At 39.0% G+C, this 72089-nt stretch overlaps 1 long non-coding RNA gene across 1 annotated transcript; it reads left to right on the plus strand.

Annotated features, from left to right (window-relative positions):
* The first annotated feature begins 27857 nt into the window (after positions 1-27857).
* Positions 27858-30243, plus strand: LOC128651573 (uncharacterized). Its single transcript, XR_008401126.1, has 4 exons — positions 27858-27920; positions 28269-28468; positions 29290-29411; positions 30151-30243. It is a non-coding gene; the product is annotated as an uncharacterized LOC128651573 (long non-coding RNA).
* Positions 30244-72089: the final 41846 nt, after the last annotated feature.

Raw genomic sequence — 72089 nt, forward strand, 5'->3', positions numbered from 1 at the left:
CTTCATCAGTGGCTCTAGCTCCGGAGGGTCAGGGATCTGCTCCGGAGCCCACATCACTGCATCGCTTCAGAGGTTCGCAACAAGCACAGCACTGTCGGACTTTCAACTGTGAGTACTAACAGCCTGATCTACAGGCGACATCTTTACCCACATATACCCCTGTATGTACACATCTGCCCTGGGGTCATAAATAGGAACTAGTGGGACATGCTCTACAAATGTTAAGCCACAATTTTGGGGCCAAATAAAAAAGACACAGTAATCTGTACAGTGGCGCGAAAACGCCATCTTTAATAGTCTTCTACCACAGCGCAGCTGTTTAACACGCCGGTCCCCTCCACAAATAACCACTGCATGTCCTCTGAGACTACACAGCCAAGACTGACACAAGGGCCCAATAAAATATTAACTTTTGAAAGTAGAACTGTGAGGGAATCGTCTGGGCCTACAGCTTTGCTACTAACACCCTATTAAACACCGGCCCACCACGTGGAGCTTACTTCCCAGGCTGCAAACTGCATATAACTTTGCAATGCAACGGCTCTTTTTTCTCCTATACTCTACTACATTCTCAGGGGAGACAGTGGCACCAGAGGGGAACAAATAACTAGTATCCAGCAAACTACAAATTATTTGGGCTATTCTGACACTATAATGCAGAGCCTTTTTCAGACTTATGGCACAGTGCCAAAGGCTGCACTTAGCTGTCCACTCTAATATGCAGCCAGACAAGGATGCATCTCACTGGGACAACTGGAGGCTTCTACTTATAAATTTGAAAAGCTCAGCAGGTGGGCACTCCCCCATTCCCTTTCCTACTGTACATAACTGCAGTAGGTCATAACCCATCATCCCTTTTCCGGCCTGGCCCAGAGGTGGCAACCCCCCCAGGGAGAGTGCCTTCAGCCTGATTTCAGCATAGTGAGCCCTATCAATCTAAAAAGGGTTGAGTCTACTGGACCTTGAGCTAACGGGCAGGAGCCCCAAGTGCCAGCTACAATCCCAGTTTATCTTAGAACTGCAACCCCCTAACATGGAATAAACTCCTCTAGGCCATTTAGGCTTGTCTACCATACAGTGATTTCTAAATTGACCTAAGTGGAACTGCTTTAGCATACCTGTACACACTATCACCAGAGATTCTCTCTACTGTGGTCTCAACTCTCCTCTCACTCAACATGTCACAGTCAGCGAGGGGGAAAAAGAACAAGCAGCCTTTCATGCCGAAAAAAAACTGTGATGGACCATTTTGGGCCCTCAAATGGGATGTCGCAAAATGACATAGAACCCCCAGACTCCCCAGGTCTGATACTTCAGAACTCACATTAGCTGCTATCCAGAATTTTCAACAAGTCCCACCTGAGACAGTCACTCCCTCATTTATTATGGACTCTCTAAAGTCCCTGTTGGACAAAGACCATGCTTCATTCACAGCTCAAATGGCGGCCTCTACGGCCAAACCTAAAAAAGAGATTTCATCTACGAACAAAAGAATAGACACTCTAGAGAGAAGGCAGGAAGATGCTGCTGTGGAACATTCTAACTTGCAATCTTACACGCAGTGCTTGGCAGATTATTTCAAAGTTGTAGATGACAAAATAGCAGACCTGGAAGATAGATCTCGGTGGAATAACCTGAGGATCCGAGGTATCCCCGAGACTGTCTCCACAGCTGACTTGCAACCGTTTTTGAAAGAACTGTTTCATGTGCTAGCTCCCCCTACCACAGAAGTAGAAGCCTTGATAGACCGTGCGCACTTTTCACTGAAGCCCAAGGGTCTCTCAGATGACCAACCTAGAGATACAATAGTCTGGCTTCACTATTTCACTTACAAAGAGAGGGTCCAAAGAGCACACTTTCAAAAACCTCCCCTTCCAGACAAATTAAAAAATCTACAAATCTTTCCTGACCTATCCGTGAGGACTTTACAAAAGAGAAAGACTTACGCTGAAATCACCTCCATACTACGGAAAAATTACATCAGGTATAGGTGGGGCTATCCCATAAAGTTATTAATATTCCGAGACAACCAGATGTTCACTATTCAGACTTCAACAAGAGGATACGAACTGCTAAAAATGTGGAATCTATACCCCCCAAAAAAGAAAAGACGCAATCCAAACAAACCCAGCTGAACGCTTCGGCAGCTGAATGGACAGCTTCCTCTACTCCTGCAGACCACCAGGGTACCGCAGGGACCTCAAGGCTTAAGGACTGGTCAACACCTTCTATCCGAGGCCTTGGATCGCAGAAGCGCCTCGAAGGCCAAGACTGGTCTAGTCTTCCTCACAGACACAGATCCGGATCACCTGCTTCATAAGGAATACAACTAAGTCTACAAATTACAGTGTGCCTTGCATAGACAGTGTTTGTGGGACATTGTCTGCGTGTTTGTAGAAAGCCTGTGTTTCAATGTCTCTGAAACTTTCTGAACTTGCATGCTGACACCAGTGGACTCTAGACGATAAGTATTTCTCTTTGATTTCTTATTACTAGCTCATTATTCATAATGCTCACACTACTGTTTATGCATTTTAGCAGAGACCCTGTGTTTGTCAATTATCATAACTTTTTATAGACTACAACCATAGCTGGGATGTGCAACAAACTCTAACCTGGACCCCATAGATTAATTGCAGGTACTGATAGGGAGCTAGCCTAAAATACCTATTCCAAGGCAAAGATATTCCTGACTGCTCTACCTAAGAATTGTATTTTCTAGTGGTATACAAAGGAATGTGGATAGAACAGTTGGCTTATATATATAGAGGGTTTTTCCAACATTAACATTCCAAACGAAACATCTTGATAGGAGACTGATTGCAAAGTAGTTCATACTTCGAGGCACTATATAGTATATAGTAAACCCTCACTCTCACATATTTCCCAACTTCCTGCTGATAAATGCTTACTCTCACACAGGTGACAGGCCATAAGGCCGACAACTTAAGCTCTGACCCCCCCCCCTTGACACCAACTGCTCCGTACTGGTGCGGCCGGCCTGCCCCCCCCCCCCCCTGTTTGGCCCGCCACTAATAGTAACTCCTACAAATAAATTCAACTACCTCCTCCCCCCCTATATAGAAGGTGCCTCCCTCCCCAGGGAAGACGATTAATGCGGTTTTTCTAGACCATACCGCGATACTCAAACCATAATAAACCATTACAGTTGCAAATCTTGATAAGCATTATAACTTTTTGGAATTGCATAAAAGTATAAGAACAACTAATTTCTCTCTACTCTTGAGTTTTTTTTTTTCTTTTCTTTCTTCTCTCCCTCTTCTCCCCTCTCCCCTCCCCTCAAGCCTTGCTTAAGTATGTCTCTAACTTGCTCCTCCCTTAATGTTAGAGGACTCAATGCTCCGGACAAGAGAAGTAGGTTAATCAGCTACCTGACCCGCACTAAATCTAAAATAGCTTTCCTCAAAGAGACCCACTGCGCAGAAGGTTCCCCTATTCCCTTACACTGTAAACAGTACCCGATAGTGGAGACAGCCTCATTCCCAGGAAAATCGAGGGGAGTTGCAATTCTGATTCACAAGTCCATACTTTTCGAAAAAACTTATAAGGATACAAAAGGGAGATTCTTGATACTGAACTGCAGGTTAGACAACACTCCATACACTCTAGCCAACTATTATGGCCCAAACTCAGGACAAATACGAGCCTATAGAAAATTTATAAGATTGTTGACTTCTCACAAAACCCAGAATTTACTGCTAGCGGGAGATTTCAACATGCTTCTTGACCCGACATTAGATAGGCGCTCTCCCAAACTTAAACCCTGTGATAAGCAAACCACTAGGGCCGCAAAGCAATTTAATAACCTCCTCACCCAATATAATTTGTTTGACGTCTGGCGTTCCCATCACCCCTCCTCCAGGGACTACTCCTATTATTCTAAAGTGCATAATTCCTACACAAGGATTGACTATTTCTTCTGTGAGCCAAGACTACTAGATCTGGTCCAGTCGGTGCATATGCCTGAATGCACTTGGTCTCACCACTCCTCAGTCTAACTCACCTTGAAATACCCTAATAGTGTCTCATCTAGGTCTACCTGGAAACTCCCGGAATACCTTCTCTCGTCCCCAGACCAGATCATACTCATTCAGAAGGAGATATCCGAATTTGTAAGCATTAATGATAGCGGTGCAGTGGATGACTATTGCCTGTGGAACAATCTTAAGGCATACCTTAGAGGGGTGTTCATTAAACTGAATGCAGAACACAGGAAAAGGATGGGAAGCTCACTTGCCCAACTTCACGTCACCTTGAGGAGACTAAGCTCTCTGCACATGGTGTCGCTAGACCCCCCGGTTCTCACCCAAATTGAAACCACTAAAGCACAAATCACCGCCCTAGAATTAAAAAGACTCCAAACCCAGGTTCAGCAGTTTAAACAGATTTTTTATGCCAAGGGAAATAAAGCAGACAGGTTACTGGCTAATAAGCTTAGGCAAAGAACAGTGGAGGCTCGTATTCCATACATTAAAATGCCTCAGGGGAATGTTCGGCTACCAGCAGACATAGGGAAAGCCTTTGCCTCCTATTATTCTTCACTATATAATTTGGCTGATTCCCCTACTCACCGGGCTTCATCCACACAGCACATCCAGAACTTCCTAGATACCATTTCTCTGCCGACTCTGTCGGCAGACCAGAAAGCCCTACTTGACACCCCATTTAGTTCTAAGGAAGTCCTATCCATCATTAAGTCTTTAAAATCCCACAAAGTTCCGGGACCTGACGGATACGGAGCTCTGTTTTACAAAACGTTGCGTCTACAACTCGCTCCACTTTTCACCAGAGTCTGCTCCCTGGCTAGACAGTCAGGTTCTCTACCATCTGAAATGTTAGAGGTGACTATAGTAGCCATACCGAAACCCGGGTAAAACCCCCAACATGTGTGAACACTTCCGCCCCATTTCACTAATTAATGCGGACGTGAAGCTACTAGCGAAACTCCTGGCTTCTAGGATGAACCTGGTCCTATCGACATTGTTGGATGGCGACCAGGTAGGCTTCACCCCCGGCAGAGAGGGTCCGGACAATACCCGTTGGATCCTTAACATATATTTTGAAGCCAAGAGGCGAAATCTCCCTTGCACGACCTTAGCCTTGGATGCCGAAAAGGCTTTTGATAGGGTCAACTGGGCATACCTATTTGAAGTTTTAAACAAGTTTGGTTTTCCTCCAGGTTTTTGTTCTTGTGTTAAGGCCCTATACACAGCCCCCTCTGCCTCGGTTAGAGGCCTTGGGTTTCGCTCTCCGACCTTCCCCATCACTAATGGGATGCGTCAGGGCTGCCCCCTCTCTCCGCTACTCTTCGCCCTGGTTATGGAGCCGCTGGCTGAGGTGATCAGAGTTAACCCTGACATTTGGGGTGTAGAGATAGAGGGCACCCTGCAAAAAAACTCTTTATTCGCGGATGATCTAACCATATTTTTGAGGGATCCCCTTCATTCTCTCCCTAATCTTTTTAAACTACTGGACTGGATCGGCCAAATTAGCTATTACAAGCTCAATGTCTGTAAGACAGTGGCTTATGTCATTAACCTGTCAAACACAGCGCTCACAGAACTCCAGCAAAAGTATGCATTCAACTGGTCCCAACAAAGGATCAAGCATCTTGGGGTTTATCTCTCCTGGAATATCCCTACCATAATTGAGTCTAAATTTTGTCCCCTCCTCCAACAATTTCAATCTAGCGTCGATAAATGGAGTATCCCATGTATTTCTTGGCTGGGGCGTATAGCTGCATTTAAGATGCTCTTGCTCCCCAAGCTTACGTATTTATTCCGCTCGCTCCCTATCCCTGTTCCTAGATCTCTAATCGGCAAATTTCAGCAAATTTGCAACAAATATATTTGGAAAAATAAACATCCTAGGGTGGCTACCAGAATACTGCAACAACCACTATTAAGTGGGGGTGCGGGCGCCCCCAACTTAACTTACTATCATGAAGTCTCGAGATTATCTCACATTCTGTTGTGGAATACTGAAGATAGCAACAATAAATGGCAAACTCTGGAACAAGCAACACTTCCTAGCCCTCTCATGTTACGGGACCTTATTTGGTTGCCCAAACATATTAGGTCGCATTACAAAATCCAGAATAAAATTATTACCCACGCCCTCCGACTATGGGACAGATTGCGCTCGCTCCCTCAGATAGCTCCTCACCCTTCCCCCATTCATTCCCTAACGGGCCTGCTAGTGGCCCTTAGGGACTCTCATCCTCACCTGTGGCAGGAGCATGGGATACAATACATGGCGGATCTGTACCTTAATAACCAATTCGTCACAACCGCGCAGTTTACCAGCATTTACAAACTGTCACAGCTTCTATTATTAGAATTTTGGAGACTTAGGAGTCTTCTAAAATCTTGGGGATTCTTGAGCCAGCCCACACGGGAACTTACTATGTGGGAAAAAAGGTGGACCAGTAATGCGAGGATACCCAGAGCACTATCGATTTCCTATAGAGACTTGATGAATTCCCCCACTTTCTACAGGTCAGCTTATGCATTGGCCTGGGAAAATGCTCTCCAGTTTCACGCAGAACAAGACGACTGTAGCTCTAACCAAACAGGCACTTCACTGCATCACCTTACTTGAATTATACGTTAAAGTCTGCACACAATGGCATCTCACCCCACTCAGGCTGTTCAAAATCTCCCAAATTAACTCCCCATTATGTTGGAGGCAATGCGGGCTGGTGGGAACGCCAGCTCACGTCTGGTGGGAATGCCCGAAATTGGCTCCCTTCTGGCACACTGTTTCACACAAATGCAAGAATCTTATCCCTCACTTAATGACCTCCCCACAAACTGCTCTATTACACCTAAACATAGATACAACCTCAACTCCAAAGAACCTACTCTCTATCTATATTCTTATCTCAGCCAAACTAGCTATAGCGAGATTATGGAGACAGCAAACTCCACCCACCTGGGGGGAAGTAGTCAAAACCATGTCCTACTTAGAAATAAAGGAGGGCCCGATCTTTACCTAACATAATAAAATCTTTTTGCATTCAGAAATATGGGAAACATGGAAGCAATTGAACTAACTCTCTTTCTGGGTGGTGAGCAGGAACAATAGCTGTAATCACCAGGTATTCCCCTCTCTCCCCCTCCCCTATCTATGTCCCCCTCCCCCCCCCCCTCCTTTTTTTTTTTCTCTTCTCTTCTCTCACCTCCATCTTGCCATTCTTACCAGCCTGAGGTTGTTCTTACTAGACATGCTTAACTATGATTGTACGCATTCCAAATTTCTTTGGCCAAATGGGCCCGGGTGGCCCACCAACCACCTAATGTGTGTAAAGTTTATAACAAAGAACTCAATAAGAGAGGTTCAGTGTTTGTATAGAGCTAAGACGTTACTTGTTTGACCATCCGTATTTTTGTTCCTTTCATTTCACGACCATATGTAATCTGTTTGACACTCTGTAACTTATTTTACAAAGGTCTGTAATATGTAATATGTAATTTTTCTGAACATCAATAAAATCTTTAAAAAAAAAAAGCAAGTATCAGTAATCCAATTACAAGAGGCATAGCTCCCAACTCCTAAGCCTACCTAGGTATGCTTTGCCACAGAGGATACCAAGGGAACTAAGCAAATGAGATAATAGGAGTAAATTGGAAAGTTATTTCAAATTGTATGCTCTTTAGAAATCATAAAAGAAAACATTTGGGGCTCATGTCCCTTTTGTATAAAATGCTGCTTTTCTGCCTAGAGAGGTGAAAAAGCAAACTCTGTAACCTGCAAATGGGGCAAATCACAAAGCTGTTTCAGGCAATTTGCAGCCTTTTGAAAACTTAGGTTGCAGAATATTTTTTTTACCTCCCTAGGAGGAGTGGGACATGCACAGATTGTTACACAAAAGCAAAGAGTTTTTTAATGCCTCTTTAAGAAAAGAAAAAAATAATAAAACTTGGGAAAGAAAAAAAAACAGCTTGCTAACACACATACAAGGTGCAAATAGCTGCAGCTGCTTTCAAACTGCAAACCTTCTGCTTGCTAGACAGCTAAGCTAACCATTAGGCTACTGCAGCTGGCTGTGGTAGGGCAGGCAGTGACAATAACAGATTTTTTTATTTATTCAGTCGGGCGAGTCAATACCAAGCTGTGGCTCAGAAAGCTGCTGTGGAGCAGTGGTAAGGTCGAGGGCTAGCAAGCACAAAGCCAGCGGTTCGAATCCCCTCTCCCAGTCAGTTCCAGGTATAGTTGCCATGAACTGAGCTGCTTAAAATGGTCTGTGATATACCTCAGACCACCTTTCCTTCCCCTAAAATCCTGGTTAAAGAATATACTGCATAATGATAATTGTATGGGGAAAATATAACTTAGGATGATCAGGAGGAGGGGTCAGAAAGGGGAGGAGATTTGGGGAAAAAGTAGTATCTGGAGAGGGAGGAGCAGATTGGGAGGGAGGAAGAAGATAGGAGGGGCTGGTTGGGCATATAGGCGGGAGGGGAAAAGTAGTATCTGGAGAGAAAGGAGCAGATTGGGATGGAGGAAGAAGATAGGAGGGGCTGGTAGGGGGATAGCAAATAGGTGGGAGGAGCAGATTGGAGACAAAGAGTAGATGGGAGGGGCTGGTGAGGGACAAGTAGTATCTTGAGGGTGAGGAAGAAGATAGGAGGGGCTGGTTGGGGAAGGGCAAATAGGTGAGAGGGGAAAAGTAGTATCTGGAGAGGGAGGAGCAGATAGGGATGAAGGAAGAAGATAGGAGGGGCTGGTGGGAGGAGAAAAAGTAGGAGAGGGAGGAGTTGAGGGGTAGATGGGAGGGGCTGGTTGGGGAGGCAAAAAGAAGTATCTGGAGAGGGATGAGCAGATTGGAAGGGAGGAGATGATCTTGAGAGGGTGGATCTCAGATAGAGCATACCCTTTTAAACAACTCTCTGATTTACATCTATTAACACATTTGTTTTATTCTCTTGGTATCCTTTGTTGAAGCAGCAGCAAGGCACTACTGGGAGTTAGATGAACACAATATACAAAAATACAGCGCTAATTGCCTAAAATATTTATCCAAGCCAATCCCACAACCACTTTCCCTATTGGTGAAGTAAATACATAAAGGAAATTATAAAAAGGACGGGATGGCACTAAAAAAGCTGGATAAAGTACCACACCTATTTATAAAGAATAAAATATATATAAAAAATAATCTTAATTATAAACAAATATTTAGAAACACTGCCTTAATATTGTAAAATATTTATTATCTGACATAAAATCAAAAGAATTATATGATGTACAAATAAAATATTGAAAATCCACATAAATACAGTAGAAAACGAGAGATAGAAGAGAGGGCGCCACAATAGCGTGATATCGTCTGGTAATACAGATATATGTGTAGACAGGTAATATGCTTACCAGAACAAATGGCACCGTGCTGTGACCAGTGCGTGATAGCTTGCTAGCACTTAACAGTGGCTAGTACACTGGAGAGAATGCGTTCCTTAGGATCTTCTCCTAGTTCTCACTAAGCGAACTCATCTTGATGTTTGTGGTTTCAATGGAGCAAAGGACTTTACGTGTTGTTATATTAATATTGAGATACCACAACACGGACAACTTCTCAATTAAAATGGCTTTATTATGACGCGTTTCTCAACCCCAACTGGGTCGTTTCTTCAGATAAAAGCGAATGCAAACAGTTACATTTGTTAACAATATATACACATTGTATATCACAAACAGGAAGTTGTCATAGGGTATTTGTCCAATAAGAATACATTTGCATGTGTCCGCTGAAAAAAGCCGGTTTCGGCTTCCAGCTGTTACAAATTAAAAAACATTGGTGATTGCTAAACCGTATGTATAAGAAAGGAATTATATAAAATAAATGAATCCTTTATATTAATAATGTTATAATACCTCTATTTACACTCTATGTTCTCTCGGAACTCGATTTTATTAGCTAAAAAAGGAAATGTTAGAATGAAAATGTATCGGAATAGATGTAAAAATATGTGTCCAAATTGTTTTTTTGTTTCATCTATGATATTTATACAATGTTACTCATTAGTGTATAATCGTAACCCATGGTTCTGCTAAGAATGATATTCTTATATAACCAGTGTGTGATTTTATTGGTTGTGTTCTTGTAGCATGATTGGTCAGTAGTCTGATATTTTGTATGCTGTCCATAATTGTCTATTGATAATGTGATAATGTCCTATATACCTATAAACTTGAAAAGGTACTACAACAAAATTTAATTGGAGCATAGTGAATGTTATATACCTTGAGGGGTTTATAAAATATTCTTGCGTGTTAATCCGTGCAATGTTCCTATGTAATTTTTCTCTAACTAGCAAATAATAGATAGTAATATTTGCTGCACATTTAATCTGTGATTTAATCGCTGTATTCGACACCCAGAGTTGTCTATTATACACGAAATAGTATTCACTGGACCTATATGTTTAAAGGTCTGCTTAATAAATTTTGCCCTGAAAATGTTGATAGAATATTGTATGTATATAAACTTGTTGGTATACTTCAGCCTAATAATAGGATGTCCACTTGAATGTAAAAGAAAATAATTTGTTCAGAATTGGTAAGAAGATTATATATGATATAGCAGTAATATTATCTTGATATATCCTATTTGTGCCATGTAGGCTGAATAAGGATTACCAATATTAAATGGTATGAACAAATAAGCATATGGATACCATCCAATATTTGGATTGAGGTCATTATGAAGGCTTGAAAAACTATATGAGATATGTAATAGAAATCAAGAAAAGGGGAAAATTTTCACTTTGATGGATAAATGATATGTGTAATAATATAAATTAAGCAAATAATAATTGTTAGGTGTGAATGTTTGAGAGGAAAAAATAATGCAGGTTCATGTATGTCATTAACAGTAGTAATAGTGTTTGAATCATGTTGTTGTATGTTATTGTACATGACGTTGTTAGAACAATAAGTGGGATTGAAGCTATGTATCACCATAGTTGGTGGACATGAATAAAAAAAAAAATGATTTCATGACAGAGCACACAATTTTAAACAACTTCCCAATTTACTTTACATACCTAGATAGGCTCAGGACCACTACTGGGAGCCAGCGGCTGATTGGTGCCTGCATGTATATGAATGCTGTCATTGGCTCAGCTGTGTTCATCTAACTAAGGGAAATTATAAAAAGGATGGGATGGCGCTAAAAAAGCTGGATAAAGTACCACACCTATTTATAAAGAATAAAATATATATAAAAAATAATCTTAATTATAAACAAATGTTTAGAAACATTGCGTTAATATTGTAAAATATTTATTATCTGACATAAAATCAAAAGAATTATATGATGTACAAATAAAATCTTGAAAATCCACTTAAATACAGTAGGGACGTCTCCCCAATTGTAACCAAATTGCCACCTTAATGTCCGTTATAGAAATTCATTTCAAATGTATGTTGGGTTATTCCCGGATAAACAATGTCTCAAATTGTATCAATATTGATAATTAAAAGGCATAGATAAGACTTCAATTACTTTACTAGTAGACATGTGTGATATTAAAAGTGATCCCAGGATAATAGAGAATATCCTTGTATTATAAAACAGCCAGAAATAGACCAAGTTCACAAAGCTCCAATACAGGGACTTTCTCCGCTCTTTAATATGTAGCTTAATCGGTCTAATTCAAAAGTCAGGAGCTGATCTTACCTGCATCCAGCAGATCCGTTCTTACGGCACAATTTTCACTCCGCTGACTGCTCAAAAAACAAATTGTTACCTTTAGAGTCTTGGCGTGTGTCCGTGACTACCGTAGTCCAATCTGTGTCTGATGTTTCCTGCGTCTGTTGCAGGTCTGTCCTTCCAACTCAGTTGTGATCTTATAGAAGGCTCAGAAGCCCGGTGGTCTGTGTCTGGTATTTACCTGCGTCTGTAGCAGGTCTGTCCTCCCAGCACAGCTGTAATCTTGTGAAAGGCTCAGAAGCCTGATAATCACCGTTCTTGTGTACTTGTGTATATCCGCTTTGTTTCACAAAAGAAAAGTCCCGCACTTAGCGTGTATCACGCGCGGTTCAGCTAGGTAAATAGTTTTAGAAATTAAGCAGAAAAGGTTCGTACTTTTGACAGGATAATCAGCTGTTTTTTCTACGCGTTTCACCCGTTCCTCTGGGCTTTTTCAAGATAGACAGCTGATCCTTGAACTCCAGTTTAAAAATCTGTTCCTTTGCTATCGTTGGCTGAATGTTTAATTGTCTTCTCCTTAAGGTGGATTTTCTTTTTAGGTGAAATCCCATTGTTCTCTATGCCTTTGTGTGTAAAGGAATGGTTCCCAGGAAATTTTCACTTTAAGGTGGTATTTGGTTTGATATTAAAAGGTGGCAAATGGTTATAGTAGTTACAATGAATATATCACAATGATTTCAAATAAATATATTGATAACATTATTTACCTTTGATATTGTTTAAAAGAATTACATTGATTCTATAAATAGAGGAATATTTAACTATTAAATTAATTACATTAAATATATAGGTGTGTAAAAAAATATATTAAAACCTTAATATATAGGTCTAACTAAAATAATTTATATATTCATTTGTTGCTACCTATAATGGATCTATTCGTATCTATTAAATATATAATTTTTCATAAAACGATATGTTTATTTAGGTCCCCAAAAAAGGGGACAAATTCATTTCTGAGTTTAATCCTCTTGGATAAAGGGTATCTAATCTAACATCTGATGATACCATTAATTTTAAAATATTCTTTTATATTTGGGATGTATATTTGTGTGCTTTTGTTACTGTATTTGCAGGCCCTACATGTGTTACATGGAAAAAACCCTTTCAATTGATGCCCTGTTAGACTTCGATCAAAATTGGTTCCTCCCTCTTTCTTCAATTCACTGGGAGCTGGTATTTGTTTCACGTTTTTGGCTTTTCTGAATATCATTTTCGGTTTAACTGATAATGAGTCGCCTATCAGGGGATCTTTTTTTAAAATGTGCCAATGCTTGTTAATAATTATTTTTATGGCCATATGGTTCTCACTGTAATCTGTTATAAATGCTATATTAAAGTCATTTTTATTTTCTATAGTGTTGTCCTTTTTCTGATCTTTGTATTATAATAATGTACTTCTATCTGTCTCATAGGCTTTATTTATAGCTTTTTCTAATTCTTGGTTAGTGTATCCTCTATCATTAAATCTCTGTTGAAGTATTTGTACCTGAGTTTCAAAGTCAACTTGTGATGAACAATTTTTTCCGATTCTTAGAAATTGCCCAGTAGGAATGTTCTCCTTCCATCTTTGAAGATGGCAACTTTTTTTATGTATGTAGTTATTGCAATCAACACTTTTGACGTGGGTTTTGGTTGCAAAATCGCCTTTATCTACAAAAATTTCCAAATCTAAAATTTATATTTTTTCTTTGCTATATTCGTATGTGAAATGCAATCCCCTATCATTTCTGTTCATATTGTCAAAGAATAATTTCAAATTATCTTCTGTTCCTCTCCAAATTATTAAAATATCGTCAATGTATCTTTTAAAGAGCCCGAGGTCCGCACCAGGTCCAAACTCTCTGAAAAAATTATCTTCCCAGTTCCCCATGAAAATATTTGCATAACTTGGTGTGAACCTCGTGCCCATTGCTGTACCCTCTAGCTGCAAATAGTATTTGTTATTAATCTCAAAATAATTATTCTCAAGAATAAATTGGATGCTTTTTAGGATAAATTGTCTTTTTTCATTATCTATTTCTTTGTCTTTTTGAAGAGTATTTTCTATTGCTTTTAGGCCCTTCATATGATCTATTACGGTATATAGCGACGTGACGTCACTAGTTGCTATAATGAAATCTTCTCATTTTATGTTGTTAATTAGCTGTAATACTTGTGTTGAGTCCCTTAGGTATGTATTTAGTTTTTGTACATATTTTTGAATAAATATGTCAACATATCTTGACAAATTACAAGTAACAGAGCCTATCCCAGATATGATGGGTCGTCCTGGGGGATTAGTAATGCTCTTGTTGACTTTGGGAAGAAAATAAAAAATAGGGATTCTTGGAAACTTTTGATACATAAAATCATATTCTTTTTCATTTAAAATGCTTTTTTCTTTCCCTTCTTCAAGGATGTTAAGTAAGTTTTTGTTCATTCTATTTGTTGGATTCAAGCCCAATACTTTATATGTTTTCTGATCACTAAGAATCCTATTAGCTTCATTTATATAGTCTATTCGGTTCATAATGACGACCCCGCCCGCTTTGTCGGCTGGCTTTATGATTACTTGTTTGTTTTTCTGTGTTTCTATGATCTCTCTATCTCTTTTTGTTAAATTAAAATTGATTCTATGTTTCTTTAAATCATAATCTCTTAAATCTTTAAGTACCATGTTCTCAAAAGTTTCTAAGTTTGAACCTTTCACATTTAGAGGATAAAATTTCGACTTAGGTTTTAGATTTGTGTGTGTGTTTTTATCTGATTCTGGTTCTGCTTTCGGAAATTTTGTAAATTGTATCTGTTTCTCAACAGGATTTTTGATGAAATATCGTTTCAGTGTGAGCTTCCTAATGAATTGTTTAATGTGAATGTGTGTGTCAAATTTATTCAGAGTTTTGGTAGGGGCAAAGGACATACCCAATGATGATACTTGTTTCTCGTGTTCTTCCAATTTTACACTGCTTAAATTAAAAATTCCATTATGTTCTGTTTTTATCTTACTCTTTTTGCCTCTCCTTCTGTTTTTCCTCCTCTGTGTCCTCTAGCTGTCTTTTTTTTAGATTTAGAGGAGTATACAGCTTTTCTCTTTTTTCTAAAGTCATCAGATTTTGAGAGCTGCCCTCATTCAGAGGGCTTAATTCTAAAAAAGTTTTTCATTTGGGTTGGATGAATGATTTGTATCATCTTGTCTTTCTTCAAAACAAGAAAATCTATTGCTTGTTTCTAATTTCCAACTGTCTGCTCTTTGTCGATGTGATTGATTTGGGTGTGTTCTATCCCTTGATTGTGAGTTTGTATATGAATTTTTTGAATAATTACTTGGATATGTGTTAAAACCTCTATTGTTATTATAATGTCTATGGTTATTAAACCCATGTTTGTTTCCATTGTAATATCTCTCTGAATTATATTGATCCATTCTATAATGGTGTGAATTATAATAATTACATGGATTTGAATAATGATTGGACCTAAAGTTTTGTTGCATCGTGGGATCAAAATTATCATACCCATTATGTTGCATGCGATTATTATTGAATGGTTGTGAATGAAAATTCTCCCCTCTATATTGACCTGCTCTATGGGTTCTTTCTCCGTATGTATTATGATTTCTATATTCATATTCTCTATGTTGTTGTTCTCTGTATTGTTCTTGTTGTTTGTGCTCTCTTTCTTTATCCTTTTTATTATATTGTACAGTTTTCCAATCATTTTTTTGGACATTCTTAACCTCGTCAATTGTGATGTTATCCTCATTTTCCCTATTGGGTTCTATTGTATCAGTTCTATCTCTTTGTAACTTCCTCCATTTTGTGTCTAAAAGTTCATGTTTCAATTCTGTATGGAATTTTGTCTTTCTTTAAAACCCGGGTAATCTTTCTTGGTTTCTAATTTTGATTTTAATTCATTTATCTAAAAATTTATTTCGCCTAATGTTGTAACATATATCAGCCTAATGTCACTATCCCTTTAAGACTTCCTTCTCTGACTGCTGAATTTGGGCAGTATTCACATTCAGCTTGCTTGCCTGCCTGATTAATCATTCATGCACCTGATTACCTCAGCCTCATTTTAAGCCTTCTCAGGTTCAATGTGCTGGGCATTAACATTGAAGTTGTGATCCTGAACAACAGAGGTCTGTGACTATTTCCTGCATGAATTTTACCAACTATTTCAACCTACAGCATTTTCTATTACCAATGCTTAAAATCATCAAATCGCAAGTATCCAAATAATTCCATTTCTGTTTCCTGGACACTGCTTCTTAACAAACTCTGAACTTTATTATAAATCAAGCATACTTTTGGTTACCATCACTCTCTAATTACAACAGCATCTTACTCAGAACTTTATAACTATTTCTCTGCTACAAGTTGTCATTGCTGAAATATCCTGCTGCTATTCAGAACTCTGCATCTTTATGTTCAGTTAAAAGCTTTCATGTGATTCTCCAATATATGTTCAAACAGTAATTGATGCCTTAAACTTAACTTTCACCTGTGCTGCTCTGCTAATTACTGACATACAGCTCTTTATAATATTATGTACTGTGAACCTGCAACAAACCAAGTTTGCATATATATGCACAAACAGTAATTAATGCCTAAACTTGCAGCTTGTCTAAATACCTGTGCAGCTGTGCTTAAAGGGACACTGAACCCAATTTTTTTCTTTTGTGATTCAGATAGAGCATGCAATTTTAAACAACTTTCTAATTTACTCCTATTATCAATTTTTCTTCATTCTCTTGCTTTCTTTATTGAAAAAAGAAGGCATCTAAGCTATTTTTTTGGTTCAGAACCATGGAAAGCACTTGTTTATTGGTAGATGAATTTACCCACCAATCAGCAAGAACAACACAGTGTGTTCACCAAAAATGGGCTGGCATCTAAACTTACATTCTTGCATTTCAAATAAAGATACCAAGAGAATGAAAAGAATTTGATAATAGGAATAAATTAGAAAGTTGCTTAAAATTGCATGCTCTATCTGAATCACGATAGAAAATTTTTGGGTTCAGTGTCCCTTTAACTCTGACATACAGCTTTTTATAATATTATGTACTGTGAACCTGCAACAAACCTTAGTTTGCATCTAAGTGTCAATCTTCTACCAGTTTACTCTGAAGTCTGAACATTCCACATTGCTATATTTTTCTCTCATTGAATCCTGCAGCTACTTCTATTAACTAACTATAAGTCACAGTGAAGTCAGAATATATTGTATACAAATGTTGCACTCTCCATTTCTTCTACATTAACTTCTAGCAAATATGAATCACAGAATATCATCTATCCACGTCCAGGATACTCTTCCCCGGGTCAGGGTTGGTGTCTTCGAATCCCTACCACTGCCCCGAGGGTCTGTTTCCTGAGCACATGTACACCGGATCATGACAGAATGTTAATGCCTAAAAAAGGGATCCGCAGTGGTAGTGGATGCACCGACCCTCAAAGAAAAATAAAAAATTACAACATATCTCAGACCCAAGCAATCCCTAAAGGAAAAACAGAAGATTTTCATACTTTTAAAAATTTAAAGACACAGTACTCCTATTCTAGACAGTCCTCTACTCATGTTCGTGGTTACCATTTTTGTGAAACTGATCCTGAATCTGACTATGAAAATGAAGAGGGTTTAACCATAGCTTCAGCAGAAAAAATTCAGATCTTTAAAGATTTAAAGAGACAGAACCACTTTTCTAGAATTTCATCTGTTCCTCATGTTCGTGATTTCCATTTTGGTGAAACTGATTCTGAGTCTGACTATGTAACTGAAGAGGATGCATTCATAGATTCAGCAGAAAAAAATCAGACCTTTAAAGATTTAAAGAGACAGGACTACTGTTCCAGAATTCAATCTACTCCTCCTGTTTGTGATTCCTATCCTGATGATACCGATTCTGAGTTTGAATATGTCAACAAGGAGGATGACTTCACAGATCCAGCTGAATTGGCATTAGACTGGTATGAGCGCAACTTTAATTCGCCACAAACTCAGACAAAACCTCAACCTATTTGCTATAATGACATCCTTGGTTGTTATATTTACAATATGGATGATACAGACAGCTCCCATCATGAAACCTCTCATGGAAATACTGATCTTCCTATTTCTGATCTTCCCATGGAATCGTTAGATTGGACAGATTCAGAGCCGGAAGAAAAGACATCTGGTTTACAGACTGCTGTTTGGAGAAAAGGTCCCCTAAACTACTATGCAGATTTATTACATCAGAATTATGCATCCAGTGATGAAGAGGATTTCTGTTCTCAACCTGATATAAGGTACTACAAGCCACAATGGCAGCAACCTAAGAAGCCTCATACTGGGAAGAAATATCAGTTATCTAAGCTCTCTAAGAAAAAGAAGAAGAAGAAAGTATTTCTGCCTACAGAAAATCAGAAGTGCAAAGAGGAAACTCAGCCTGAATCTCCTGTTTCAGTTTCTGTTGTGCCAGACCCTCTCTTGCCTCATGACACTGTCAACACCAAGCTGGATGTTGTCTCTAGTCACCATCTGTCTGTTCTTAAAGCATCTAATGGTATCTCTTCTCAGACTCTACAACAACTACAAAAACTGTTTCCAACTATTGATTTCTTGCATCCCACTCATGCTGCCTCAATGTCTATAAATCCTGTGCTAGAAACAAAAGATAATTTTGTTCCAGATATAGTCCCTGGAGAATTTAGCTCTGATATTCAAACTCAAATAAGTATGCCTGCTGAACCCCAGACAACTTCTCAGTCAGAATCGTGTGTCACAATTCCTCTGCATCTACCTGAGTGTGGCATATTTCAGTACACTTCACCTTCTCAAAATTCTTCTGTTACTGCATCTAAGAAATTGTTTCCCTTGGGAGATACTTTGCACCAACCTACATTTTCTACTACATCAGTTTCCTGTACAGGAATTCCTGATACTGAATCCTGTGAGGACAACATTGAACCAAGTTCGCAAGTGGACATTCTTGACCCTGAAACTTGTACAAAAGTTCTTCAAGAAGATTCCCCTGTGCCCATTCCTGTTCCTGTTTTCCATTATTATACTACTAAACCTGACATCAAGGTGGACTCTCCTGTTTTTGACCCTGGTATGTGTATTCCTTTGTTTAACCCAGAAATGGGTGTAATAATACTTGATCCTGAAGATAGCCATGCCCTCTACTCAGAAGCGAGTATGGTTCTTGGCTGTAAAGTGGGTCTTGTTAATTCTTCGTTTATGAACCCTGAAGAAAGCCTTGCCCTCTGCTCAGAAGAGAGTATGGTTCCTGGCTCTAAAGTGGGTTCTTTTCCTTTCTCTATAGTTGAACCTTGCCCTGGCATGGGCATTCCTTCACCCGATCCTACTGAGGATATTCCTGAACCTTGCCCAGATGTGGGTACTTCTGAACCTTGCCCTGGCATGGGCATTCCTACACTTGATCCTATTGAGGATATTCCTGAACCTTGCCCAGATGTGGGTATTCCGGAACCTTGCCCTGGTGTGGGCATTCATATACCTGTTCTTAGTGAGGACACTTTTGATTCTGAATCCAGTAAGGAGACATTTCATATTGAATTAGAAGATGGCAAGAACTGGACAAATCTTGCACTCTACACTCCTATCTCCTACTTTGAAGAAAGCCCTGCTATTGCATTAGAAGTGGCTATAGCTTTTTCTTTTGGAGTATATCTAATCCTCAGCCAAGAGGTTAATTCTGAGGATACTCAAATCTCTGACCCAAAGGTGGTTAATCTGGTTATCAATCCAGAATACTGCATCTCTATTTCTGAAGCTAAGGAAAGCCTATTCATATCTCTAGGACTGGCTGCCTTTTCATTGGCTATGTACATGGTCATCTATCATGAAGAACATCCGCCTATCTACCCTCAGGATGATTCTGTGGTAGGAACCTCATTGTATGCTACGTTCATGCATTCTCACGATGACTACAAAAAAGTTGACTTCAAGTTTTGCTCTCATCATTTTCAAGTTCTTTTGATACCTGAATTACATGGCCTTTACTTCGTCATTCAACTTTTTCAAGAGATCTCCAACCCTCCTTTCTTGATTTCCAATTGGACTCACTACCTCCATACACTTACTACCGGTTCTCCATATCATTTTTGTTCTCTCTCCTTTTGGATTGTGTTGGGCGCCCGGAGGTTGACTTTGAGGAGGGCGATCTGTAACATATATCAGCCTAATGTCACTATCCCTTTAAGACTTCCTTCTCTGACTGCTGCATTTGGGCAGTATTCACATTCAGCTTGCTTGCCTGCCTGATTAATCATTCATGCACCTGATTACCTCAGCCTCATTTTAAGCCTTCTCAGGTTCAATGTGCTGGGCATTAACATTGAAGTTGTGATCCTGAACAACAGAGGTCTGTGACTGTTTCCTGCATGAATTTTACCAACTATTTCAACCTACAGCATTTTCTATTACCAATGCTTAAAATCATCAAATTGCAAGTATCCAAATAATTCCATTTCTGTTTCCTGGACACTGCTTCTTAACAAACTCTGAACTTTATTATAAATCAAGCATACTTTTTGTTACCATCACTCTCTAATTACAACAGCATCTTACTCAGAACTTTATAACTATTTCTCTGCTACAAGTTGTCATTGCTGAAATATCCTGCTGCTATTCAGAACTCTGCATCTTTATGTTCAGTTAAAAGCGTTCATGTGATTCTCCAATATATGTTCAAACAGTAATTGATGCCTTAAACTTAACTTTCACCTGTGCTGCTCTGCTAATTACTGACATACAGCTCTTTATAATATTATGTACTGTGAACCTGCAACAAACCAAGTTTGCATATATATGCACAAACAGTAATTAATGCCTAAACTTGCAGCTTGTCTAAATACCTGTGCAGCTGTGCTTAACTCTGACATACAGCTTTATATAATATTATGTACTGTGAACCTGCAACAAACCTTAGTTTGCATCTAAGTGTCAATCTTCTACCAGTTTACTCTGAAGTCTGAACATTCCACATTGCTATATTTTTCTCTCATTGAATCCTGCAGCTACTTCTATTAACTAACTATAAGTCACAGTGAAGTCAGAATATATTGTATACAAATGTTGCACTCTCCATTTCTTCTACAATAACTTCTAGCAAATATGAATCACAGAATATCATCTATCCACGTCCAGGATACTCTTCCCCGGGTCAGGGGTTGGTGTCTTCGAATCCCTACCACTGCCCCGAGGGTCTGTTTCCTGAGCACATGTACACCGGATCATGACAGAATGTTAATGCCTAAAAAAGGGATCCGCAGTGGTAGTGGATGCACCGACCCTCAAAGAAAAATAAAAAATTACAACATATCTCAGACCCAAGCAATCCCTAAAGGAAAAACAGAAGATTTTCATACTTTTAAAAATTTAAAGACACAGTACTCCTATTCTAGACTGTCCTCTACTCATGTTCGTGGTTACCATTTTTGTGAAACTGATCCTGAATCTGACTATGAAAATGAAGAGGGTTTAACCATAGCTTCAGCAGAAAAAATTCAGATCTTTAAAGATTTAAAGAGACAGAACCACTTTTCTAGAATTTCATCTGTTCCTCATGTTCGTGATTTCCATTTTGGTGAAACTGATTCTGAGTCTGACTATTAGACATGTGCGATTCGTTTCGTACCGAATTCAAATTCGTCCGAATTTTGTAGAATTCGTAGCTTCGGGCCGAATCGAATATCCGAATGAAATGGTTTCCGAAGAAAACTAATCCGAATGAATTTGTTCCGAAATCTTCGAATCGTTCAGACGTATTCATTGTGATTCGGATGTGTGTGGCGCATTGATTTTTTTATTTACAATTTTACATGTGACGCAGTTCGATTTTTAGTTACACGTGACGTATCGTTACGTAACTACTAATCCGAATGCATTTGTTCCGAAAAATTCGATTCATTCCGATATATTCGTTTTCATTCGGACGTGCGCGTGGCGCAGTTTTCAAATGATTTCTTCAAATAAATCTTATTATTAAATCCAAAGAACCACAAAATAGTTAGAAGAAAGTGAGATCTGAATGATTATGTAATTATTTATTGAACAAATGAAAATATAAAATATTTATTTTGGTTTTTGGACTATCATGGTATACTAGTAGTAATAACGAGTGACAACGAATCGATTCGAATTGATTAGTTTATTAAAATGAGTGTAGTATCATATATCTTCTTGTCCAATCAGATCATTCATTTTTTGTGGGGGGTTGGATTCTGTCACAGTGATAGTTTTCTGGTCCAATAATTAATATTATTATAATTTTGTGGGTTGGATTACTGTCACACGCAGTGCAATGTGCTAGCTTTTCCTCAAGGGCTGTGCTTATCTGTGCTGTGTGTTAATCAGAAGGCAGACATTATCAGACTTCCATTCTGGTGTCAGCATTGCAGCAGAAGACAATCCCTGAACTTGTTGGGAAGTTGAACAGTTACAGAAGAAGAGAAGAAGGCACAGTGTCCTAGAGATTAACTGGTCTGCGTATTTGTGCTTATTATATTATTATTTTTGGCTGAAATTGTGACTCAAGGGAGAGGAGAAAGTTTAACAACAGTCAAATATATTATATTTCCTTATCTTATAGTTCTTTCATTAATATTTGATTGTTATTATTTAAAACTTCTCACTAGAGTACTAGTTAGTTAGTATAGTTAGTTAAAAATAAATATTCTAATTGTGTACTATTCTATTGATTGTGTTGTGTGACTTTTTGGAGTTCTTCTATCTGTAATGAGCTGAGCTGAGCTCACTGCAATTATTTTGTTTTTTTTGTTTGAGACAGAGTTGTGTGTGTGTGTGTGTGTGTGTGCTGTCTTAAAATTTAAAGTTAGATAACAGGCACACAGGTTGGTTGCTGAATGATGATAGCATTTTATTTTTATTTTTGAACACATCAGCAAAAGACACAGACATCACCCTTATTTACTCTTTGTGGATAAATCTATTATTTGTTTTGTGTGTGTGTGTGTGTATGTATACTTTTCATTTGTAGTTTGATATCCCCACACAGAATTTAATAACAATTTTTTGTTTGTTTAACTGTAGTATAATTTATTTTCTGCGCTGTAAACGTATATAACATTACAGGCACATTTTTTATTTTTGCATAGGATTTTTTTTGGTGTGTGTGTATGTATACTAGTCATCATTTTTGATATATATCCACACACAATTTAATTTCATTTTTTTTGTCTGTTTAATTTATCAGAGTTCTATCTTTATTTGCTTTGCTGTCTTCCTATATTACATTACAGCAGGCACACTTGTCCTTTAGTTATTTTTTTTTTTTTTTTTTGGAACACATCAGCATCATCAGAACTAGACACATTATCCAATCTGTATTATTGGCTAAATCTATACTAATAAAATAATTAGTATTATTTATTTTTTCAATTTTTATTTTTTAAATATATATAGACAACTACCTATTTATAATGGATAGTCCTCCCCCACCTCATGTTCCTCAAACAACCAGTAGCAGTGTCACAGTAACCACCAGTGACACTACATGTGTACCGTTACTGTCTGTGTCAAATCCTTCCACAGAATCCACATCCTCATTGCCAGGCACAGACATTTCTCATCCACCCTCCACACGTGAAACCTCATTTAGGTCTCACAATAGACCTGATACTACAAAGGAGAGGCAAATGAAGCAGCCTCAGGTAAAGCTTACTGGTTCAAGCAGAGCTAGCAGCAGCAGTAGTCAAAGCACTCGTAGACTCACTAGCGGTAGTACTAGTAGTCATCTGAGTCCACCCTCTAAATTTCAAAGGGCTGTAAGTAAAAATTCAAGGTCACAATCCTCTAGCAGGGTTGATAGGTCCTCCTCTGAGACCAGGCAGCAGTCCGCATTTCGTCGGCGTCTTAATTTTCCGGATCTTCCCCCCAAAACAACTAGTACAATCACTAGTGCCAGTTGTGTCACCACCTCTGCTATGTCCAGTTCTAGTACCGTGTTGCCAACTAAAATGTTTTACAGTAGAAGCCAAACAGTACCAACGCAGGCTTTTTCCAGTGAACATTCATTTAAGCAGCCCAAACGTGAAGTATTTGAGTATGAGGAAGACAAAATTTCTCATGCTGATGCTGCTGCCACCACCACTGCTACTGCCAGTGCCAACATTACTGATAGCCCATCTGCTTTTGATATATGTGAAGAGGGCACCAGTAGTCACCAGGGAGAAGAGGGCTCCCCAACATATGTCGCTAGTGATAAATCCATGTTTACTGACATGGATGAATCAGCATCATCTCATAATTTTGAACCAGATGATCAAATTCACTATTCACCTACCCATCATTCACAGTATTCTATAGATCTGTATTCCTCTCCGTCTCCAACATCGTCACCACGAGTGTCACTGAGCTCTCCAATAGCTTCTGTTGAGTCTCCCAGCCAGATTGTAGTTAGTGCACCCGCCACTACTGGTAGGCCACTAACCTCCTCCATTCCCGCCATCCCTTCAATGTTTAGGCCTCCTCCTGTTACATCACAGAGAGAAGGCCATGAAATAACAAAAAGAAAAGAAGTTGCTACAGCATGTGCGGCAAAAGAAACTGTCACAAAAGATTCTTCACTGCACAGTGGCAAAGGTACCCGTCGTGCACAAGTGTGGCAGCATTTTGAGGCTATTGGTGATGGTCGCCAAGCCAAATGCAAATTGTGTGGTAGGGAAGTCAGCCGGGGTAGAGTGTTGGGGCATCTGACCAATTCAGGAATGAACCAACACCTTCGCACCCATCACAAGCCAGTGGTGTTAAGGGAAGAAAGTGGTGTATCTGCTCCAGCCAGCACTACTAGGGCAACTACTACTAGCAGTGTCACAGTCACCACCAGTAGGAATCACAAGGGGCATGGTGATCATGCCTCTTCTGGTGCAGCTGCTATCAGTGTCAGCCAACATCCCATGAAATCCACCCAGCCCACAATGGAGCAATTTGGTGTACATTCCAGTCGCATGTCAAGACAGCAGGTGCGAAAAATTACACGCCTCATTGGCCAGCTCATAGCGGTTGGAGGGGTTCCTTTAAATATGGTGGAAGGGGACCCCTTTAAACAACTTATGGAGGCAGTTGTACCCCATTATAAAGTTCCTTCTCGTACCACATTCAGTAGATCTGTAATTCCCTCACTTTACAGATCATGCGTTGTTGTTTTGAAGGAGGAGCTGGTAAAGGCTGCTGGACAGTCAGTGCACTTCACCACTGACCTATGGAGTGCTCCTAGTGGCCAACATGCCTTCCTGTCTTTGACGGCACATTGGTGGCTGCCAAATGTGTCACCACCAGTTATATCAGCCAAAAGTTCAGGCTCAAAAACCTCAGACTCAGTGACTGGTGCAGTAGCCAAGGGGTACCGCTCCTTTCTCCTGCATGCTGAGGTGATGGATCATCAGCACACCTCACAGAACATCCGACATGTACTGAGTAATATGGTGGCTCAGTGGCTAGGAGAGCAGGCAGGGACAAAGGTACAAATAGGTTTTGTTGTCACCGATGCGGCAGCCAATATGCTAAAGGCGCTACGGGATGGCGGGTTTGTGGGTATACGCTGTTCGGCACATGTACTGCATCTTGTTGTTAAGTTTGCCCTCGATCACGATACTGGAAGGTTGGCAACACTTTTTGAGTGTTGCCGAAAAATAGCTGGCCACTTCCATCATAGTGTCAAAGATAGCCATCTCCTTAGGCAGGAACAGAAAAATTTTGGACTTGCAGAGCACCGGCTCAAACAAGATGTGAGTACTAGATGGAACTCCACATTAGATAAGCTGGAGCGTATATTTGAACAGCAAAAGGCAATCCATGCAATGGCATACAAACAGTCCATTGGCATTGACAGACCACTGGGCAGGGATGACTGGGCCATGATTGAACAGGTAGTGGCAGTCCTCACACCTTTTCGGGCGGTGACAGAAAATTTAAGTCAAGAGAACGCTAGCCTGGCAAAAGTCATTCCCCTCTTCACTCACCTCTCTAACCTATTAGATCATTTCCTTACTAATAGGGAAGTATTGCCTGGTGGTAATCTTCATGATGATGTTGCTGCCCTTGTAAGGAGGTTGAAGGAGCAACTGACTCAGCGCGTAAAAGAGTGCATCGACAGTAGCCCTCACTATATGCTAGCCACACTTTGTGATCCTAGAGTAAAGGGAAAGATAGCACTCTGTACAAATACCTTGACCTCATGGCGGGACAAATTGATACAGAGGGTGCGTGATAGACAAAAAAAAATGTCACCTGTAGAGGAAGATGAAGAGATGACAGAGTCTGATAGTGAGACTCTGTCACCCAAAAGCTCTAGCACTGCTGCTTGTCCTCGTCCCACCACAGCAGCTACTTTTTGGGCTGATACACTGGGCACATTGGTTGGAGACATTAGAGATCCCCCAATGAAAGAGAGCAATGCTGCCGACACGGTTAAGCTTTACCTATCTCAACCTCCCCTGCCCCCCAGTACTGATCCCTTGACATTTTGGGATGAAAAGAGGTATTTGTGGCCTGTCCTGTCTGTGGTAGTCCAAGAGCTACTTTCCTGTCCCCCAACCAGCGTCCACAGTGAACGTGTATTTTCAATCACAGGAAATACACTTTCACCTCATCGTGCACAGTTGTCCCCCCATCTCCTGGAGCAGATGACATTTTTAAAAATAAATCTTCCAAAGCTGGGTTACCCAGCTCTCAGCTTTGATTCAGATTAAAAAGTGGATCATCTAATCTCCTGCTGACCCACTTGTGCAGTGTGCCAGTCAGTACTGTACTGGGAATTAAAATCATCCCTGGAAAATTGGGCGAACAGTCCTATTTTCCGTCCACTCAGTATAATGCACACATGCAATTTTTCACAAAGGTGAGATTACTGTGATACTCCTTCCCCACAATATTTTTTTTCCAAATTATAGTATATAATTTTTTAATTAATTTTTTCAACATATTCTTGCTATATGCACTGTAAAGCCCAATTACATCCATTAATCAGCACTTTAAATTCTAGCTTTTCTAGCCATATCTGCTCCCGCCCAACAATACATTTACTGGTATCCTGTTAGGCTAATCCGGCTTTGCTGGTTGTCATTACATGACAAATCAATCATCATGGCTCCTAAAGCAAAAGATCTCTTATTTGGATGATATTTTTTAGTTAGCTAGAGGTCATCAATAAAGTAACTTCCCAAATTCAAAATTTTCTACCCCTCTTTGAGACATAATATATTTTATTCCCACTACAGCAGGGTATCCATCCAAAATGTAAAACAAATTACAAATAATTTAAACTTAAAAGCTAAGGCCCAAAAATCCCATTATTTTGATTTATATTAGTAATTTGAAGGTAACGTCATGTGACCTTCAACCTTAAATATTTCATAATAAACATTGAAATGTTATGTGATGATTTGTGATAGAATGGCGACCCAAAAATAAATTTCTATTTGACAGCGATTTTACTTCCCAAGGGTTTGATGGTTGATTTTATTACAATTTCAACTTTCTATTGACTTTCTTTATATTTTTCGTTATTTTTTTAGATATTGATTTAGCCGCCCTAAACAAGCTTGCTCAAGCATTTGTACTAGTGTATCCATTTTTTTTTAAATCGTTTATAATTAATAAGTGCACCTTCATCCTAATTTTACAATTGTTAACACATATTTACACGTTACACGAAAAGTTTCTGTTGTAAGCATTGTCACACATTAGTTACAGTTCAAGTTAAGCCACAATTTTTTTTATTAGTTAGTGGGAGTTTTGGAGACTGTTATCCAAAATTATTGTCTTAATGTTTAAGAAAAAAAACATTGAATTACAACTAAGAATAATATTTTTGTGCAGTAAGAAAAAATATAAGTGATCCAAAAAAATATAAATTGAACAATCAGCCAGCTGCTACCATACGCAAAAAAATACGGTTAATCTCTAGGACAGTGTTGTCATTCTGGAAGTCCGCTCCTCATAAGAAAAAAAAACAATAATAGTAATGCTTTGCACAGAGGCACAAACAAGTGAGTGACTTTTAAATTTACCACTTAATCCACACATTCCATAATTTATTTACATTTATTAATAAAATATTCTGTGTTTCTTTCTCATGTTTTTCATAGAATTCTAAAGAAAAACTGTAGACTTGACTTTGAGGGAGGAGACAGACCTTAAAAAAGAGGATGCTACAAGGAGTTCACGGGTAAGAATTATCAATACATGTTTACTTCAAAATAATTTTTATTAAACCGGCATGGAGTGCTGCTCATAAAGAAGGTTTTTAATGTAACTTTCAATTTTTAAACTTTGTAAAATAATATAAGTATCACAAGTTTGAGTCATAAAATTAAGTTATATAATAAAGTTCTATCTATGTTTCAGGTCAGGAAACATTGTGTAGATTCAGATAAATTGCATCCAAAATGGATTCGTGCATTTGATCAATTGCTTGCCTCTGATCTCTGTTGACACAGGCTAATGCCCTGTCTATGTGTCTATGGACATCTTTTCTCATATTGTTGACCGCTTTTGTTAATTTTTTTGTTGCCAGTAAATTTTCCAGAAGTAATTCTTCCGTCCGGCTATACCGATGTTGTTCTTCCAGTTGAGGTGCTTGAGTCTGGGCTGTCTGCTCATCCACAATGGGGGCATGGTCTTCTGTTGATGTTTGGTCAACGATGACAGATGACGATGGTGAAAAGCATGTTGCTTGAATATTTACAACAGGACTTCCCTCTACACAAAGAACAGGTGAATGCAGTTGACTGCTATGGCTTCCACCTGCAGAAATGCCGCGTAGTTCTGAAATCGATGAAACAGTAATCAAATATTATTTTGTTGTATGAAAACCAATGTATTTGTCGACATGTTGTACAGACATAGAAAGACTCTCGCTAAAATATTTCTTCCATAATATCTAAGAAAAATACAGCAACAGACTATCCACAAACTTTTATTATACATTATTCGCTCAAATATATTTTAATATCTAGGATGGACCGATTTTATCTCTCTGTCAAATCTAAATAAAAGTTATATTCAATTAAAGGGATACTAACCCCACATCTTTTCTTTCATGATTATGATAGAACATGCAATTTTAAGCCACTTTCTAATTTACTCCTATTATTATCAATATTTCTTTGTTCTCATGTTATCTTGATTTGAAAAAGCATTAATAAAAGGTTAGGAGCCGGCCCATTTTTAGTTCAGCACCTTGGTAGAGCTTGCTGATTGGTTTGCTACATTTAGCCACAAATCAGAAAGTGCTACCCAGGTGCTGAACAATAAATGGTCCGGCTCTAAAGCTTACAGTACTGCTTTTTCAAATCAAGATAGCATGAGAACAAAGACAAATTGATAGTAGGAGTAAATTAGAAAGGTGCTTAAAATCTCATGCTCTATCTGAATCATGAAAGAATTTTTTTTTATTTAGTATCCCTTTAATAAATTTATTTGTAGAAAAATTGCGTTATAAATCATTTGTAGCTGATTATTTTTGATATAGTAAAGGCTTAATTACATAAAATGTCAAGATAATTTTTGCCTGTCTTGTTTGTTTACATTTTCAGTTTGTTATAACTTACGTGGAGGAGTAGTGGGCATCTCTCCACTTCCGAAGGCTGCTACTGGTGGGATCCGAATCCGAGTTACTAACACTGTTAAATATAGAATAAAATCAGCACAAGCCAAGGTATACTAAATTATAGATAATAAGTTTGTGTGAAGACATCAATATTTATTTTGAATATTAATTTTTTTTTTAAAAATGGTAAAGCATTAAAAAAAAAAATATTTAATGAAAAGGTGAATAGTGTGCCATACATTTAGCAGAGAATGGTCAGCTGATAGTCGCAACAAGTGGATGGCCGGCAGAATCCTTATCAGGCTGATGAAAGTCATTATATTAAAATCGCGATACAATGGATAATTAAACAAATATTTGACTTTCAATATTTTGAAAGAGCAGGAAATATAAAGCAGCATTATAAATGTATAGTCCTATCATAAAATTTGTTTTGTTGTCTTCTTATTATTGTTATTTTATAAATCAAGAATGTAAGCAAGCACTATGCCACTATGCATGGGTTGGAAAGAAAAAAAAAAAAAAAACGGGGACCAGGCTTACATTATTGCTTTCTAAAACAAAGATAATATTAGAAAACAAAGAAAAATTGATTATCAGATACTGTAATTAAGTAGGTTCATTTGCTGTTCTAGCAGATTCTAGTATGAAATCATGAAAGAAAAATGTTTGGTTCATTATATCTTGAAGCACAACACTTGATCATGGAAAGTAACTTTCCAAGAAAAAGGTAACAGGGCTAGTGAACTGGGACAGGATACATTTTGAATGTAATACTCTGTGAGAAAAATCAAATCTTCAATACATTTTTTTTTTTCTAAAACCTATGTTTGTATTTCTTATTTAGGTACTTACCAGAACTAGGCTGAGGCGTGCTTGGGGCTGATCGCCCTGCAGAGTGTTTTCGGTGATCTGGAAAACATCAAGGATAAGAGACAGGTAAGTCTAACACGTGTATTAGTGAACAATAGTTATTAGTGATGGGCTAGGGAACTGGGACAGGGTACTACTATTTGAATGTAATACTCTGGGAGTAGAAATCTAATCTTCAATCCATTTTTTTTATTCTACAACCTACTTTGTATTCCTTATTTAGATACTTACCAGAACTAGGCTGATCAGTGCTTGGGGCTGATGATCGCCCTGCAGATTTTTTTCGGTGATCTGGAAAACATCAAGGATAAGAGACAGGTAAGTGTAACACGTGTATTAGTGAACAATAGTTATTAGTGATGGGCTAGGGAACTGGGACAGGGTACTACTATTTGAATGTAATACTCTGGGAGTAGAAATCTAATCTTCAATCCATTTTTTTTATTCTACAACCTACTTTGTATTCCTTATTTAGATACTTACCAGAACTAGGCTGATCAGTGCTTGGGGCTGATGATCGCCCTGCAGATTTTTTTCGGTGATCTGGAAAACATCAAGGATAAGAGACAGGTAAGTGTAACACGTGTATTAGTGAACAATAGTTATTAGTGATGGGCTAGGGAACTGGGACAGGGTACTACTATTTGAATGTAATACTCTGGGAGTAGAAATCTAATCTTCAATCCATTTTTTTTATTCTACAACCTACTTTGTATTACTTATTTAGATACTTACCAGAACTAGGCTGATCAGTGCTTGGGGCTGATGATCGCCCTGCAGATTTTTTTCGGTGATCTGGAAAACATCAAGGATAAGAGACAGGTAAGTGTAACACGTGTATTAGTGAACAATAGTTATTAGTGATGGGCTAGGGAACTGGGACAGGGTACTACTATTTGAATGTAATACTCTGGGAGTAGAAATCTAATCTTCAATCCATTTTTTTTATTCTAAAACCTACTTTGTATTCCTTATTTAGATACTTACCAGAACTAGGCTGATCAGTGCTTGGGGCTGATGATCGCCCTGCAGATTTTTTTCGGTGATCTGGAAAACATCAAGGATAAGAGACAGGTAAGTCTAACATGTGTATTAGTGAACAATAGTTATTAGTGATGGGCTAGGGAACTGGGACAGGGTACTACTATTTGAATGTAATACTCTGGGAGTAGAAATCTAATCTTCAATCCATTTTTTTTATTCTAAAACCTACTTTGTATTCCTTATTTAGGTACTTACCAGAACTTGGCTGAGACGTGCTTGGGGCTGATGATCGGCCTGCAGAGTATTTTCGTTGATCTGGAAAACATCAAGGATAAGAGACAGGTAAGTCTAACACGTGTATTAGTGGACAAAAGTTGTTAGTGATGAGTGAATCATAATGTAAAAAAAAACCTATACAGGCCAGGTAGTGAAATATATATAGAAAATATTGTCAACAGACCCTAATAGGCATTTAATGTCATGGTCGATTTTTTATATTTTAAATATTTGAAGTCACATTACAGAAAAAAGGATGCAAAGGCCACAGCGTATAAAATTCAGGTATTGGTGAGGTAGGGAAAGAAAAAAAAAAGGGCCTTGGGAGGGAAAGAGAAGAAAGATGACATGAGGAAAAAGGATATAGAGGAACAACAAATGAAGGGGCATAGGGGAGTGAGGGGAACACAAAAGAAGGGCCATGGTGAGGGAGAAGGATGATATATATATATAATTATTATTTATATAGCGCCTTTCTCACAGTGGTACTCAAAGTCTTGAAGGTCATTTTCAGCGCTCGCTCTCAAAATTTAAAAAAATCGGCAGTTGGATAGTTATAGTTGTTACTTATTATTAAGAAATGTAATGGTACTCATTTGAGCGACATCAGAAGGATTAAGGGCTGAGTTGTCCCTGCTGGGATTTGAACATTTGTATCTTTGAACAGGCTTTTGTAGTCATGGCATTTTGACAATCAAGCTACCTCACCAGACTTATAAAAAGTGTGATTTTGATTCTCTCATATACAACTATGCCAGATGCATTCATATTCCATCTTTCACATTCACAATTCACATACACAAGAAATGTATGTGGATGATGGAAATTGAGTTTTGAAATATGTTTATGTAACTATATATGCTGCCTAGAATGCAACTCCTGTCATACATGATTTTTTGGCCTTACAGATATGGGTCTTTCTTTATTTGTTTAAAAAAAAAAAAAAAAAAGGGAAATTGTAATAGCTAAAGGATAAATCGATTGTCTTGTATTCCACTTTATTCCATTTTTTTTTGGTTTTTATTTCCACACCCATGCAAAGTAATCAAAGTAATCGTATATTTAATTTTACTCACCAGCTCTCTTTTCCCTGACAGATTCGTCTCTCCTACTTGAGCTTCCTTCTCCAGTGACACTTCCTTCTCCAGTGACAACAGCCTCTTCAAGAAGCTTGTCCCGCATCTCCATCTCCCAACTGTTAAAACGCACTCTCTTTGTGGAGTGCATCAATGACATTTTCTTTTTTACAATGGCCCTGCAATCATAATACCTATAAATAAAATAAAAACATATTTTTAATTATTGATAAACTATACTGACTTTATTTGAAAATAAGGATTTCTTACATTTTGCATCAGATACATCCAAAGAATACCAGCGGAGCTATTGGAAATGAATGACAGTGCCTGACCTTTACCACGGATTTTTTTTGTTGTAAAAAGTTATATTATAGAGATGGATAGATTAATAGAAATATATATATATAAATTCACAGGTTATTGTTGTTTTATATGAATGTAAAATTTAGTTATGTAACAAATAAATTGGGTTTTTTTTGGTAAAGTTAGTACAGTAGTCTTTGCTTATCTGTTATACATTGAAATGGACTATAAAGTGAAAATAAAGTTTTCTGATTCTGAATCAGCTAGATAAGAATCAGATAATTGGAAAGTTAAGGGGACATGAAAAGAAAACAAAATATTTTGCCTAATTCAGATAGAGGATATCATTTTCCAAACATTTAGCATTTACTTTGATTTTCTAATTAATTTCATTCTCTTGGTATCATTTATTGAAGGAGCAGCAATGCACGAATAATTTCTAACAAAACACCTGGTTGAGCCAATCAAAATTGAAATATATGTATATGCACTGTGCAGCCACCAATCAACAGCGAGAAAATAGCTTCTCTGCTGCTCCAAAGCTTGCCTAGAAAAAACATTTCAACAAATGATAAGAGAAGGAAGATAATCAAATAATATACGTTATTTTGAAAGTTATTTAATTAAAATTTTATTATCTATATGAATCGTGGAAGAAACATTGATTCATGTCCTTTTAAATATATACATTTAATAATTTACTTCATTTATATACATTTAATTTACAGTCTTTTTATGTAATAAATTCCTGAGCATGTGCAGAAGCTCACAGGGTATACATATAGGGCATATTTATCAAGGTCTGGCGGACCTGATCCGACATAGCGGATCAGGTCCGACAGACCTCGCTGAATATGGCGAGCAATACGCTCGACCTATTCAGCATTGCACCAGCAGCTCACAAGAGCCGCTGGTGCAACGCCGCCCCCTGCATACTCGCGGACTATAGGACGCCAGTAGGGGGGTGTTAATCAACTCGATCGGGCTCTGTTGTTGCGAGTTTTGTCCGCCTGCTCAGAGCAGGCGGACAGGTTATGGAGCAGCGGTCTTTGTGACCGCTGCTTCATAACTGCTGTTTCTGGTGAGCCTGCAGGCTCGCCAGAAACACGGGGCATCAAGCTCCATTCGGAGCTTGATACAACATATGCCCCATAGTCTGTGATTGGATGATATCTGTCACATATACAGGTGACCATAAACAAATATAATTGGTATAAAAATAATTGTATACATTTTAATGAAGTGTTAGAATTGCATTGTATTTTTATTAGCTATAGCTACTTCTTAATTATGTTATTTATTAAACAGCATGAGCGGTCCTTTAACAATAAGATATTTATATTATAAGGACAGGTATGTTTAGCTGATGCTGTCATGCACATACTAGAGAGTGAGACTGCAGCATGAGCGGTCCTCTAACAATAAGATATTTATATTATAAGGACAGGTATGTTTAGCTGATGCTGTCATGCACATACTAGAGAGTGAGACTGCAGCATGAGAAAAACATACCTGGACTTAAAAAATAATACAACCAACGCTGAATGTGCAGTGGAGAGTATAGAAAACTGCACAAGAAAAGCATGAGGACAGTGCTGCTCAAAGTGAATTTGATAATAAATTGATAAGTATAAATTTTTTTATAAATGAATATTTAAAGGCACACTGAAGACAAATTTTTTATTTCAAGATTCGGGTAGAGCATAGAATTTTAATAAAATGTAATACTATTATTTTTTTTTATTAATATTTAGTCAGTCTCCTTGGAGCTTGATTTGAAAAAGAAGGAATGTAAATAATTGTAAAGCTTAAAGGGACATGAAACTTTCTAATTTACTTCTATTATCTAATTTGCTTCATTCTCTTGATATCACTTGCTGAAAAGCAGATCTAGATATGTTCAGTAGCTGCTGATTGGTTGCTGCACCTAAAGGCCTTGTGTGATTGGCTCACACATGTGCATTGCTATTTATTCAACAAAGGATATCTAAAGAATTTAGCAAATTAGATAATAGAAGTAAATTGGAAAGTTGTTTAAAATTGCATGCCCTATCTGAATCATGAAAGTTTAATTTTAACTAGACTGTCCCTTTAAGAAATGGAACAATTTTTGGTTCAGCATCTTGGATAGCGATTGCTGATTGGTGGCAACATTTAGCCAACAATCATCAAGCAGTACCCAGGTACTGACCCAAGGATGGGCTGGCTCATAGGCTTACATTCATTCTTTTTCCAATAAAGAGATAGTTACCAAGGGGTTAATTTATCAAGCTCAATACGAGGCTTCATGCCCCTGAGGCTCGCAGGAAAAGTTATGAAGCAGCTGTCATTTATCGATGTGCGGCGGACATGATACGCTACATCGTATCATTTCCCCTCGCACATTAATACATTGACCCCCAAGAGAACACAGAAAATTTGATAATAGGAGTAAATTAGAAAGTTGATAAAAATAAATATTGATGCTCTATCGGAATCGTGAAATAAATAATTTTGGTTAAGTGTCCCTTTAAGTTTGAATCTGACTTTGTGCCCCATAAAGTGGATTAAAGTTTATCCCTTGCCTTTATTTATAAATCATGAGAAGTAAAATATATATAATCCAAAAAAAGAATATATTTGGTATTTTTTGGGCAAAGTTTCCATCTTTAATTCTGTAAATATTATAAAAAAGGCCTTAAATGGATAATTAATAAAATAGTAAACACAAACATTTTATTTCAAGATAGAGATGAAAATTTAAACAATTATATAATTTAATAGTAAGTCATTATTTCTTCATTCACATGGAATCTTTATTTGAAAGCAGGAATGAGCATTTTTTAGGTGCAGAATTGGTTTAATAAATGTTGCCAGTTGCCACCATCTCAAAAGCTCGCCAGGGGGTACTAAAACAAAAAATGGGACGGCTATGTCCTGTCCTTAAATTATCAAGCTACAATTTCAAATAAAGATAAGAGAAAAAAGACTAATTAATAATAAAATAGGAGTCATTTAGAAAGTTGATTAAAAAATAAATGCTCTAGCAGAATCATGAAATATATTTTCAGAGTTTACTATCCCTGGCTTTAAGCTTGACTTACATTCCTGCTTTTTCAATTAAAGATGCCATGACAATGAAAAATAATATTAAATTGAATGTATTTCTTTAGTTTACACATTTTGGCCTGTGTAGTATGTACACACAGGCTAACTAGAGTTAGTTTATTTTTACTATAAAAGAAAATTGATTTTGAAAACTTACCGGTGCTTGACACAGGCGGCTGTACGCTCCACTCCCCCAACTGCGAAGACAGCATCGCAAACAGTGTCCCATGCCGCTTGCTTGGCCGACGAGGAAACACTTGATGAAAATAAAATGTGCCTGACTTTGAGCACAGCTGACACTAGGCACAAATTTTCATCGGCTGTAAAAATTGGCCCTCTGTGCCTTGGTGATGTGGCAGCACGCTCTTCAATAGCATCAGACTCAGAGGAACTTGTTGTAAGTGGCCTCCTCCGCTTACTAATATGTTTTTTTGGCACTGGTGTGCTCACCATGCCTCTCCTTGTCCCTACCTAGCCTAGTAGTACTAGTACTACCAACTAGGTCCCTAAAGTTTAACTGCCTAATCCTATCCCTATGATGAATCCGACGCCTAGATTCCTTACCTCTATCACTATCCCTATTACCTTCTCCACGGTCCCTATCCCTACCTCTAGTACTACTCTCCCTAGCTACACTGTCGCTATCTCTAATGTCCCCCCTATCACCTCCATGAACAATAGCAATTTCAGACATTCTTTCTCTCCAACAACCTGCTCTCTGTCTTCAGTCTTCAACTCACAAAAAAATTTAAGAATAAGATATGTTACATGGGTGTGGCTATAGTGTGCAGACTGCAGGAGTGATGCAAGCATAATTAGGCTGCATGATTGGCTGCACACTGCACACACAGTATAAATAATTAATTATAAAGATAGTGTTTAAAAACTTTAAAATAAAATAAATGACATATTACAAATACATTTATTATTGTTAATATATTACAGTCATTTAAAAGTGGAATACAATATACATTTCATTTAGGAATAATATTTGATATGATTAAATAATATCAAATCGATTAGAAAAACAAATCGAATGTATCCGAAATAATCGAACCGTATCGTATACGAAATTACAAAACGTCAGAAATTAATATTCGGACCGAATTTAAATTCGGAACGAAATTACGTATCGGTCCGAAATTACGTATCGGACCGAAATTACATATCGGTCCGAAATTCGAATTGCGGTTACGTATGCATCCGAAAGAACGAATTAACGAAACTACGAACGGTACCGAAATGAATAAGAAGGCATTACCGAATTGATTTGACCGAACCGAGCCGAAAAAATAAAAAAACGAATCGAAACGAAACGAAACGAAACAGATTTTTAGACCGCGCACATGTCTACTGACTATGTAACTGAAGAGGATGCATTCATAGATTCAGCAGAAAAAAATCAGACCTTTAAAGATTTAAAGAGACAGGACTACTGTTCCAGAATACAATCTACTCCTCCTGTTTGTGATTCCTATCCTGATGATACCGATTCTGAGTTTGAATATGTCAACAAGGAGGATGACTTCACAGATCCAGCTGAATTGGCATTAGACTGGTATGAGCGCAACTTTAATTCGCCACAAACTCAGACAAAACCTCAACCTATTTGCTATAATGACATCCTTGGTTGTTATATTTACAATATGGATGATACAGACAGCTCCCATCATGAAACCTCTCATGGAAATACTGATCTTCCTATTTCTGATCTTCCCATGGAATCGTTAGATTGGACAGATTCAGAGCCGGAAAAAAAGACATCTGGTTTACAGACTGCTGTTTGGAGAAAAGGTCCCCTAAACTACTATGCAGATTTATTACATCAGAATTATGCATCCAGTGATGAAGAGGATTTCTGTTCTCAACCTGATATAAGGTACTACAAGCCACAATGGCAGCAACCTAAGAAGCCTCATACTGGGAAGAAATATCAGTTATCTAAGCTCTCTAAGAAAAAGAAGAAGAAGAAGAAAGTATTTCTGCCTACAGAAAATCAAAAGTGCAAAGAGGAAACTCAGCCTGAATCTCCTGTTTCAGTTTCTGTTGTACCAGACCCTCTCTTGCCTCATGAAACTGTCAACACCAAGCTGGATGTTGTCTCTAGTCACCATCTGTCTGTTCTTAAAGCATCTAATGGTATCTCTTCTCAGACTCTACAACAACTACAAAAACTGTTTCCAACTATTGATTTCTTGCATCCCACTCATGCTGCCTCAATGTCTATAAATCCTGTGCTAGAAACAAAAGATAATTTTGTTCCAGATATACAATCTAACAGTTTACCAGAGATAGTCCCTGGAGAATTTAGCTCTGATATTCAAACTCAAATAAGTATGCCTGCTGAACCCCAGACAACTTCTCAGTCAGAATCTTGTGTCACAATTCCTCTGCATCTACCTGAGTGTGGCATATTTCAGTACACTTCACCTTCTCAAAATTCTTCTGTTACTGCATCTAAGAAATTGTTTCCCTTGGGAGATACTTTGCACCAACCTACATTTTCTACTACATCAGTTTCCTGTACAGGAATTCCTGATACTGAATCCTGTGAGGACAACATTGAACCAAGTTCGCAAGTGGACATTCTTGACCCTGAAACTTGTACAAAAGTTCTTCAAGAAGATTCCCCTGTGCCCATTCCTGTTCCTGTTTTCCATTATTATACTACTAAACCTGACATCAAGGTGGACTCTCCTGTTTTTGACCCTGGTATGTGTATTCCTTTGTTTAACCCAGAAATGGGTGTAATAATACTTGATCCTGAAGATAGCCATGCCCTCTACTCAGAAGCGAGTATGGTTCTTGGCTGTAAAGTGGGTCTTGTTAATTCTTCGTTTATGAACCCTGAAGAAAGCCTTGCCCTCTGCTCAGAAGAGAGTATGGTTCCTGGCTCTAAAGTGGGTTCTTTTCCTTTCTCTATAGTTGAACCTTGCCCTGGCATGGGCATTCCTTCACCCGATCCTACTGAGGATATTCCTGAACCTTGCCCAGATGTGGGTACTTCTGAACCTTGCCCTGGCATGGGCATTCCTACACTTGATCCTATTGAGGATATTCCTGAACCTTGCCCAGATGTGGGTATTCCGGAACCTTGCCCTGGTGTGGGCATTCATATACCTGTTCTTAGTGAGGACACTTTTGATTCTGAATCCAGTAAGGAGACATTTCATATTGAATTAGAAGATGGCAAGAACTGGACAAATCTTGCACTCTACCCTCCTATCTCCTACTTTGAAGAAAGCCCTGCTATTGCATTAGAAGTGGCTATAGCTTTTTCTTTTGGAGTATATCTAATCCTCAGCCAAGAGGTTAATTCTGAGGATACTCAAATCTCTGACCCAAAGGTGGTTAATCTGGTTATCAATCCAGAAAACTGCATCTCTATTTCTGAAGCTAAGGAAAGCCTATTCATATCTCTAGGACTGGCTGCCTTTTCATTGGCTATGTACATGGTCATCTATCATGAAGAACATCCGCCTATCTACCCTCAGGATGATTCTGTGGTAGGAACCTCATTGTATGTTACGTTCATGCATTCTCACGATGACTACAAAAAAGTTGACTTCAAGTTTTGCTCTCATCATTTTCAAGTTCTTTTGATACCTGAATTACATGGCCTTTACTTCGTCATTCAACTTTTTCAAGAGATCTCCAACCCTCCTTTCTTGATTTCCGATTGGACTCACTACCTCCATACACTTACTACCGGTTCTCCATATCATTTTTGTTCTCTCTCCTTTTGGATTGTGTTGGGCGCCCGGAGGTTGACTTTGAGGAGGGCGATCTGTAACATATATCAGCCTAATGTCACTATCCCTTTAAGACTTCCTTCTCTGACTGCTGCATTTGGGCAGTATTCACATTCAGCTTGCTTGCCTGCCTGATTAATCATTCATGCACCTGATTACCTCAGCCTCATTTTAAGCCTTCTCAGGTTCAATGTGCTGGGCATTAACATTGAAGTTGTGATCCTGAACAACAGAGGTCTGTGACTGTTTCCTGCATGAATTTTACCAACTATTTCAACCTACAGCATTTTCTATTACCAATGCTTAAAATCATCAAATTGCAAGTATCCAAATAATTCCATTTCTGTTTCCTGGACACTGCTTCTTAACAAACTCTGAACTTTATTATAAATCAAGCATACTTTTTGTTACCATCACTCTCTAATTACAACAGCATCTTACTCAGAACTTTATAACTATTTCTCTGCTACAAGTTGTCATTGCTGAAATATCCTGCTGCTATTCAGAACTCTGCATCTTTATGTTCAGTTAAAAGCTTTCATGTGATTCTCCAATATATGTTCAAACAGTAATTGATGCCTTAAACTTAACTTTCACCTGTGCTGCTCTGCTAATTACTGACATACAGCTCTTTATAATATTATGTACTGTGAACCTGCAACAAACCAAGTTTGCATATATATGCACAAACAGTAATTAATGCCTAAACTTGCAGCTTGTCTAAATACCTGTGCAGCTGTGCTTAACTCTGACATACAGCTTTATATAATATTATGTACTGTGAACCTGCAACAAACCTTAGTTTGCATCTAAGTGTCAATCTTCTACCAGTTTACTCTGAAGTCTGAACATTCCACATTGCTATATTTTTCTCTCATTGAATCCTGCAGCTACTTCTATTAACTAACTATAAGTCACAGTGAAGTCAGAATATATTGTATACAAATGTTGCACTCTCCATTTCTTCTACAATAACTTCTAGCAAATATGAATCACAGAATATCATCTATCCACGTCCAGGATACTCTTCCCCGGGTCAGGGGTCGGTGTCTTCGAATCCCTACCACTGCCCAGAGGGTCTGTTTCCTGAGCTAATGTACACCGGATCATGACAAATGTTTCTTTCCGTGATTTTTTGATAATCTCTATTAAATTTTTTGAAGCTTCTTTTAATACTGTTTCCCATTCTTTTTGATGTGTGGTGGCTAAAGTGAAAGTGCACATTTTTTTAAATTTTAGTCCTCTAGGTATTAGATATAAATTCGTGTATTTATACAGTAAGAAAAGCACACAAATATGCATCCCGAATATATTTTTTTTTTTTTAAATTAATGGTATCATCAGATGTTCCCAAAAAGGTATTGTTTACTTAATAAAGTGTTCATTTGATCTATTTTACATTGGAGAGACCACTAGGATGCTGAGGGACCGCATAAGAGAGCACCTATGTAAAATAGAGAAGGGTAATCTTGACACACACCTATATAAACATTTTAGGGAGGTCCATGACAATAATTTAAGACATTTTAAATACTGGGGTATATGCACAGTTAAGGGAAACTGGAGAGGAGGAAATTTCGAACAAAAACTCCTAAGAAAGGAATCAGAGATAATATATAAATTAGATACCCTTTATCCAAGAGGATTAAACTCAGAAATGGATTTGTCCCCTTTTTTGGGGACCTAAATAAACTTATATCGTTTTATGAAAAATTATATATTTAATAGATACGAATATATATATCCATTATAGGTAGCAACAAACTAATATATAAATTATTTTAGTTAGACCTATATATTAAGGTTTTAATATATTTTTTTACACACCTATATATTTAATGTAATTAATTTAATAGTTAAATATTCCTCTATTTATAGAATCAATGTAATGCTTTTAAACAATATCACAGGTAAATAATTTTATCAATATATTTATTTGAAATCATTGTGATATATTCATTGTAACTACTATAACCATTTGCCACCTTTTAATATCAAACCAAATACCACCTTAAAGTGAAAATTTCCTGGGAACCATTCCTTTACACACAAAGGCATAGAGAACAATGGGATTTCACCTAAAAAGAAAATCCACCTTAAGGAGAAGACAATAAAACATTCAGCCAACGATAGCAAAGGAACAGATTTTTTTTTTTTTTAAATAATATTTTTTTTATTGAGGAAACAAGTGATTACAACAATAAGCAGAAAATATGTCCAAATACATATCAGGCTAGAAAGATGCATCTTTACAATTTTCTTATAGAAAATAAGTTTGGTCCAGATGTTTAAGGTTATGACCCTACTATAGTAAGTGTCATGTCTACTGACTGATATATAGAAAGAGGCTTTTAACAAGCAAAGTAACAAGATCACCAGTGAGTTGATAATTTCTAGCAAAAGTTATAGCAGTATAACTGAGGTTTAGATCATAAGCTTATATGATATAGAGGGTTTAAAATAGTAAAGAGGACTTGTGTGTGGAAGATGTGGATAACTGAGACATATAGTGACATAACCTCTTTTTATAACCTTTGACTGAGTAAAGAAAATAATGGTCCCCTTTTTACTATGGAAATCATATAGTAGTTTGTCTGTTCCAGATAAGTTGGGGTAAAATGGGGATTAGTATGATGGGTTTTATTTTTTTTTTGGGGGGAAGGGAAGTTCAGCGATCAAGAGCCGCTCTGAATAAAAAGGGGAGGAGGGGGGGGGAGCGGAGCCTGTTAGGCTAAAAATCTGGTGGGCCTTTAGAGACTCTAGGTATAGCTTCCTAGATAGATTACAAAATATACTCATTATTTTATCTGGGAGGAGATGGCATTATTTTGGACATACTATGGCGTTTAACGTGTTTGGTGGTGTAGTCAAATAAATAACTCTGCGTTAACCCGAGGTCCCATTATTCAGAAAGGAATTTAAACAGTAGGCGTGAAGGTGTCTAGAGTAACACAATAGTGGGGGGTGTACTAAAAACCAATACCAGATACATACTGGTACCCTCCTTTGGGATATAGAGGTATATATTCAAAATGCAAACATTATAGGACATAGAAACAAATTTCTTTGGGCAGCTACATGAGATTGAAGAAATGTATAAAAAGAGGTTAGCCCATATCCGAGGGGTAGATCATAAGTGGTCTTACTTTATAGAGGGTATACAGAGCTATTAACCATTATCTCAGGCATCAACCATATATTAACCATATACAAGAAAGTAAGTCATTGCCCGCACAATGTTAATATGAGGTACAGCGTAGGAATATATGAGATGAAACCTTGGGTGTTTACTTTGATGTTAGAAGTGAAGTAGTGGATTACCTCTGGGATGACCTCAGTGACTAAATAGGCAGCTTAAGACAGAAAACCAATACATATCAATATCCATGTTGCAGTGGGACACTGACATAATATATTGTTTAAACCCCCCCATTTTGAACCTATCAACAGGTTTGTTGGCAACTTCTTGCAATACTGTCAAATGTAATGGCAGCTATGAGAGTATGTTCTTATCTACCAGCAATAAAAAATAAACTATGTGTAATAGCAGATTAGTGGGTGATTTAGATGGCAAGCATATGATCTTTGGTAAAGCCTAATTTCCATCTTATCAGGGGATGTGATATGACCCTATATAATTCAAAAGTACATGGCATACCTGGTGTTGCTATGGTTGTTATGGCGACTAATTACAGTAAAAGAAATGGTTCTCAAAAAAGGCTCTGAATAAAGATCTTGAATGAATACCTTACTGTTAGCCTTCTAAATAAGTAGTTAGCGAGATGAGGAAAGTATGGATCCTGAGGATCAATAAAAGAGGATCTCTTACGCTATGAAGGGGATAACCTTTAACTTGCTGCTAGTGGGATTGCGACTGTGTTGAAGTTAATATATGGTTAAACTACTACCCCGTTCCAACTATGCATATAAGTCATGTAAACCTGCACCCTCCAGAAATGAAATTATGGTGTGTCTGAATAATAGGAACATAAGGCAAATTAAGAGTAACTTGTGATCTATTTGTAGGTAACCCTGAGGATGGATGGGTAAACACTCAACCAAGTGTGGACTTCTCTTTAGTTGCAGGCTCTATCAGTGAGACTAATGCAGAAATAGATATTGTAATATGTGAGCGGGTTCCCACTGTGAAAGCTGTAATATTTGAAGCTGAAAATGAAGAGTACCCTACTTTAAGTATATCAAAGTGAGATTAAGTCCTAAGTCTCAAACCACCCTCCTGATATAAACATGGAGAAAGAGTAATTTTTAGTATATAGCTGACAATATATAAGGTCACATTGTGTATCTGTTCAGCTATCTCATTCTATAGTGTGGTTTAAGATGCATATAATGTTATGTCAGTATGAAATAAACTCTAGAACTCCAAAACATAACTTCTAAAACGTCATAGGCATAAATATTCTACTAAGGGTAGATACATGGCGGAGAGAAGATATAGAGGCTCTATCTATGACATGTCTATTGCTTGATCTCAACTTAGTAAATATATAGGGACCCAGGAACATTTAACTTATGCACAGGAATAGAGATGAATAGGCAGCAAGTAAAACCAAAGAGAAAAAAAAACAACAACTTATAACTGCACACATCTCAGAATAAAAGTACATAGTGAGCCAGGCAGTATGGAATCCCTCAGTCAGTCAACCATGCGGGCTAGCCGATATAGGGAGATGTCATAGTTTATTATCCAACTCCAATTTTTATAGTGATCACAGGTATGTCTCTTAAGACTGGAGCTCGTGGAGGGATGTTACATTGCTGCCTGACAGATCCCGTTGTCAAGATTTGGAGTTTTTGTGGATGCCATCTAATTGGTGGATTACATGGTGCTTCCTTCTGCATGCTCTGTGCAGATGAGGTTTTCTTGCGGACCTCATAATAGCCAGCCGTTCCGGTCATCGCTAAGAAGTAGTAAATACTCTGCTCGAGCCACATCTCCTCTGTATCATTTCATGATGCGGGTAAGACCTCGATGTGACTGTCACGCTTGTGTCCCTGCCAGTAAGTATCAGATCTAGCGCACACAAGATTGCAGCTCCCAGCTCCACCAGATGGGCTGGCAACACTACGCTCTACGGTAGTTAGGGGCAATATTTCCCCAGCTGTATCCGGTGGGTCTACTGTGTTAGGTGGGTCATCTTGGTCATAGCAGGTCTCTGTGCTCTCTGGTTCCAAGCGCTGCAGCGTTAAAGGCTGGATTATTGGAGGTGTTCCAATGACAATGCTGGGGGTGCAGTACAGTCTCTAAGCACATCTGTTAGCTCAGCGAATCTGCGACTCATCAGGTCTCCAAAAGCCTCCAGATGGACTAGTAAAGTCGCATTGATTTCCTCCATGTTTCACTATAAAGTGTAGCTAAGGTGCCACGTGGATCACAAGATGGCCGATGTCTGCTGGTTACTGTGACTGCCGTTGTGATCAAAACTTAGGACAGTGTTCTATAATCAGGGTGCAGGGTACTTAAGATGTCTCCCTGAAGTCTACTGCCCACCATAGAAAAGAATTGGGCTGCACTGAGCGGTCAAAAAAGAGTAAATTATCCGGTCAGGGTCAGGTCCAGAGCTATGTTGAAAGACGACCGCTCAGATGCAGAGCTTGCTCCGCCCCTGGAACAGATTTTTAAACTGGAGTTCAAGGATCAGCTGTCTATCTTGAAAAAGCCCAGATGAACGGGTGAAACGCGTAGAAAAAACAGCTGATTATCCTGTCAAAAGAACGAACCTTTTCTGCTTAATTTCTAAAACTAGGTACCTAGCTGAATCGCGCGTGATACACGCTAAGTGCGGGACTTTTCTTTTGTGAAACAAAGCGGATATACACAAGTACACAACAACGGTGATTAGCAGGCTTCTGAGCCTTTCACAAGATTACAGCTGTGCTGGGAGGACAGACCTGCTACAGACGCAGGTAAATACCAGACACAGACCACCGGGCTTCTGAGCCTTCTATAAGATCACAACTGAGTTGGAAGGACAGACCTGCAACAGACGCAGGAAACATCAGACACAGATTAGACTACGGTAGTCACAGACACACGCCAAGAGTCTAAAGGTAACAATTTATTTTTTGAGCAGTCAGCAGAGCGAAAATTGTGCCGTAAGAACGGACCTGCTGGATGCAGGTAAGATCAGCTCCTGACTTTTGAATTAGACCGATTAAGCTACACATTAAAGAGCGGAGAAAGTCATTATATATTGGAGCTTTGTGAACTTGGTCTTTTTCTGGCTCTTTTATAATACAAGGATATTCTCTATTATCCTGGGATCACTTTTAATATCACACATGTCTACTAGTAAAGTAATTGAAGTCTTATCTATGCCTTTTAATTATCAATATTGATACAATTTGAGACATTGTTTATCCGGGAATAACCCAACATACATTTGAAACGGATTTCTATAACGGACATTAAGGTGGCAATTTGGTTACAATTGGGGAGACGTCCCTACTGTATTTAAGTGGATTTTCAAGATTTTATTTGTACATCATATAATTCTTTTGATTTTATGTCAGATAAAAAATATTTTACAATATTAACACAGTGTTTCTAAACATTTGTTTATAATTAAGATTATTTTTTATATATATTTTATTCTTTATAAATAGGTGTGGTACTTTATCCAGCTTTTTTAGCGCCATCCCATCCTTTTTATAATTTCCTTTAGTTAGATGAACACATCAGCTGAGCCAATGACAGCATTCATATACATGCAGGCACCAATCAGCCACTGGCTCCCAGTAGTGGTCCTGAGCCTATCTAGGTATGTAAAGTAAATTGGGAAGTTGTTTAAAATTGTGTGCTCTCCCATGAAATCATTTTTTTTTATTCATGTCCCTTTAAGCCTGGCGCCTGGATGGGAAACATAGGATGTGGATCTGGAGGGGGGGGGTCTGATGATCTGAGGAGGGGTCTGTTTGGTAAACTAGGATATGGAGGGGAGGTGCAGGCCTCTAGTTAGAAAAAAAAAGGATAGGGGTGAGGGTAGAGGGGTCTGATTGTGATTAATAGAAGGGGAAGGGGACGGCTTGGGGAAAAAAACGAGGGGGGGATGGGTAAGAAAAAATTGAGGATCTGGAGTGGCTGTATCAGGTTGGAAAAATAGGAGGGGGAGAGGTCTCAATGGGAAAAATTGAACGTGGCTCTGGAATGGGAGGGGGCAGGTACAGATTGGTAGAGGAGAGAAATATGTGATAGAAGACTAGATGGTAGCAATAGGGTTAGTAAAGTAGGCATGCTGGATAGGTAGTATCGGCTACATCATTTAGAAAAAGGATGTGTTGTCTGAGATGGAGCGTTATCAAAAATCAAGATGGGGTGGATCCTGGGATACTTAGAATGGGGTGTGGGGTGTAGGGAGGGGGGATATGCAATAAGGAAGAGGGGCTGGTAGGAATGTGTAAAGAGTAAGATCAGAATGCACCTGGCATATTTAGAATGGGCTTTGGGACACAGAGATGTTGAAGGGATCCGTGGAGTTTAGGTGATGGGGTGAAATGTGGGATCTAGCAAGGTAAAAGGGAAATATATAGATGTATTGATTGGTTTCCCGCATTATTAGAGGCTTAGGCCCCTGCTGCTTTTCAAATGGTCTACTTTTTGAATGAGTGAAACCCTAAGGCTTACATGAATTGGTTGACATTCCCCTTTTCTGAGCTATTAGTGAAAGTATGTTGAAGGGGACAAGATACAGATTCAGTGTCCTTATGGCATTTGTATCCAGTGAATATGTGTGTGTGATTCTCTCGCCGCAGGTCAAAGGGAAGAAGCGTAGGGTCTATTAATGAGATAGTTTTTATAATAGCTATTGTAAAGTTTTCGGTGTGGCGAAGCTCGGATGCTCTGTAAGCCTTCAAAGCAACGGTTCTGGGGCACGATAAAGTTAGTGTCTCTCCGTGCACTGCTAAAGACTTATCACAGATGGATTTCACCTTGCTCACAGCTTTTGTGGGCATAGGATCAAGGGTTAAAGTGTGCAGATGATGGAAACACAAGGTACATGTTAAGGCACTAGCTCTCAGACAGCAAGAACCCCATATGATTTTATAGGAACCAAAGAACAAAACCTATACCCTTTGTAAAGGTCACATGGAAGCTGCTTCTGCTGCTGCCGCAGCCGTGCTGCTCTCGGTGCAGGGGAGGTACCACCTTCAAGTTTCATCAGATCTAGAGGAGAAGAGGAACGGATGGCATAACCATCTTCCCGTGCAGAATTGGCTCCCACCTTTCAGTGGTACAGAAGTAGCTCTGGGTTAATCTGATATGTAGGTGCATATGCAAGGCCCTTTTCAGAAATACTTATCTCCTGGATTAGCAATATACACAAACCAGAATGCTAAAAAACTGTGTGTATACATTAGAGAGATGACTTGTTTTGAGGAAATAAAACAGGATAAACTGTGCAAAATCGAATTCTCCTTTGGATTGCTAGTTTTCAAATGTTAGGAGAAGGACACATAGAACAGTTTCTCGACGGATGCACAACAGAAAGCACCCGCACCTGTCGCCGGGTTTCAACTTCTCAACCTTGCGAGGCAGCTAAGCTAATCACGAGCCGCAAGGAGTCGCTATGCTTACTAGAGACAGAGCCAGAATCCTTTTTTTGTAAAAAATCATTTTAGCTCATAAATCCAAGAAACAGTGTAAAGAATTAAAGGGAGAAATAGCTTTAAGAAAATAAAACGGAACCAAATTTGCAAAACAAAAGTTGTCTTTGGAAAGCTATCTGTAATATCTTAGCAAAAAGATACGGAAAAGGACAGGAGTTAGAGCTGGATAATAAAGCTTAACCAAGCAAGAACGCTATGCAAACCACTAGACACAATGGTCTGCCCCACTGGTGGCTTACTGGGACCATAAACACAAGAAAAAGTATATATGCAATAAAGAGATGACTTCTGATAAAGAAAAAGAATAGAAGAGTTAGCAAAACAAGGCAAAAAAAAATAAAAAAAGGAAATTTATGCTTACCTGATAAATTGATTTCTTCTAAGATACGACGAGTCCACGGATTCATCCTTTACTTGTGGGATATTATCCTCCTGCTAACAGGAAGTGGCAAAGAGCACAACAGCAGAGCTGTCTATATAGCTTCTCCCTTGACTCCACTCCCCAGTCATTGGACTGAAGGTATAGGAAGAAAAAGGAGAAACTAAAAGGTGCAGAGGTGACTGAAGTTTAAAACAAAAAAATATAATCTCTCTTAAATTGACAGGGCGGGCCGTGGACTCGTTGTATCTTAGAAGTAATCAATTTATCAGGTAAGCATAAATTTCCTTTTCTTCTATAAGATACGACGAGTCCACGGATTCATCCTTTACTTGTGGGATACAATACCAAAGCTACAGGACACGGATGAACGGGAGGGACAAGACGGATACCTAAACAGAAGGCACCACTGCTTGAGGAACTTTTCTCCCAAAAATAGCCTCAGAAGAAGCAAAAGTATCAAATTTGTAAAATTTGGAAAAGGTATGAAGGGAAGACCAAGTTGCAGCCTTACAAATCTGTTCTAGTAGAATGAGCTGTAATCTTTTCAGGAGGCTGCTGTCCAGCAGTCTCATATGCCAAACGGATGATGCTTTTCAGCCAAAAAGAAAGAGAGGTAGCCATAGCTTTTTGACCTCTACAATTTCCAGAATAGACAACAAACAGAGAAGATGTTTGATGGAAATCCTTGGTCGCTTGCAAGTAAAACTTTAAGGCACGAACCACGTCCAAGTTATGTAACAGACGCTCCTTCTTAGAAGAAGGGTTAGGACACAGAGAAGGAACAACAACTTCCTGATTAATATTCTTATTTGAAACAACCTTAGGAAGGAATCCAGGTTTAGTACGCAAAACCACCTTATCAGAATGGAATATAAGATAAGGCGAGTCGCATTGTAACGCAGATAGCTCAGAAACTCTTCGAGCAGAAGAGATAGCAACTAAAAACAGAACTTTCCAAGATAGAAGTTAAATAGCTATGGAATGCATGGGTTCAAACGGAACCCCTTGAAGAACATTAAGAACTAAATTCAAACTCCATGGCGGAGCAACAGGTTTAAACACAGGTTTAGTTCTAACCAAAGTCTGACAAAACGACTGAACGTCTGGGACATCTGCCAGACGCTTGTGTAATAAGATTGACAAAGCAGAAATCTGTCCCTTTAAGGAACTAGCTGATAACCCCTTCTCCAATCCTTCTTGGAGAAAGGACAAAATCCTAGGAATCCTGATCTTACTCCATGAGTAGCCTTTGGATTCGCACCAATAAAGATATTTACGCCATATCTTATGGTAAATTTTCCTAGTGACAGGCTTTCGAGCCTGAATCAAGGTATAAATGACCGACTCAGAGAATCCCCGCTTAGATAAAATCAAGCTCAATCTCCAGGCAGTCAGCTGCAGAGAAACTAGATTTGGATGATGGAACGGACCCTGAATGAGAAGGTCCTGTCTCAGTGGCAGTTTCCATGGTGGCAGAGATGACATTTCCACCAGGTCTGCATACCAAGTCATGCGTGGCCACGCAGGCGCTATCAAGATTACCGAAGGCCTCTCCTGTTTGATTTTGGCAATCAGATGAGGTAGGAGAGGAAAAGGAGGAAACACATAAGCCAGGTTGAACGACCACGGTACTGTTAGAACATCTATCAGTACTGCTTGAGGATCCCTTGATCTGGACCCGTAACAAGGAAGTTTGACATTCCATCAGATCCAATTCCGGTGTGCCCCATTGATGAATCAATTTTGCAAACACCTCCGGATGGAGCTCCCACTCCCCTGGATGAAAAGTCTGACGACTTAGAAAATCCGCTTCCCAGTTCTCCACTCCTGGGATATATATTGCTGATAGATGGCAAGAGTGAGTCTCTGCCCATCAAATTATTTTGGAAACCTCTATCATCGCTAGAGAACTCTTTGTTCCCCCTTGATGATTGATATATGCTACAGTCGTGATATTGTCTGACTGGAATCTTATGAATTTGGCCGAAGCCAGCTGAGGCCACGCTTGAAGTGCGTTGAATATTGCTCTCAGTTCAAGAACATTTATTGGTAGTAGGGACTCCTCCTGAGTCCACACACCCTGAACCTTCAGGGAATTACAGACTGCACCCCAGCCCAAGAGGCTGGCGTCCGTCGTCACTATGACCCATGCTGGCTTGCGGAAACACATTCCCTGTGACAGATGATCCTGTGACAACCACCAATGAAGAGAGTCTCTGGTCTCTAGATCCAGATCTATCCGCAGAGATAAATCCGCATAATCCCCATTCCACTGTCTGAGCATGCACAACTGCAGTGGTCTGAGATGTAAGCGAGCAAACGGAACTATGTCCATTGCCGCTACCATTAGTCCAATTACCTCCATACACTGAGCCACTGATGGCCGAGGAATGGAATGAAGTGCTCGGCAAGTGGTTAAGATCTTTGATTTTCTGACCTCCGTCAGAAAAATTTTCTTGTCTACCGAGTATATCAGAGTTCCTAGGAATGGAATTCTTGTCAGAGGAACAAGTGAACTCTTTTTTATGTTCACCTCCCACCAGTGAGTTCTTAGAAAAGCCAACACGATGTCCGTGTGAGATTTAGCTAGATGGTAAGTTGACGCCTGAATCAAAACATCGGCCAGATAGGGCGCCACTGCTATGCCCCGCGGCCTTAGGACCACCAGAAGGGACCCTAGCACCTTTGTGAAAATTCTGGGAGCTGTGGCCAACCCGAAAGTAAGAGCCACAAACTGGTAATGTTTGTCCAGGAAGGCAAACCTGAGGAACTGGTGATGATCTTTGTGGATAGGAATGTGAAGATATGCAGGGGTCTGCAAAATCGGATTAACCCTTCAATTAGGCCCAAACTTTCCTGAAAGGCCCACCGGAGCTGGAGCTTGCTGCTTGCATGGGGAATACAACTGCGCAACTGAGGCGCGAAAATAGGCCCCGCCCATCTACTCGATGTCTCACAGCCTTAAACAATAACCGCACCAGAGTGGCCTAAAAAAACCTAGCCATGTGGGTTCCTATACCCAAGTCTAAATGAAGCCATGTGTACCCTCCATTGCCAAAATAAATGAAACGTTTGTCCACAAAAAACGTAATATTATCTCCCATCATAGAATCGTTTGCCCACAAACATCATGTTATCAGTGTCAACCATTTTTTACAGCCCAACATACAGGTCCATTAATACTCTTCTCTATACATTAGGATTACTGCTTACCCCTTCCCTCATGGGGATACTGGTAGCCAATTCTGAAATAACACAGTCTCTCCAGAAAAAAATGACTGAACATACCTCAATGCTTGTAGCATGAAAAACGTTCCTCACACTGAAGTTTCTTAAGTACTCCTCAGCCATTCTGTGGGAACTACTCTGGATTTTAGTAACAACTGCTAAGATCATCAGTCTCCAGGCAGAAATCTTCATCCATCTGCTGCCTGGGGAAAAAAAGCACTCACCGGTACCATTTAAAATAAAACATAATTTATGCTTACCTGATAAATTCCTTTCTTCTGTAGTGTGATCAGTCCACGGGTCATCATTACTTGTGGGATATTAACTGCTCCCCTACAGGAAGTGCAAGAGGATTCACCCAGCAGAGTTGCTATATAGCTCCTCCCCTCTACGTCACCTCCAGTCATTCGACCAAGGACCAACGAGAAAGGAGAAGCCAAGGGTGTAGTGGTGACTGGAGTATAATTTAAAAAATATTTACCTGCCTTAAAAAACAGGGCGGGCCGTGGACTGATCACACTACAGAAGAAAGGAATTTATCAGGTAAGCATAAATTATGTTTTCTTCTGTTAAGTGTGATCAGTCCACGGGTCATCATTACTTGTGGGATACCAATACCAAAGCAAAAGTACACGGATGACGGGAGGGATAGGCAGGCTCTTTATACAGAAGGAACCACTGCCTGAAGAACCTTTCTCCCAAAAATAGCCTCCGAGGAAGCAAAAGTGTCAAATTTGTAAAATTTGGAAAAAGTATGAAGCGAAGACCAAGTTGCAGCCTTGCAAATCTGTTCAACAGAGGCCTCATTCTTAAAGGCCCAAGTGGAAGCCACAGCTCTAGTGGAATGAGCTGTAATTCTTTCAGGAGGCTGCTGTCCAGCAGTCTCATAAGCTAAACGAATTATGCTACGAAGCCAAAAAGAGAGAGAGGTAGCAGAAGCTTTTTGACCTCTCCTCTGACCAGAGTAAACGACAAACAGGGAAGACGTTTGTCGAAAATCTTTAGTTGCCTGTAAATAAAATTTAAGGGCACAAACTACATCCAGATTGTGCAAAAGACGTTCCTTCCTCGAAGAAGGATTTGGGCACAAGGATGGAACAACAATCTCCTGATTGATATTCCTGTTAGTGACTACCTTAGGTAAGAACCCAGGCTTAGTACGCAGAACTACCTTATCCGAGTGAAAAATCAAATAAGGAGAATCACAATGTAAGGCTGATAACTCAGAGACTCTTCGAGCCGAGGAAATAGCCATTAAAAATAGAACTTTCCAAGATAAAAACTTTATATCAATGGAATGAAGGGGTTCAAACGGAACACCCTGTAAAACGTTAAGAACAAGGTTTAAACTCCATGGTGGAGCCACAGCTTTAAACACAGGTTTAATCCTGGCCAAAGCCTGACAAAAAGCCTGAACGTCTGGAACTTCTGACAGACGCTTGTGTAACAGAATGGACAGAGCTGAGATCTGTCCCTTTAAGGAACTAGCGGATAACCCCTTTTCTAAACCTTCTTGTAGAAAAGACAATATCCTAGGAATCCTAACCTTACTCCAAGAGTAACCTTTGGATTCGCACCAATATAGGTATTTACGCCATATTTTATGGTAAATCTTTCTGGTAACAGGCTTCCTAGCCTGTATTAAGGTATCAATAACTGACTCAGAAAAACCACGCTTTGATAAGATCAAGCGTTCAATTTCCAAGCAGTCAGCTTCAGAGAAGTTAGATTTTGATGTTTGAAAGGACCCTGAATCAGAAGGTCCTGTTTCAGAGGTAACGACCAAGGTGGACAGAATGACATGTCCACCAGATCTGTATACCAAGTCCTGTGTGGCCATGCAGGCGCTATTAGAATCACTGATGCTTTCTCCTGTTTGATTCTGGCAATCAATCGAGGAAGCATCGGGAAAGGTGGAAACACATGAGCCATCCTGAAGGTCCATGGTGCTGTCAAGGCATCTATCAGGACCGCTCCCGGATCCCTGGATCTGGACCCGTAGCGCGGAAGCTTGGCGTTCTGTCGAGACGCCATGAGATCTATCTCTGGTTTGCCCCAACGTCGAAGTATTTGGGCAAAGACCTCTGGATGAAGTTCCCACTCCCCCGGATGAAAAGTCTGACGACTTAAGAAATCCGCCTCCCAGTTCTCCACTCCCGGGATGTGGATTGCAGACAGGTGGCAAGAGTGAGACTCTGCCCAGCGAATTATCTTCGATACTTCCATCATTGCTAGGGAGCTTCTTGTCCCTCCCTGATGGTTGATATAAGCTACAGTCGTGATGTTGTCCGACTGGAACCTGATGAACCCCCGAGTTGCTAACTGGGGCCAAGCCAGAAGAGCATTGAGGACTGCTCTCAATTCCAGAATGTTTATTGGAAGAAGACTCTCCTCCTGATTCCATAGTCCCTGAGCCTTCAGAGAATTCCAGACAGCGCCCCAACCTAGTAGGCTGGCGTCTGTTGTTACAATTGACCAGTCTGGCCTGCTGAATGGCATTCCCCTGGACAGATGTGGCCGATAAAGCCACCATAGAAGAGAATTTCTGGTCTCTTGAATGGAATGAAGGACACGGCATGCACTTTGAAGTTTTGTTAACCTGTCCTCTGTCAGGTAAATCTTCATTTCTACAGAATCTATCAGAGTCCCCAGGAAGGGAACTCTTGTGAGTGGAAAGAGAGAACTTTTCTCTTCGTTCACTTTCCATCCATGCGACCTTAGAAATGCCAGTACTATCTCTGTATGAGATTTGGCAGTTTGAAAGCTTGAAGCTTGTATCAGTATGTCGTCTAAGTACGGAGCTACTGAAATTCCTCGCGGTCTTAGTACCGCCAGAAGAGTGCCCAGAACCTTTGTGAAGATTCTTGGAGCCGTAGCCAGTCCGAATGGAAGAGCTACAAACTGGTAATGCCTGTCTAAAAAGGCAAACCTTAGATACCGGTAATGACTTCTGTGAATCGGTATGTGAAGGTAAGCATCCTTTAAATCCACTGTGGTCAAGTACTGACCCTCTTGGATCATGGGCAAAATTGTTCGAATAGTTTCCATCTTGAACGATGGAACTCTTAGGAATTTGTTTAGGATCTTTAAATCCAAGATTGGCCTGAAGGTTCCCTCTTTTTTGGGAACTACAAACAGATTTGAGTAAAACCCTTGTCCTTGTTCCAACCGCGGAACTGGATGGATCACTCCCATTAATAAAAGATCTTGTACGCAGCGTAGAAACGCTTCCTTCTTTGTTAGGTTTGTTGACAACCTTGACAGATGAAATCTCCCTCTTGGGGGAGAGGATTTGAAGTCCAGAAGGTATCCCTGAGATATGATCTCTAACGCCCAGGGATCCTGAACATCTCTTGCCCAAGCCTGGGCGAAGAGGGAAAGTCTGCCCCCCACTAGATCCGGTCCCGGATCGGGGGCCCTCAATTCATGCTGTCTTAGGGGCAGCAGCAGGTTTTCTGGCCTGTTTGCCCCTGTTCCAGGACTGGTTAGGTTTCCAGCCTTGTCTGTAGCGAGCAACAGCTCCTTCCTGTTTTGGTGCAGAGGAAGTTGACGCTGCTCCTGCTTTGAAATTACGAAAGGAACGAAAATTGGACTGTCTAGCCTTGGCTTTGGCCTTGTCCTGAGGCAGGGCATGACCTTTACCCCCTGTAATGTCATCAATAATCTCTTTCAAGCCGGGCCCGAATAAGGTCTGCCCTTTGAAAGGAATATTAAGCAATTTAGATTTAGACGTAACATCAGCTGACCAGGATTTTAGCCACAGAGCTCTGCGTGCCTGAATGGCGAATCCTGAATTTTTAGCCGCAAGTTTAGTTAAATGTACTACGGCATCTGAAATAAATGAATTAGCTAACTTAAGGAATTTAAGTTTGTGTGTGATGTCATCTAGTGTGGATGATTGAAGTGTCTCTTCCAGAGACTCAAACCAAAATGCTGCTGCAGCCGTGACAGGCGCAATACATGCAAGAGGTTGCAATATAAACCCTTGTTGAACAAACATTTTCTTAAGGTAACCCTCTAATTTTTTATCCATTGGATCTGAAAAAGCACAGCTATCCTCCACTGGGATAGTGGTACGCTTAGCTAAAGTAGAAACTGCTCCCTCCACCTTAGGGACCATTTGCCATAAGTCCCGTGTGGCGGCGTCTATTGGAAACATTTTTCTGAATATAGGAGGGGGTGAGAAAGGCACACCGGGTCTATCCCACTCCTTAGTAACAATGTCAGTAAGTCTCTTAGGTATAGGAAAAACGTCAGTACTCGTCGGTACCGCAAAATATTTATCCAACCTACACATTTTTTCTGGGATTGCAACTGTGTTACAATCATTCAGAGCCGCTAATACCTCCCCTAGTAACACACGGAGGTTCTCAAGCTTAAATTTAAAATTTGAAATGTCTGAGTCCAGTTTATTTGGATCAGAACCGTCACCCACAGAATTAAGCTCTCCGTCTTCATGTTCTGCAAACTGTGACGCAGTATCAGACATGGCCCTTGCATTATCAGCGCACTCTGTTCTCATCCCAGAGTGATCACGTTTACCTCTTAGTTCTGGTAGTTTAGCCAAAACTTCAGTCATAACAGTAGCCATATCTTGTAATGTGATTTGTAATGGCCGCCCAGATGCACTCGGCGCTACAATATCACGCACCTCCCGAGCGGGAGATGCAGGTACTGACACGTGAGGCGAGTTAGTCGGCATAACTCTCCCCTCGTTGTTTGGTGAAATATGTTCAATTTGTACAGATTGACTATTTTTTAAAGTAGCATCAATACATTTAGTACATAAATTTCTATTGGGCTCCACTTTGGCATTAACACATATAGCACAGATATCTTCCTCTGAATCAGACATGTTTAACACACTAGCAAATAAACAGCAACTTGGAAATACTTTTCAAAGTAATTTACAAATAATATGAAAACGAACTGTGCCTTTAAGAAGCACAGAAAAATATTATAACAGATAAAATAATTAAGTTATAGCATCAATCTTTGTCAGAATATACAGTTTTAGCAAAGGATTGTTCCCCTCAGCAAATGATAACTAACCCAGGCAGCAGAAAAAAAAATACACAAATAAACGTTTTTTATATCACAGTCAATACAATCAGCACAGCTCTGCTGTATGATTACTTCCCTCAAAAAAGACTCTTGAGATCCCTGAACTCTGTAGAGATGAACCGGATCATGCAGGAAGAAAATGAACCTCTGACTGAGTTTTTCTGATGCATAGTGAAAGCACCAAAATGGCCCCTCCCCCACACACATAACAGTGAGAGAGATCAGTGAACTGCTCTAATTTAAATCAAAACTATTGCCAAGTGGAAAAAAAGTGCCCAAAACATTTTTTCACCCAGTACCTCAGAGAAAAAAACGTTTTTACATGCCAGCAAAAAAACATTTTACCTCAATAATTAATTGTCATTTAAAACCTATTGCAAGTCCCTGCAAAATAGGTTAAGACTATGTATACAGTTTAAAAGCCAGAGAAGTACCATTTCCCAGAAAACTGAAGTGTAAAATATACATACATGACAGCCTGATATCAGCTACATCTACTGCATTCAAGGCTGAGTTTACATTATAACGGTATGGCAGGATTTTCTCATCAATTCCATGTCAGAAAATAATAAACTGCTACATACCTCTTTGCAGATTAATCTGCCTGCTGTCCCCTGATCTGAAGTTTACCTCACTCCTCAGATGGCCGAGAAACAGCAATATGATCTTAACTACTCCGGCTAAAATCATAGAAAAACTCAGGTAGATTCTTCTTCATATTCTACCAGAGAAGGAATAACACACTCCGGTGCTATTATAAAATAACAAACTTTTGATTGAAGATATAAAAACTAAATATATCACCATAGTCCTCTCACACATCCTATCTAGTCGTTGGGTGCAAGAGAATGACTGGAGGTGACGTAGAGGGGAGGAGCTATATAGCAACTCTGCTGGGTGAATCCTCTTGCACTTCCTGTAGGGGAGCAGTTAATATCCCACAAGTAATGATGACCCGTGGACTGATCACACTTAACAGAAGAAAAAAGTCTTGCTTGAAGAAAATAAAAACTAACATTTTATCACCTCTTTCACTTTACCCTTCCTATTACTTAGAGTAGGCAAAGAGAATGACTGGGGGGAGGAGCTATATAGACAGCTCTGCTGTGGTGCTCTTTGCCACTTCCTGTTAGCAGGAGGATAATATCCCACAAGTAAAGGATGAATCCGTGGACTCGTCGTATCTTATAGAAGAAAATAAAAAAAATCTCTAGACTGCTAGTTTTAAAGTTGTTCTAGAATGGCTTGCAAATAAAAGAACCAGCAGCTTTAGTGGGATGCAAGTACTCAACCTTCTACTTCCAAGTACGGCTCTAAAAACCACAACGTAAAAAATAAAAAAAATAAACAGCACCCATGGGTAGATTTAAACTCTTGACAATCTACTTGCAAGTCAGGAATGCTAACCACTAAGATATGAAAGAACATAGGATGGGTACCTTTTAGGATCAATACACATTACTTTAAGGATTTTAGATCAATAATGAAATAAACATTGTATAACAGTATAAGAGATTTCTTGCCTTTTTAAAGGCCATTAAACGCCTCTTCCTTTTGGCTTAAAAAATTGTGCTTATCACATACTCCCTACAGAGGTCAAAAAGCAAGTATCAGTAATCCAATTACAAGAGGCATAGCTCCCAACTCCTAAGCATACCTAGGTATGCTTTGCCACAGAGGATACCAAGGGAACTAAGCAAATGAGATAATAGGAGTAAATTGGAAAGTTATTTCAAATTGTATGCTCTTTTGAAATCATAAAAGAAAACATTTGGGGCTCATGTCCCTTTTGTATAAAATGCTGCTTTTCTCCCTAGAGAGGTGAAAAAGCAAACTCTGTAACCTGCAAATGGGGCAAATCACATAGCTGTTTCAGGCAATTTGCAGCCTTTTGAAAACCTAGATTGCAGAATATTTTTTTTTTACCTCCCTAGGAGGAGTGGGACATGCACAGATTGTTACACAAAAGCAAGAGTTTTTTAATGCCTCTTTAAGAAAAGAAAAAAAATAATAAAACTTGCAAAAGAAAAAAAAACAGCTTGCTAGCACATAAATAGCTGCAGCTGGTTTCAAACTGCAAACCTTCCGCTTGCTAGACAGCTAAGCTAACCATCAGGCTACTACAGCTGGCAGTGACAATAACATATTTTTTTTATTTTTTCAGTCGGGCGAGTCAACACCAGGCTGTTCCTCAGAAAGCTGCTGTGGAGCAATGGTAAGGTCGTGGGCTAGCAAGCACAAGGCCAGCGGTTCAAATCCCCTCTCCCAATCAGTTCCAGGTATAGTTGCCATGAACTGAGCTTCTTAAAATGGTCTGCGATATACCTCAGACCAGACCACCTTTCCTTCCCCTAAAATCATGGTTATATAATGATAAGGTTAAACAATAATTAATACTTGGGATAATACATATATAGGAAAAATATAACTTAGGAGGAAGGGTCAGCCAGGGGAGGAGATTTGGGGAAAAATTAGTATAAGGAGAGGCTGGTTGGGGAAGGGCATATAGGTGGGAGGGGAAAAGTAGTATCTGGAGAGGGAGGAGCAGATTGGGAGGAAAAAGATAGGAGGGGCTGGTAGGGGAAGGGAATAGGTAGGAGGGGAAAAGTAATATCTGGAGGAGATAAGGAAGATGATAGGAAGGGCAAATAGGTGGGAGGAGAAAAAGTAGTAGAAAGGGAGGAGGAGATAGGGAAGAGACGAGGGGTAGATGGGAGGGGCTGGTGTGGGATAAAGTAGTATCTGGAGGGTGAAGATAGGAGGGGCTGTTTGGCGTAGGGAAAAGTAGTACCTGGAGAGGGAGGATCTCAGATAGAGCATACCCTTTTAAACAACTCTCTGATTTTACATCTATTAACACATTTGTTTTATTCTCTTGGTATCCTCTGTTGAAGCAGCAGCAGCAGCAGGGCACTACTGGGAGTTAGATGAACACATCAGGTGAGCCAATGACAGCATTCATATACATGCAGGCACCAATCAGCCGCTGGCTCCCAGTAGTGGTCCTGGGCCTATCTAGGTATGTAAAGTAAATTGGGAAGTTAAATAAATAAAAGAGTAGTCACAGCTACAAAGTACTTGCTGTGAAAAAGAATGACAAGGCAGCACTCAAATTGCATAAATAACAAGTGGTTTATTTGGTAAACCTGCACATGTCAAAAACAATTCCCAAAACCCTTAATTAAACTAAAAAGGAGTGACTAATAAACCCAGGCCTGGTTTGTGCTTTATCTAACACACTACCGTAAAACTACGGTTAATACAAATGATTGTTCGAAGTATATGACATATTTGAACTATGCACTGTTACAAACAAACAAAAAATGTGTGAAAGATACACTGTTGCAACAATATCCAAAGGAGACACAGATTAACAAATGTCCATTTAACAGAGCACTTAGTGTGAATCACACGCTCTGCAATTTAAATATGTTACAAAGAAGCAGTTCCTGCGTTACTGATTGGAAGGTTAACTGTTATAGATTACTGAGCAAACAGTCTCACCACATTCGCGGTACAAAGTTCCAGTATTCGCTTCAACACTAGCTTGTATAGTTACCACTTGATCACTCCAGACTCTGCATTTTTCTCATGCCGGATCCTGGTAATTCTCCAAACAAAGCAATGTGTGTTGAAAGCTCCATAACGGTTTTAGTACCTCCTTGTATTATAAACCGGAAAACCTCTTCAAGACTGCTGCATGCTTTTCAGTTGTCAGAACCACATCAAGGTAACACGGTATGCTTTAAATCAGCTGCCAGGGATTTAGTACTCCACTTCAAACAGTTGCCGCTTCACAAAACGTCAGACATGACGCGTTTCGCCCCTCCCCTTAGTGGGCTGACTTTAGGGCCTCATCGGATGCTTACTTGTGGTGAAAACACCCCTTTTATAGCACTATAGCTAATTTAAATATTTGATTGACAGTTTTAGCACCATATTGCAACCTTGTATTCGAAGATAAACAAAAACTTATTATTGCACAAACATCATATTTGTTAAATAGTTACATATTATGCAACATATACTTGGGTTTTACTTTTTCATTCTGGGATGGCAAAATCGAAGCTACACCATTTTTCTACCTTTGCAATTTATTACATCTCAAAACCTTTACTTATCATTAAGGCTAAACAAATGACTATTATATACACAACCAAAATAATGTATGTATGAAGAGTCCAACAGGTTCTTTTACAATTGTCCCCTACTAGGGTTAATTCTACAGAAAGCATGAGAAATCTATTTTTTCATTAAGGCCATTTGGAGCCAGAGTGTTTAATCGATAAATCCATCGAGATTCATTCCTTAATAACATATTATCCACATCACCCCCTCGGCGGTGCTGTTTTATGTGCTGGATGCCAGTTACTTTCATTATGGTAAAATCAGAATTATGATATAATTCAAAGTGTCTAGCCACTGGGCTATCCTGCTCTTTATTCTTAATGTCATCCCTATGCTCTCTGACTCGATCTTTTAGATCACGTTTAGTTTTCCCTATATAGAATAGGGGGCATGAGCAGTGCAAGAGGTAAATGACACCTGTAGTGTTGCAGGTTATCCACTGTTTTATATTATATTGTCTACCTGTTAAGGTTTCAAATTTACATGTTTTTTGTATAAACCTGCAATACACACAATGCCCACAAGGACTACAACCTTGCCATTTGCCTCTTGTGCTTAACCAATTGGTTTTCGGTTCTCTTGTATATTCACTTCTAACAAGCTTATCCTTAAGACTGTCAGCTCTGCGTGCTGTCAACAATGGAAAGTCTCCTACATAGTCTTTTAGTTCAGTATCAATAGTCAGCATGTGCCAATATTTATTCATGATGTCTCTAAGTTTGCCCCAGTGTGCGTTATATTTAGTTATGAGGCGTACTTTATCACCATTCCTTTTAACTACATTCTGTTTATAGAGCAGTTCATTTCTTGTACTGTTCCTAGCCCTTGTCCAGGCCCTTTTTACCTGTCTTTTAGAATATCCCCTTTCAAGGAACCTAGACGACATGTCTTTGGCCTGTGATTCAAACTCCTCTAAGTCGGAACAATTCCTTCTCAACCGAAGGAATTGGCCAACTGGAATGCCAGTTTTTAGGCATTCAGGATGGTGGCTAGTAGCATGTAAAAGGCTATTAGTGGCCGTTGATTTTCGATGGACCCTAGTGGTTAAGTGTCTACCTTCTTTCCTAATTGATAGATCTAAGAAAGTTGCTTCATCTTTACTCATTTCACATGTAAGAAAGATGTTGTACCCATTGTCAGAGTTTAGAATACTCAAGAAATTTTCAAACAACTCTTTGCTGCCCCGCCACAGGAGTAGAATATCATCCACATAGCGGAGCTCCAAATGGCCTTAATGAAAAAATAGATTTCTCATGCTTTCTGTAGAATTAACCCTAGTAGGGGACAATTGTAAAAGAACCTGTTGGACTCTTCATACATACATTATTTTGGTTGTGTATATAATAGTAATTTGTTTAGCCTTAATGATAAGTAAAGGTTTTGAGATGTAATAAATTGCAAAGGTAGAAAAATGGTGTAGCTTCGATTTTGCCATCCCAGAATGAAAAAGTAAAACCCAAGTATATGTTGCATAATATGTAACTATTTAACAAATATGATGTTTGTGCAATAATAAGTTTTTGTTTATCTTCGAATACAAGGTTGCAATATGGTGCTAAACTGTCAATCAAATATTTAAATTAGCTATAGTGCTATAAAAGGGGTGTTTTCACCACAAGTAAGCATCCGATGAGGCCCTAAAGTCAGCCCACTAAGGGGAGGGGCGAAACGCGTCATGTCTGACGTTTTGTGAAGCGGCAACTGTTTGAAGTGGAGTACTAAATCCCTGGCAGCTGATTTAAAGCATACCGTGTTACCTTGATGTGGTTCTGACAACTGAAAAGCATGCAGCAGTCTTGAAGAGGTTTTCCGGTTTATAATACAAGGAGGTACTAAAACCGTTATGGAGCTTTCAACACACATTGCTTTGTTTGGAGAATTACCAGGATCCGGCATGAGAAAAATGCAGAGTCTGGAGTGATCAAGTGGTAACTATACAAGCTAGTGTTGAAGCGAATACTGGAACTTTGTACCGCGAATGTGGTGAGACTGTTTGCTCAGTAATCTATAACAGTTAACCTTCCAATCAGTAACACAGGAACTGCTTCTTTGTAACATATTTAAATTGCAGAGCGTGTGATTCACACTAAGTGCTCTGTTAAATGGACATTTGTTAATCTGTGTCTCCTTTGGATATTGTTGCAACAGTGTATCTTTCACACATTTTTTGTTTGTTTGTAACAGTGCATAGTTCAAATATGTCATATACTTCGAACAATCATTTGTATTAACCGTAGTTTTACGGTAGTGTGTTAGATAAAGCACAAACCAGGCCTGGGTTTATTAGTCACTCCTTTTTAGTTTAATTAAGGGTTTTGGGAATTGTTTTTGACATGTGCAGGTTTACCAAATAAACCACTTGTTATTTATGCAATTTGAGTGCTGCCTTGTCATTCTTTTTCACAGCAAGTACTTTGTAGCTGTGACTACTCTTTTATTTATTTAGTTACTATTGCATTGTGACTGCTAGCACCAAAATTGTTTTGTTTGTAGTCTAGATAGAGTGCACACATTCTTATAATTTATAAATTGGGAAGTTGTTTAAAATTGTGTGCTCTGTCATGAAATAATTTTTTTTTATTCATGTCCCTTTAAGCCTGACGCCTGGATGGGAAACATAGGATGTGGATCTGGAGGGGGAGGGTCTGATGGTCTGATGATCTGAGGAGGAGGAGGGGTCTGTTTGGTAAACTAGGATATGGAGGGGAGGTGCAGGCCTCTAGTTAGAAAAAAAAGGATAGGGGTGAGGGTAGAGGGGACTGGTTGTGATTAATAGAAGGGGAAGGGGACGGCTTGGGGAAAAAGAAGGGATCTGCTGGGAGGAGCGCCAGGGTTAGGAAAAAACGAGTGGGGGAATGGGTAAGATAAAATTGAGGATCTGGAGTGGCTGTACCAGGTTGGAAAAATAGGAGGGGGAGGGGTCTCAATTGAAAAAATTGACCGTGGCTCTGGAATGGGAGGGGGCAGGTACAGATTGGGAGAGGAGAGAAATATGTGATAGAAGACTAGATGGTAGCAATAGGGTTAGTAAAGTAGGCATGCTGGATAGGTAGTATCGGCTACATCATTTAGAAAAAGGATGTGTTGTCAGAGATAGAGCGTTATCGAAAATCAAGATGGGGTGGATCCTGGGATACTTAGAATGGGGTGTGGGGTGTAGGGAGGGGGGATCTGCAATAAGGAAGGGGGGCTGGTAGGAATGTGTAAAGAGTAAGATCAGAATGCACCTGGCATATTTAGAATGGGCTTTGGGACACAGAGATGTGAAAGGGATCCGTGGAGTTTAGGTGATGGGGTGAAATGTGGGATCTAGCGAGGTAAAAGGGAAATATATAGATGTATTGATTGTTTTCCCGCATTATTAGAGGATTAGGTCCCTGCTGCTTTTCAAATGGTTTACTTTTTGAATGAGTGAAACCCTAAGGCTTACATGAATTTTTTGATATTACCCTTTTCTGAGCTGTTAGTGAAAGTATGTTGAAGAGGACAAGATACAGATTCAGTGTGCTTATGGCATTTGTATCCAGTGAATATGTGTGTGTGATTCTCTCGCCGCAGGTCAAAGGGAAGGAGCGTAGGGCCTATTGATAAGATAGTTTTTATAATAGCTATTGTAAAGTCTTCGGGCGGCGAAGCGCGGATGCTCTGTAAGCCTTCAAAGCAAAGGTTCTGGGGCACGATAAAGTTAGTGTCTCTCCGCGCACTGCTAAAGACTTATCACAGATGAATTTCACCTTGCTCACAGCTTTTGTGGGCATAGGATCAAGGGTTAAAGTGTGCAGATGATAGAAACACAAGGTTCATGTTAAGGCACTAGCTCTCAGACAGCAAGTACCCCATATAATTTTATAGGAACCAAGGAACAAAACCTATACCCTTTGTAAAGGTCTCATGGAAGCTGCATACGGATGGCATAACCATCTTCCCGTGCAGAATTGGCTCCCACCTTTCAGTGGTACAGAAGTAGCTCTGGGTTAATCTGATATGTAGGTGAATATGCAAGGCCCTTTTCAGAAATACTTATCTCCTGGCTTAGCAATATACACAAACCAGCATGCTAAAAAACTGTCGGCTAGATTTAGAGTTTTGTCGGTAACGACCCGCGTAGCTAACGCTGGCTTTTTTCTGGCCGCACCTTTTAAATAACTCTGGTATTGAGAGTCCACAGAATGGCTGCGTTAGGCTCCAAAAAAGGAGCATACAGGCATATTTAACGCCACTGCAACTCTCGATACCAGAGTTGCTTACGGATGCGGCCAGCCTCAAAAACGTGCTCGTGCGCGATTCCCCCATAGAAAACAATGGGGCTGTTTGAGCTGAAAAAAAACCTAACACCTGCAAAAAAGCCACGTTCAGCTCCTAACGCAGCCCCATTGTTGTCTATGGGGAAACACTTCCTACGTCTGCACCTAACACCCTAACATGTACCCCGAGTCTAAACACCCCTAACCTTACACTTATTAACCCCTATTCTGCCGCCCCCGCTATCGCTGACCCCTGCATATTATTTTTAACCCCTAATCTGCCGCTCCGTAAACCGCCGCTACTTACATTATCCCTATGTACCCCTAATCTGCTGCCCCTAACATTTATTAACCCCTAATCTGCCCCCCACAACGTCGCCTCCACCTGCCTACATTTATTAACCCCTAATCTGCCGAGCGGACCGCACCGCTATTATAATAAAGTTATTAACCCCTAATCCGCCTCACTAACCCTATAATAAATAGTATTAACCCCTAATCTGCCCTCCCTAACATCGCCGACACCTAACTTCAAACATTAACCCCTAATCTGCCGACTGGAGCTCACCGCTATTCTAATAAATGTATTAACTCCTAAAGCTAAGTCTAACCCTAACACTAACACCCCCCTAAGTTAAATATAATTTAAATCTAACGAAATTAATTAACTCTTATTAAATAAATTATTCCTATTTAAAGCTAAATACTTACCTGTAAAATAAATCCTAATATAGCTACAATATAAATTATAATTATATTGTAGCTATTTTAGGATTTATATTTATTTTACAGGTAACTTTGTATTTATTTTAACCAGGTACAATAGCTATTAAATAGTTAAGAACTATTTAATAGCTAAAATAGTTAAAATAATTACAATTTTACCTGTAAAATAAATCCTAACCTAAGTTACAATTAAACCTAACACTACACTATCAATAAATTAATTAAATACAATATCTACAAATAAATACAATGAAATAAACTAACTAAAGTACAAAAAATAAAAAAGAACTAAGTTACAAAAAATAAAAAAATATTGTCAGTATATTTATGAAAATCTTAGCAGTGCTATCCAAATAATATATATAAGTTTATGGCAGGGTTATAAACACAATACAAAGAAATAGAAACCCTTATCAACCATGCACCTACTAGACCATACAATTAATATAAATATCTGAATTCTTTTATTTAGTTAATATCCATAAACATATTGAACTATATTTGCAATAAAAGGAAACTAAATAAAAGTTTATATGCGTTAGAACCAACTCTTAAGATATGCTATTCTTCTTACAAAACCCAGAACAATATACCTTCACAATTCAGCCTTATTTATTTAACACAATGGGACTAAAAACCTTTAACATCCAAGCAATACAATTCTAAACAGTGTTTATAAAACAATAGGATAATATATATTCTGCTATTTAACTGCAATTTATCCTAATACAAAATTAACTGACAATATCAGAACTTGTATAGATGAGTTACTTAGCCAATTCAGACACAGATTTGAACAATATCTAGGCTTATAACTACCAATTTAAAATACAATATACTTCACCAATTTTGAACCAATTCGTAGCGGTCTTTAGGTCATCTCATTTGAAAGAAGGTTTTTGCACAAATCAAGGATAAGTTTTAAGCTCCTTGCTGAAGTGAACTTTTTTTTTTTTTCAGGTATATCGCAGCCAAAATCAGATCACTAATTTTCAACAAGTTACAGACAACTCTCTCTTGTGCATTCAACACTCCCATTATATAATCATTGATGACATCATGTGGGTGGCACTACGGGAGCTGACCTTCCCATTGGTTATCTGGGAAGTCTAAATCGGATTGGCCCTTGGAAATTTCATTTTTAACAGCCAGAGAGAACCTTCTGGCTGTAGTTCTCGCAACATAACACCAGGTGGCAGCACAAACAGACACAGCAACATTTGAAACAGCTTAAGTCAGTATTTCTATGAAATGGTTATTAATTTTTATCATAATTTACTGCGACAACTATTCATAATATTTGTTTTGGATAAGTTATATCTTAATGAATTTTCTGATCATTTTGATATGAAACATCACATATCTAACATTATATTAAAATAACTTATATTTCATAGTTATATCATATCAAATATATATCTCATAGTCATATCACATCAAAGTAACTTCCATATTTTCATCTCACTATATTTTAAAAGATGTATGTGAAACTTTATAAACATTTATTTGTATGTTTATATGATATGACTTAATTCATTTCATGCGGCATTCCGTCTCTTTCTAAGATTGATGCTCATGACCAATGGTTGTCTGCAATAAAAATAGAAATAATTATTAGAGATGATCCAATCATTAGTATGTGTATGGTCCATAAGTATTTATTTATATTCTTAAAAACACAGAGGCTAAGTAAGATCTTTTGTGTTTTCAAAACATATATATCATTTCTATGTATATCTGAATTTATCTGTCTGAAAAATATAAGCAAAAACAGAGGTTATTACACATTTTTGACTGACTAAAACAGTTACCTCCCAAGCTTAGCAAATACCCATGTAATAATAATATAGAATTTAGACAATTTCCCAAATTTCTATATTTAATACATTCTGGGGCATGTATTTAAACAGAGAGAGAAAAAAAATGTTTATTTGCTGTCTGCTTACGTGAACTTCCAGAGTCACACCTTAGCATTTGTCTGTGTTTTCCAAGGCCTTTATTGCTCCACATGGGGTCAATCCATGAGGAGTTGTAAGAGTCTTTAAAACAGCATATTTCCTGTTTAGCCAGCAGTGCAGATGTGTATTTGATTTTATTTGTGTCACCTTCCCCCAAGAGGGGTTTTTGCAGTAAGTCTTCAAATAGAGATTCAGTGAGATAGAACTGTTGTATCACACGTGTCAAATTCCAAAGGGGTCCTTGAACACATTCTTTTCTCACCTCACCAAATGTTCTGAGGTTATAAAATCTGCATATATAGTCAAATGAATAGGGTCACTGAGCTATTTCCTTTAGAAAAGAAATGTTTGTGTTTCAAAAAGGCTCTACTGATCGTCAATCCTGATAGACGTGTATTAGAAGCTGTGTTCAACAAACTCATGTTTAATTAATCCTGAGTTCTCATCTAACATATACAGTGTATAAAATATACATATATATATATATATATATATATATATATATATATATATGTACACATATGTAATATTCATCATAATATTCATATACTCTGACATAAATCCCCCTTCCAACTTCAAATAGATGTAGGACACATGTATTTGAATTGGCTTAAAGTCAGTGGTATTTGATGAGGATCAACCGTATACCTCATAGACAGTCTCTTATGAAGAAAGTTTGTTATTTTGAGCTTTCATGTTTATCAGTTAGGCATCTTTAAATTACAGTATGTCTTTAATGCATTTGGGGATATGACACTTCATTCTCCCTCTATGACTTGTAGTTGGGACCTGGGATGACATGCCCGCAGTTGATTTATATGTACCCATTTATCTATGAAACCTTCATTTTTGGGGATCCGTATTTTATAGGCCACTGGAGATATTTTGTCAGTAATGACAAAAGGACCTTTCCATGAGGGAAGAAATTTCTTCTCCCTAACCTGATCTCTTCCAAAGTTATAAAGATAAACTTTATCATTTATTTCATATTCCTTTTTGGATGTTTTGAGATCATAATAGGTTTTAGTGGCAGTTGCGGCTCTTTCTAAATTCCTTTGAGCAAATGCAAAGGCATGTTGCAGGTGTCTCCTTAGGTTTTCCACATATTGATGTGTATTGGCAGCGTTTATCAAATTTTGGTCTGATGTACGGTACAGCAGATGCTGAGGTAGAACCATTCTTCTACCAGTCATCAGCTCAAAAGGTGACATCTTGGTAGCACTACTTGGAGTTGCTCTTAATGCCATTAAGACTAGAGGTAGTTTTATATCCCAGTCTTTACCTGTTTCACTCACAAACTTTTTGAGGATTTTAACAATGGATTGGTTGTAACGCTCTACACCACCACTTGAGGCAGCTCTATAAGCAATATGGAGCTTTCTTTTAACCCCTAGTATTTTCCACATTTTTGTCATCACTTCGCTAGTGAAGTGGGTCCCCCGATCTGATTCGATTCTTTGGGGCAAACCAAATCTGGAAAATACATGGTTGATGAGCAATGCTGCACATGTTTCAGCACTATTGTTAGGTGCACTAATGCACTCTACCCATTTAGTGAACAGGCATGTCACTGTTAACATGTACTTGTTACCTCTTGATGACCTTGTTACCGGACCAATAAAATCAATTTGTATATCTGACCATGGCATTACCATCCCCCTTTTCTGCAATGGCGCTCTATGCGTTGGGGCAGTGGGTTGGAACTGTGGACAGATTAAACACCCTTGACAGTAGGTTTGAACATCTTTCAACATGTGTGGCCAAAAAGCGTAGTCACGCAATATTTCGTACGTGAGTTTGGCACCGCGATGACCAGATGTGGGAGCATCATGGGCATGTTGAAGCATTAGACCTCTGAACTTGGTGGGTACTACCCACTGTTGGATGCCAGTTTTGGAGGTTCTAATTAACAAACCATCCTGTAATTTGAATTGTGATTTAGATTTTATTAAGATTCTCAGATCTTCTTTGCCAATACAATCATCTTTTGAGATGGGGTTGCTTTCAGGATCTTCTATGTGTTTATAGAAGATGCCTACAATGGGGTCTTCTTTTTGACTAGTGATCAGGTCCTCACTAGGAGAATCCTGACTCCATTGTACCAAGTTAGGCTCACTCTGTTGTTTTGCCTGGTTTCTGGTAATGGCTTCTACCTGAATTGCACCCATTAAGTGTTCAATATTAAGGAGTTCTCCAGTTATGGCTCCTTGTTTGGCTAATGAGTCCGCAAGGTCATTGCCTTCCTTATCAGGACCTAAAACTCTGGAATGACCCTTGGTCTTTTTCCAGTGTATGGTTAAATCATTGGATACTACCAGATTATCAATCTCGCAGAACAATTTGCCATGCTTGACTGGTTTGTTATTGCTTTTCTGCATGCCATTTCTTTTCCAAGTTGGCAGGTATTCAACAAAACTGTCACGCACATAATTTGAGTCAGTTATGATCACAAATTCATGAATACCATGTTCAATAGCCATTTCAATGGTTTTGAAAACAGCAGTTAGTTCTGCAACTTGACTGGATCTTGGTCCAATGTTGAAACCTACAGATATATTTGAGAATCCATTTGCCCCAGTTATACCAATGCCAGCGACTAGTCTGCGCTCATTATCAATAGTGGCATGGTAAGAACAACCATCAACATATACCCAAGGTAATGTTTGACAATGGTCTTCATTGTACATTTTATATGGGGAAAGCAATTGTTCTTCCAGAAAATCATCTTCTGATAATTTTTCCCCAGGATCTCTAGCAGTACAGTCGTGGAGCTCAGCAAGCCCTTGTGCGACTGGATTCTTTTTATTCTGCTTGTAGCGAATTTCTAAGGGCCAGCCTTGTAAGGAAAGAGTCCACGCTGTTATGCGGCTATTAGACAAATTCCCATCTCTTATTCTCTCACTTTGCAAATATAGCAAAGGCTGGTGGGCCGTTTCTACAATAATTTTCTCGCCCTGTATATAGCTGCGGAAATTTTGTAGAGCCCATACAGTAGATAAGAGGGCTTTTTCGCAATCGTTAAACTTTATTTCTACTGGGGATAGATTTTTGCTCGCATAAGCAATGGCTTTGTTCAAATTATCATGCTTTTGGTATAACACAGCACTCATGCTTATATCTGTGTAACCTGTCTCTAAGAAGAAAGGTTTACCACCTTCAGGGTACGCTAAGCAAGGTGCTTGAGTGAGTTTTCTCTTCAGCTCTCTGATGGCTGTCTCTTGAGACTCACCCCAGTGCCATTTCACATCTTTCTTTAGAAGAAGTAGTAGTGGTTTAGCTAATTCCGCATAATTATCAATGAATTTGCGAGAATAATTCGTCATACCCAGGAATGATCTCAATTCCTTTAAGTTAGTTGGGTTTTTAGAATTCACTATAGCTTCCACCTTTTTCTTTTGGGGATTTAATCCTTCAGAGGTAACTTCATGTCCCAAGAAGTTTACACGAGTGCGGCACCATTGAGCTTTTTGCAGGGATAATTTGACACCTGCCCTTTTAAGTTGGCTGAGGACGTGTTTAAGTTCTGTGATGTGTTTTTCAAAGTCTGTGCTTTTGATTAAAACATCATCAACATAAGATAAGGTCCCCCTTTCCAGTGCGTCAGGCATAGCCTTATGCATGAATACAGCAAATTCATGTCCAGAATTTATGTATCCAAATGGAAGTCTCTGGAATGCATATTGGACCTTTTGGAAAGAGAATGCCAGCTTATATTGGTCCTCTTCATGTACCTTTATGGTCCAATATCCCTGTGCACAATCAATGGCAGTGAATATTTTGGATCCCTGCATTTGTGCTAGGCACTGGTCAATGTATGGTACAGGCCAGCCAGACATGTATACTCGTTTGTTTAGCTGTCTTAAGTCAGCACACAAACGCCATTGTCCATTGGGCTTAAGGACACCTAGAATAGGATTATTATAAGAGCTGTGCACCTGTCTGATAATACCTCTTTCTTCCAAATTCCTTATGATCTCTGCAAGAGAATCATATGAGGCTAAGGGAAGTCTGTATTGTTTGACAAATACAGGTGGCGCATTAGGATCTGTTTGTATTCTTGCAATGTGCAAGTCT

The sequence above is a fragment of the Bombina bombina genome, chromosome 3 (assembly GCF_027579735.1).
Source record: "Bombina bombina isolate aBomBom1 chromosome 3, aBomBom1.pri, whole genome shotgun sequence".
Lineage (NCBI taxonomy): Eukaryota > Metazoa > Chordata > Amphibia > Anura > Bombinatoridae > Bombina > Bombina bombina.